We start from the raw sequence: 72,089 nt of genomic DNA, 5'->3' as shown, positions 1-72,089 counted from the left end.
CTAGACCAAACCAATTTATCTCTATTTGTGTTATTAATTCGTTTATCTTGTTACGATTGCTTTGTACATTCAGATAGAGCCCTTTTAATTTTAACTTTGTACTATTTTTCCCTGATTTGACTTTATTCACTGATGCACTATTAACGTTAAACTCTCTGCCCTTTCCTGACACAGTCTGCTTATCTTTACCCAAATCATTGCACTGTTCTATGGCCTTGACTTTTCTCTTTAGATTTATAAAGTTACCCTTAGCTGAATCCACCCCCCCTCCACCTCTTTTTTTAGTGTAAAGCCCTATGTAACATCCTCGTTATTCCATTCACCAGGACACTGGTCCCAGCCCCGTTTAAGTTGAGTCCGTCTCAACAGAACATCTCCCTCTTTTCCCAATACTAGTGCCAGTGCCCCATGAATTGAAACCCCTGCCTCCTACACCACTCTTTGATCTGTTTGACCCTATGCCAACTTGCACGTGGCTCAGGTAGTAATCCAGAGATTATTACCTTTGATTATTGCCTGTTTCTGTGCTGTACACTCTATGTAATTCTATGTGATTCTATTTAGTTATCAAGGGAGCTCTAGCTTTGGATGTCCTTCATTTCCCACTTGTGGGAATTGTGTCTAGCCTGTACCCAAACTATTTCCTTTTTGAAGGCCTCCCATTTCTCATTTACTGATTTACCTGTCAATCTTTGGTTTCAATCTAACTGGGCCAGATCCATTTTCAACTCATTGAAATTAGCCATTCTCCAGTTGATTATTTTCACAATTGATTTTTCATTGTCCTTTTACATAACTACTCTAAACCTAATGATATTGTGATCACTGTTTCCCAAATGCTTTCCCACTGAAACATATTCCACTTGCCCCAATTAATTCCCCAGAAATAGATCCAGCACTCCTTCCTCGTTGGGCTGTAAACATAATGATCAAGAAAATTCTCTTGTATACATTTCAGGAATTCTTCTCCCTCTTTGCCCTTTACATTGTTATTTTCCCTGTCTATATTAGGATAATTGAAGTTACCTATTATTCCTACTTCAAAATCTTGCATGTTCCTGCAATGGGCCTGCACACTTGCTCCTCTATTTCCTTCCGAGTATTTGGTGGCCTATAATATACACCCCTCAGCTCCTCTATTGTTCCTCAATTCTAACGAAATAGATTGTGTATTTGAACCCTCGAGTACATCATCCCTTTCTAGAGCTGTAACAGTGTCTTCGATCAATAATGCCAAAACCCTTCTTTTTTCCTTCACTGTCGTTCCTGAATACATTGTAGCCTGAATATTAAGTGCCCATTCCGCCCCTTGTTTGAGCCAGATCTCCGTTATTGCCACTATATCAAAATCCTATGCAGCTACTTGTGCTTGCAGCTCACCAACCATATTTACCACATTCTGTGCATTTACGTACATGCAATCTAAATCCATCTTAGTCTGCCTCGCATTTCCCCCTTGTTTGATTCTTCCTATTTCTGAACTATTCTTTTAGCCGAGGTATGGCCTTCAAGTAAAAACATTAAAAAGGAAGAAAGTCTTGCATGTATATAGGGCTTTTCACGTCCTCACGACGTCCCAAAGCGCTTTACAGCCAATGAAGCACTTTTGAAGTGTAGTCACTCTTGTAATGTACGAAACGCGGCAGCCAATTTACGCAGAGCAAGCGCCCAAAAACAGCAATGTGAGGGCATAAGGTGACAATTCAGTTGACAAATTGAAGCCTATGCTTGTAAAATATGTAATTTTTGAGATTTTATTTATTTGTTCTAAATCCTTCTTTAGACCATTCAAACTTTTAGTCACTGGGGGAATATGGAGGCTTAAAAAATATTTCCAAAACATTTTGAGCAATTTGTAGAAAGCCTGACGCTATCACTTTCACTATACAGTGAGTGACACAGGCTGTAACAGGGAAGTGTGATACTTTTCCCTTAGGAGAGTACTATCACAGCAGCATTAACAGAAACTGCAGACACTGCAAATGCTTATAATGAGATTTTGCGCGCCCCAGATACCCAACTTAATATAAGATAGATAATATAAATCCATGTTTTGTATCAAGTCTGAAGCGAAGCTGAGAAAGTATTTATCTTTAACATGTTCAATTTACTTGCTATATAATTTATTTTTGGAAAATATGTAACAGTTTCAGACTTCATAAAAGCGTCAAAGTTCTCACTGCATCCACTGATAAAAGCAAATAATTTTAATTCAACGTTGCAACTCAAAGAAAGGCTTTAGTTCTATGAAACATCCCTTTTACAGTCACTGGCGAAAGTACCCCAGACCCTGAAATTATGCCTTGTGAAACTAACCAATTTAATACACATGCGTAAAAATACCATCACAGCAGTGGAGAGAGGAATAACAGAGGAACACGTTGATACGCACTTCATCAAAACAGAAACTGAAACAAGTAAAAGCCAGGTTTCATTCTGACCTTAACGCAGGATATACTACTCAGGGCTGTCACAAAAGCGGCAGATACATTCAGCATCACTGATATATGGGGTCAAAGGAACAGAAATAAGCAATTTGGCGGATCAGGCTTTCTACCAGCAAGGTGAGGATTTAGCCATATACAAAAAACTTACCCATTAATTCATCGCATAACAAATAGCTCTTCACCAAAATGAATTATCTGCCATTCCCAGCATAGAAATTGTTTCAAATTATTTTCTTGCGTTGGTGTCCCGGACACCCAACTCATTGAAAGGCAAGGTTGGATGACAGGGCTTTAGAAACAGAAAATCACTTTTGGATGATTCTGGAGATAAACACACGGTATAACGGTAACCTTCAGTCTGAACAGGTCCGGCAGAATTGAAAGTTTCATGTAGTGCTGGTCTCTGATTAAAGGCACCATTCGAATTCCTCCGTCTGTAACAACAAACTGTAGATCTGTAGTCTTCGGCAATATTTCTGTCTTGTTCATACTTCAGGACGACCAAAAAAATGATGGTCACAAGAAACAAAAAGGAGGTTGTTGCTAAAATGATGATTAAATAATGATTTAGGTCCGAAAAATATTCCGACTGCCTAGGTTCATCACTTCGTCCAGAAGATTTTTCAGTAACATTGGACAAGATTGAAAAGAAGATTGTGGCCGTACTGGACAAGCTCGGCTGTCCGTTGTCGTTCACACAGAGGACAAGTTTTTCTGTGATGATGTTTTGGTCACTAACACTTCGAGTTGCTCTGATTTCCCCAGAGAGAAGCCCCACAGTAAACAGACTGGGATCAGTGGCCTCCAACAGTTGATAGGAAAGCCTTGCATTTTGACCAGAATCTGCATCAGTCGCGATTACCTTAGCGACCAAGGATCCTGCATATACCGACTGGGGCACAATCTCCACTGATGCTGAACTGTTCCATGTCAAAGGTGAAACAATAACCGGAGCATTATCATTTTGGTCCAAAATAATAGCATTCACGATGGCAGTGCTGCTCAGTGGGGGAGATCCAGCATCCTGGGCTTGAACTTTTATCTTGAAATGTTTCAGTTGCTCGTAGTCAAAGGAGCGCAGCGCGTAAATGTTCCCATTTCTTGAATTAATAGTGACGTAAGCAGACGCAGACATTTCTTGCATCTGATTCTCCAGAATGGAATAGGAGACTTCCCCATTCTGATCCAAATCTGGATCTAAAGCGGTAACAGCAAATATAGAAACACCTGGAGTATTGTTCTCCATCAGATACACATTATATAAGGATTGTGTAAACTTCGGTGCGTTGTCATTTATATCAGTTACTGAAACTAAGACGGTTCTGTTTGTTGAAAGAGGGGGAGACCCGCCGTCCCAGGCTGAAATGTAAATGTTATACAGTGGGGCCGTTTCACGATCCAGAAAATCATTGGTAACCAACTTATAGTTGTTTCTCAAAGATTTTTGCAGTTTAAACGGAAGTTCCACTGGAACCTGACATTGTACGTGTCCATAATCGCCAGAATCTGGATCTGTCACACGGATCACTGCTATCACCGTCCCTGGGAGAACATCTTCCCGCACCGCGCTAGAAACCAAGGTTACCTCTAACTCCGGGGCATTATCATTCGTGTCTATTAATCCGACCATAACTTTGGCGTGTACTGCCAATCCAGGTGGACTATTGTCCACAGCTTGTACATCAAGTTCATAAAATCTTGATTCTTCAAAATCCAGTACACCTTGAACTTTGATCTCTCCAGTTTCCGGGTCCAATTTGAACAACTCGCGAATCCTTTGGGACACGTGACTTGTGAAAGAATACGTCAGCTCAGCATTCGTACCTTCATCTAAATCAGCAGCGTTAATTTTTGTGACCAAGGTACCTTTGGGGGCGTTTTCAGCTACACTCGCCCTGTAGATTTCTTGATCGAATACGGGCGCGTTATCATTGATGTCCATTACAGTAATGATAATCCGAGTTGTGCCTGATCTATGCGGGATCCCACCGTCAACGGCCGTCAGTACAAGATGAAAAGTTGACTGTTGTTCACGGTCCAAGGATTTCTCTAATAACAGCTCGGCACTTTTACTCCCATCAGTTCGTGTCTGAACTTTGAGGCCGAAGTGTTCGTTTGGACTGATCTGATAAGTGCTGATTGTATTTGTGCCCACGTCCGCATCTTGCGCGCTCTCGACATGGAAGCGCGCCCCTGGCGCAATTGACTCACTGATCTCCAGGGAGAATTCACTGTTCGGAAATCTGGGTGAATTATCATTTACATCTAATATGTCCACTGCAACGACATGTATTTCCAAAGGATTATCGAGCGCTATTTGAAAAGAAAGGGAACAGGTAGAGCTTTGTCTACAAATTTTTTCTCTGTCGATTCTTTCATCGACAAATAAAATCCCATTCTCCAGATTTACCTTCATGTATTGCTTCCTGTCATCGGACACCAGCCGAAAATTGCGGGCCGATAATTCCCAAACGTTGAGTCTTAAATCCTCGGCGATATTCCCAACAAAGGTCCCATGATCCAGTTCCTCGGGAATCGAGTAGCGAATTTGTCCCGAAACCAAGTCTGACACACAAAGCAGCAAAATAAAAGACGCCCCGCTCCTCAGTACATTCTCCATTGTTCTGGGCTGCATTTTATGGTAACATTTCAAAATAGCTACCAATCGATAATGTTCACATCTCTTATGCCACAAATATTATTCGAATATATATCTATATACTAATATTTAACCGAGAAATGCGATGACTTAACCTGGGCAGCTTTTCTAAATATGGCCGCACAGCAAAAACGCAGGCACCGTCTGTCTCTTCGCTTCGGTTCTGTGTTTCCCTGAAGGGGAGGGGGTCGATCTCTTGCAGCGTCTCAGCTCCTTATTGGTAGACAGCGACACGAAGTGCTTCAACCAATAACTGCAGCAACTGTTCTTAAAGCTAAACTGTTTCGAAATTATTTGTAATATAACGAACCAGAATGTTTAGGAGTGCGCAATGTAAAATCCCCTCCAAAGCGCATAAAAAAGTAGTTTCTTTTGCAGTCTTATTTGTATTTGGTGTAATATAGCATAGCAGTAGAAATCCTGAGATTCCTCGCAGTAACATCTTCCATGTCATTAATAGACGTCGAAGACACAAATTCCTATTGTGATCCTGATAGCTGTACGTGTATAGTCCGATTTATTATTGTTCAGTATTACTTGTGGTTTACCATGTAACCTATAGATTACCATTAGATCACCCTTGCACAGGTGAGCAAGCCTCCTACTGTTGGGCAGCGCCCTCCAAGGTCTGAATAGATTTGACAAAAATCGTAAGGAGTTAGTGCATTTGTATAAAAATAAACTTTTCATTACGGGGAAAGGAGGGGGGAGTCGGACTAGCTGGACTGCTCTTGCAGGTTACAGCACAAGCTCGACGGGCCGAATGGCCTCCTTTTGTGCTGTAACCATTCTCTGATTCTATGATTCAATATATAGTCTGAGGGAATCATTTTAGCTCATACTGAAGTTTTCGAATAGTTCTGTGATTTTAATTACGTTTATGCATAATTTGTTCACTTTCTTCAAAAGTGTTTTTACATGAAACTAAATATTAGCAAATTGTGATTATATTTTGCATTCTGAACAAATGTTGTTAATCTACAATTAAAAGGCTGTTTTCAGTCCATGGTCAACTTCACATAACAAGGTAGCATGCTGGCAGTCAAGTGTTCTTCCGGTCAGATAGGTCAGCATCGCATTCTCCATTAACTTTCCACATTGTGCGTCTTTAGCAAGTGGACGTGGCTGATTTATTTATGTTCAGGTTTAGAAATTGATAATAGTCTGTTCCTACATCTTGTAGGTGAGACTGAGTGCGAAATTTAGAACCAGTGAGCCATCTTGGCTTCAACTGTATTTTCATTATTTGCAAGAGCCAAAGAAAGCGTTGCTAAATTAGCATTAGTCCATGAAATAGTGTATTTTTTTACTTGTATTTGAACCCATATCAGCACAATTGACTGTTGTAGATGCGCATATACCTTGCGTTTTCTTTGAGATGATTACCATGAATAATCCGATGTTGTGGCTGAAAGTCTGGTCAAGAATTTTTAGTAACGTTGTAGAATCATGGGATCTTACAGCTCAAAGAGAGACCATTCGGCCCATCGTGCCTGTTCCGGTTCTTTGAAAGAGCTATCTGATAAATCCCACTCCCCCACTCCTTCTCCATAGCCCATCATTTTTTTTCCTTATCAAGTATTTATCCAATTCCGTTTTGAAAGTTACTATTGAATTTGCTTCCACAATCCTTGCAGGCAATGCATTCCAGATCACAACGACTCGCTGCATAAAAAAAACTCTTCATCTCTCTCTGGTTCTTTTGCTATTATCTTAAATCTGTGCCCTCTGGTTACGAACCCTCCTGCCAGAGGAAACTGTTTCTCCTTATTTACTCTGCCAAGAACCCACATAATTTTCAACAACTCTATTAAATCTCCCCATAACCTTCTTTGCTCTAAGGAGAACAATTGAAGCTTCTCTAGTCACTCCACATAACTGAAGTCCCCCATTCCTGGTATAATTTTTGTATCGTTGCGGCAAAAGTCTGATACTGAGCCATAGTGACCACTAATTAGGTGGATGGTCCTACAATTCAGAATTATAGTGAATGACCGTGGATGAATCTGCAAAGTAAACTGCACAATTCTCTAAACTACATTCCCCATCCTCAATGATGGCGGAGTCCAGCACGTGAGTGCAAAAGACAAGGCTGAAGCGTTTGCAAGCATCTTCAGCCAGAAGTGCCGAGTGGGTGATCCTTCTCGGCCTCCTCCCGATATCCCCACCATCACGGAAGCCAGTCTTCGGCCAATTCGATTCACTCCACGTGATATCAAGAAACGGCTGAGTGCACTGGATATAGCAAAGGCGATGGGCCCGGAAAACATCCCAGCTGTAGTGCTGAAGACTTGTGCTCCAGAACTAGCTGCGCCTCTAGCCAAGCTGTTCCAGTACAGCTACAACACTGGCATCTACCCGACAAAGTGGAAAATTGCCCAGGTATGTCCTGTCCACAAAAAGCAGGACAAATCCAATCCGGCCAATTACCGCCCCATCAGTCCACTCTCAATCATCAGCAAAGTGATGGAAGGTGTCGTCGACAGTGCTATCAAGCGGCACTTACTCACCAATAACCTGCTCACCGATGCTCAGTTTGGGTTCCACCAGGACCACTCGGCTCCAGACCTCATTACAGCCTTGGTCCAAACATGGACAAAAGAGCTGAATTCCAGAGGTGAGGTGAGAGTGACTGCCCTTGACATCAAGGCAGCATTTGACTGAGTGTGGCACCAAGGAGCCCTAGTAAAATTGAAGTCAATGGGAATCAGGGGGAAAACTCTCCAGTGGCTGGAGTCATACCTAGCCCAAAGGAAGATGGTAGTGGTTGTTGGAGGCCAATCATCTCAGCCCCAGGACATTGCTGCAGGAGTTCCTCAGGGCAGTGTCCTAGGCCCAACCATCTTCAGCTGCTTCATCAATGACCTTCCCTCCATCATAAGGTCAGAAATGCGGATGTTCGCTGATGACTGCACAGTGTTCAGTTCCATTCGCAACCCCTCAAATAATGAAGCAGTCCGAGCCCGCATGCAGCAAGACCTGGACAACATCCAGGCTTGGGCTCATAAGTGGCAAGTAACATTTGCGCCAGATAAGTGCCAGGCAATGACCATCTCCAACAAGAGAGAGTCTAACCACCTCCCCTTGACATTCAACCGCATTACCATCGCCGAATCCCCCACCATCAACATCCTGGGGGTCACCATTGACCAGAAACTTAACTGGACCAGCCATATAAATACTGTGGCTATGAGAGCAGGTCAGAGGCTGGGTATTCTGCGGCGAGTGACTCACCTCCTGACTCCCCAAAGCCTTTCCACCATCTACAAGGCACAAGTCAGGAGTGTGATGGATTACTCTCCACTTGCTTGGATGAGTGCAGCTCCAACAACACTCAAGAAGCTCGACACCATCCAAGATAAAGCAGCCCGCTTGATTGGCACCCCATCCACCACCCTAAACATTCACTCCCTTCACCACCGGCGCACTGTATCTGCAGTGTGTACCATCCACAGGATGCACTGCAGCAACTCGCCAAGGCGTCTTCGACAGCACCTCCCAAACCCGCGACCTCTACCATCTAGAAGGACAAGAGCAGCAGGCACATGGGAGCAACACCACCTGCACGTTCCCCTCCAAGTCACACACCATCCCAACTTGGAAATATATCGCTGTTCCTTCATTGTCGCTGGGTCAAAATCCTGGAACTCCCTTCCTAACAGCACTGTGGGAGAAGCGACACCACACGGACTGCAGCGGTTCAAGAAGACGGCTCACCACCACCTTTTCGAGGGCAATTAGGGATGGGCAATAAATGCTGGCCTTGCCATGACATCCCATGAACGAATAAATAAAAAAAAAATTCTCCAATTATAGAGAATGTTCTAAAAGCACATTTAGCAAATTTGCCTCGCAAAATTTAAAAAACTATTAGTGAGCTCCAAAATGTTATTGTTACAACTGTTTAATTTAGCCTCTATTCATCGTTACATAACCACGTGAAAGTTGCCCCTGAACAGCCTGAACTTGATTTATAAGGCTTTAGAACAAATAAAAATGATTGTCCTTTGTCAATCTTGTGTGTTCACGTTGTATCGTTTATGTCTTTTTATTGTTAAATTAGTATTTAACAAAATGCGCCACGGTGACAGTTACAGACAAATCAGAATTTCGCTAATATGGGGTGTTTATGCCATCCCAAGAGATGACATTAAGGCCACTGACCAAATAAGTCCGATTCCATTAAAAAATTATATTCTGGGATTTTTACCGGTGCTTTGAAGAATTGATTTTAGAACTCTGTCCACTATTCTGATAAAACTGTAATTACAAGGGGCGGTCCTTATATATATATTGATCGACTCAGTTCTGAAATTCGATCCCCATTGAAGTCAATGGAAAGCAAATTCAGGCGGGCGAATAATAGGCGGCCGAACCTCCACCGCCCATTTTGGGCCTCCGCCAAAGTTCAACTTCACCTGCCTTGTACTTAGCAGTATAGGGGTGGGAGAATGTGGGTTGTGGGAACCGGAGCTGCCCTAGGCTTTAATCGCATTGGGAGCCGTCCCGGGATTTGGGAGCACTGGGGATTTGACAGCACTATTTTGGGACTGCTGAAGTTTGGCAGCATGGCGGGGTAGGGGAGGGAGGAGGGTCCTTGACGTAGAGTCGCCGTGGAGCGAAACATGGGTTTTGTTAGAACTGTGGAAAGTGAACCTATGGTTTATCATAACAAAGGTTTGAATATGAAGTTTGCCGCACTGATGGTTTACTATGTTTTGTCAGCAGAGAGATGGGAGAAGCTGTTGGAATCCCATAATAAGGTACGGTAGTTCCTTTTAATCAATTCGACCCCACACCGTATTGGTAAAGAATTGAGGCTTTATTGCTCAGAAACAGCAAATGATACACACATCATCGAACGGTAACTAACAACCCCAGACAGGAAATAAATTACCCGTCTAGGACTGGACAGCCAGCACGGGCGCCAGTTCTATATTCCTCGCTGCGTCTGCTTCCGTTACGTCTCCCCTTTTAGGACGACACAGGGTTAGGCCGTTTTGCCAGCATTTGCGTCCCCTGGAAGGATCTGATCCTTTCGATATTCCGACTGTGCTTCAGGTAGCTATGGGTCAACCTTTATACACTGTTTTCTGCCTGAGGCATGGCCCATTCCCGCAATTTCTGTCTCTCAGGTGATTTGGCCAGGTAGGCGGTGTTTCCTCTAAACTGTGATTGACTGATCTGGGTTGTCCCCATTGCAGGTTTTTTGATACACAACCACATTCCTCTTTTAATGTTTTAATGTTCCCTCGGGTGGCTGACTCATTGTGTGTCTATATTTTTTCTTTCAGTGAGTTGATGGCCTTTTAATTTCTGGCGCCTTTACCTCCCTTCTTTTCAGCAGGGTAAATGGTTCATAGTGCTTTGCGCACTCTTTCCCTTTAGCAGGGTTAATGAGGCTGCTGGTTCATGTTAAAATCAGCTTAATCTTAGTTTCTTTAACCCGTCTACAGTTAATTTCATATTTCATCATTTCTTAGCTTATTCGCCTTTTCCTACAAGGCAGGGCATGTGTTGGGGGCAGGGAAATCTCATATCTAGCAGCACTGGTTTAGAACTTTCATAGCTATCACTGTAAATACTGAATTTTGTGTTTTGTGATTGATTCCGGGACATATAATTTTGTGTCTATCTCTCTGCCCCTCTCTCTCTCACCCTCTCTCCCACACAGATGATAATGTAATTATTCTAATAAGTATCAACACAATGTAGATGGAAATTAGAACTTTTAAAATTCAACTCGATTGGTTATTATTCAAAAAACAAATCAAATGATTAAAGACAGTGTGATTCTCTTTGTGTTTCTGTGGCTATATATGGCAGCTATTAGGAAATAGAATGTTTACATTTTCTAAGTAGGAACATCAAAATTGATAATCAGGTCACATGATAAGAAACTGGTTGCTCCATTTTTTAAGCTTACTTACAACAAGAAAATACTCCCTCTGAGCATTCTGTATTTGTTAAGTTTGGAGAGCATAAAACAACATTTGCAATCGGTGTGCAATCAATATCTGTTTTTTCCTCATTGAAGTTCACAGTCACATACAAGTCACATTTATTTGCCAAAATATCAAGCCCAGGCTGTTGGATGGGTGTGGTTTTCAGTTAGAAACTTTAATTAGGTCATAAAAAGACAATTCAGTTGACAAAATTAATCATCTTAAATTTGTCAACTGTGTAATATTTTCTTTTTATTTATTTTGTTTAACTCCTTATTTTGAACAATAGAAATTTTAGTTACTGAGGAAAAAATGGCACACGAAAAAGTTCAGAAAGCAGATTGAATTATGTGTAAGAACCTGGTGGCTGGATTGTACAATCACAAGGTCATATACGCTCATTATAAAACAGCAGCTAGAGTGCGTGACAAAGGTATGACAGGAAAGTGTGACACCTTCAGCATTGAGCGTATCTATCAAGGCACCATCTATAGAGTAACAGATACTGCAGATATATAAGTGAGCTGTTTGCGAGTCCCGAGTGCCCAATTTATCATAAAATAGATTACTTCACCCGAAGCTCAGTGTATTATGTAATGTCAGAAGCAAATCTGAGCAATTATTTGACTTCAACAAAATCGATTGATTTGCTATATATTTTTTGTGGATAATAGGTAACATTTTAAGAGGGGATGTTTACTTAAAAATGTCGATGTTGCCGCTACACGTAAGGAGTTCCAAAGATTTTAATTCAGCGTGGCTTCTATTAGAAAGGTTTTAGTTCAATGAAATGTTACAGTCATCAGTGAAAGCGCCCCTGGCCCTGAAATTATGCCTTGTGATACTCAACAGTTTAATATGCATGTGCTAAGACACCAACACAGCAGGGGAGAAAACAATGACAGAGGGAGACGTTGTTATGTACTTTATCAAAACAGAAATTGAAACCAATAAAAGCCAGGTTCATTCTAACGTTACTATAGTATGTACTACATGGGGCTGTCAGAAAAGAGGCATGCATATTCTGCACCGAGAACACGTAGGAATATAGGAACAGCATTAAGCACTTCAGCCTATCAAGCCTTCCACTACCAATGTGAGGATTTAGTCAAGTATGCAAAACTTATCCTCTAATTGAACACAATTATAACTCTTCATCAAAGTGAATTATCTGTCAGCATAAAGGTTGCTGTCTAAATTATGTCATCGCGTTGCTGTTCCGGACATTCATATCATTGAAAGGCAAAGTAGGATGACAGGGCTATGGAAACAGAAGATCAATCTTGGATGATCCTGCAGATAAACACACGATATAACGATAACCTTCAGATTGACCAAGACCGGTATAATTTAATGATCGATTGCTACAGATCGATTGCGACACGATGGGCCGAAGGGCCTCTATCCGTGCTGTATAACTCTATCTCCGATAAGAGCGATCATTCAAATTCCTCCGTCCGTAAAAAAAACTATAGAGCTGTAGTCTTCAGCAATATTTCTGACGTGTTTATATTTCAGGACGACCAGACAAATGATGGTTACAAGAAACAAAAAGGAAGTTGATCCTAAAATGACGATTAAATAACGAATTAGATGCAAAAAATACTCCGACTGTCTGGGTTCGTCAGTTCGTTAAGATGATTTTTCAATAATGTTGGACAAGATTGAAAAGCAAATTATGGACGTACTGGAGAAACTCGGCTGTCCATTGTCCTTCACACGGAGTACCAGTCGTTCTTTGATGATAGTCTGCTCCATAACACTTCGAGATGTTCAGGTTTCGACAGGGAGAAGCCCCACAGTAAACAGACGGGGATCAGTGGCCCACAACAATTGATAGGAGAGCTGTTTGTTCTGACCGGAATCGGCATCCGCCTCAGTTACCTTCCTAAATATACTGACTGGGGGACAATCTCCACTGATGCTGAATTGTTCCACGTTAAAGGTGAAACAATAACCGGAGTATTGCCATTTTGGTCCATGATAATAAGAATCATGAAGACAGTGCTGCTCAATGGGGGAGATCCAGCATCCTGGGCTTGAATTTTGATTTAGAAATTCTTCAGTTGCTCATAGTCACAGGAGCAGAGCGGGTAAATGTTCCCATTTTTGGAATTAATCGTGACGGAGGCAGACCCCGCTTATTGGGAATGTGACCTCTAAGGGAGCCTCTGCTCCGCTACCTACTTCCCAATTCCGAAAGATTCAAGTTGACACCAATTGGTTACAGTGGCAAGAACTTTATTGCAAAGAACGGTTTAATACACTTAGTATTTAAGCGGCACTGTACAGAATGGAAACTGGAGATACATTACCCGCTTCCACGCTGGGTAGCGCTTGAGCCTTGGCCTCTCACCTCTCATGGTCCTATCGGCCCCCACCCCTTGCATCCCACGAATCTTGCTTTCTCCAGACTTCTTCAGATTATACAGGCGTAAGGCTCCTGCCAGCATTTACGTCCACCTGGACAAATCTAGTCTGCACCCTCTACTGTGTTCATCTACTCTGAACTTTTGTTCCAGCTCTATACTTATACACTGTAGCTGAGGATCATGTGGCATGCTGTCTTAATCTAATCAATTTTGACGAGGAGGCCGGACTTAATCTCATCAATTTGTTGAAAAGATTAGGCTGATAACAGTAACGTGTTCTAGACAATGGAAAGGCACTTGGTGTTCCCCGTATCTCTTTTGGGGAATGTAGCTTGCCTTTTACCAGACATGCTAAATTCTTTAATATTTATGAAACTTAAACAAAGTATTAACTGTGCGGTTTCAACACACATTGTCCACGGTAAATTCTATATAACTGCCTTGGTTAGTATACTGAATAAATGTGGTTATATATTGAATGCATTTCATGATTACATACGTTGCTTTAAACAATTATTTTATCTCTTACATTTTTAATACATGACTGCATAGTCTAACAGAATAGAATAGATAACTTCACCATTGTGGTCCAAATCTGAATCCAAAGCGGGGTAACAGCAAATATAGAAGCACCAGGAGTGTTGGCTTCTAATAGATACACATTATGTAAAGACGGTGTAAACGTCGGTGTATTGTCGTTTAAATCAGAAACCTAAACCAAGATAATTTTACGTGTTGAAGGAGCGGGGGATCCTCCCTCCCAGGCTGAAATAGAGATATTGTACGATGGGATTGTTTCACGGTCGAGAACATCACTCATAACCAAATTATAATTATTCCTGCAAGACTTTGGAAGTTTAAACGGTCAATCTACGGGAATTTGACACTGAACAACCTCATTTTTCCCCAATCTAAACCGATTACATAGATTACAGCTATCACAGTCCCAGGATGCGCATCTTCGGGGACCGTGCTGGATACCGACGGCATCTCTACCTCTGGGACATTATAATTCACATCAGTTAAACCGACGTTAATTTTGGTATGTCGTGTCATACCGGGTGGAGCGTTGTCCACAGCTTGTACATCAAGTTCATAAACACTTGACTCTTCAAAATCCAGTGCACATTCAACTGTAACCTTTCCAGTTACTGGGTCCAATCTGGACAACTCGCGAATCCTGTGGGAAACTTGACTTGTGAAAGAATATGTTAGCTCAGCGTTAGTAACTTCATCCACATCAGCAGCGTTGATTTTTATTATTAATGTATCTTTCAGGACGTTTTCTGCTACAGTCGCCCTGTACATTTCAAGATCGAGTACAGGTGCGTTATCATTCCCGTGCACGACTGTAATGATAACCCGAGCTGAGCCGGATCTGTGTAGAACCCCACCGTCAATGGCCGTCAGTACAAGATGAAAGGTTGACTGTCGTTCACGGTCCAAGGACTTCTCTGATTGCAGCTCAGCACTTTTACTTCCATCCCTTCATGTCTGCACTTAAATGCCGAAATGCTCGTTTGGACTGATCTGGTAAATGTTGATTGTGTTTGCGCCCAGGTCCGTTGGCGTGCGCTCTCGAGGGGGAAGAGCGCCCCTGGCGCAATTAATTCACTGATTTGCAGCAAAAACCAATCCTTTGAAAAACAAGGTGAATTACCATTCACATCGAGTATCTCCACTGCAACGCAATGCATTTTCAATGGATTATCGAGCGCTATTTGAAAAGAAAGGGAATAGGTACAACTGTGTTTACAAAACTGTTCTCTGTCGATTCTTTCATTAGCTAACAAAATACCATTTTCCACATTTACGTCCATGTGTTGCTTCCTGTCATCAAAGACCAGCCGAAACTTGCGAGACGATAATTCCCAAATGTTTAGTCCTAAATCCTCAACGATATTCCCAGTAAAGGCTCTATTTTTTTATTCGTTCATGGGATGTGGGCGTCGATGGCGAGTCCAGCATTTATTGCCCATCCCTAATTGCACTTGAGAAGGTGGTGGTGAGCCGCCTTCTTGAAACACTGCAGTCCCTGTGGTGAAGGTTCTCCCACAGTGCTGTTAGGAAGGGAGTTCCAGGATTTTGGCCCAAAGACGATGAAGGAACGGCGATATATTTCCAAGTCGGGATGGTGTGTGACTTGGAGGGGAACGTGCAGGTGGTGTTGTTTCCATGTGCCTGCTGCCCTTGTCCTACTAGATGGTAGAGGTCGCTGATTTGGGAGGTGCTGTCGAAGAAGCCTTGGCGAGATGTTGCAGTGCATCCTGTGTATGATACACACTGCAGCCACAGTGCGTCGGTGGTGAAGGGAGTGAATGTTTAGGGTGTTGGATGGGATGCCAATCAAGCGGACTGCTTTGTCCTTGATGATGTCGAGCTTCTTGAGTGTTGCTGGAGCTGCACTTATCCAGGCAAGTGGAGAGTGTTCCATCACACTCGTGATTTGTGCCTTGTAGATGGTGGAAAGGCTTTGGGGAATCAGGAGGTGAGTCACTCATCGCAGAATACCCAGCCTCTGCCTTGCTCTTGTAGGAAAAGTATTTACGTGGCTAGTCCAGTTAAGTTTCTGGTCAATGGTGACCCCCAGGATGTTAATGGTGGGGGATTCGGTGATGGTAATGCCATTGAATGTCAATGGGAGGTGGTTAGGCTCTCTATTGTTGGAGATGGTCATTGCCTGGCACTTATCTGGTGCAAATGTTACTTGCCACTTATCAGCCCAAACCTGGATATGGTCCAGGTCTTGCTGCACGCGAGCACGGACTGCTTCATTATCCGAGGGGTTGAGAATGAAACTGATCACTGTGCAATCATTAGCGAACATCCCCATTTCTGACCTTATGATGGAGGGAAGGTCATTGATGAAGCAGCTGAAAATGTTTGGGTCTAGGACACTGCCCTGAGGAGCTCCTGCAGCAATGTCCTGGGGCTGAGATGATTGGCCTCCAACAATCACTACCATCTTCCTTCGTGCTAGGTATGACTCCAGCCACTGAAGAGTTTTCCCCCTGATTCCCACTGACTTCAATTTTACTAGGGTTCCTTGGTGCCACACTGGGGCAAATGCTGCCTTGATGCCAAGGGCAGTCACTCTCACCTCACCTCTGGAATTCAGCTCGTTTGTCCATGTTTGACCAATGCTGTAGTGAGATCTGGAGCCGAGTGGTCCTGGTGGAACCCAAACTGAGCATCGGTGAGCAGATTATTGGTGAGTAAGTGCCGCTTCATAGCACTGTCGATGACACCTTCCATCACTTTACTGATGATTGGTCCAATTCCACACTATGGTCCAATTCCTTGGGAATCGAGTAGCGAATTTGTCCCCAAACCAAGTCCGACGCACAAAGCAGGAAAATAGAAGACTGATGATTGTATTCACCATTATTCTGGACTGGATTTTGTTGTAAAAATATGAAAGTCTCTGCTGGTCATTTATATTAACCGGACTATTGTGCCACAATAAATCGATCGCCGATATTAATCCGAGAAATGCAAAGATTAAACCTGAACCATATTTCTGAACAAGGCCGTAGGCAGGCATATCTATTTAAGAGAATGCCACCAAAATTTCCAGACACACATGGAATAATGTAGCTCATTAGAAAATCAGCATAATATTTGTTATGCAGTTGAGAACGCTAATATTCCTCACAATTATATCTCCTGCATCAGCACCGGATGCATACGAGATATATTTACCTTTAATTAGTCATAATTTCCAGGCTTGCATGATACAATCTAGAGGCTGCCATGAGGAGCAATAGATGAACAGCTACACCGCTGGGCAGCAGCGTAAGCCTGCTGCCAGTATCACTTATCTTCAGCCATGCCATGGTGTCCCAATTACTTGGCCTCGGAATTCGTCGGGTCGCTGTGCCCAACGATATAGCAAGTGTATTGGTGAAGACTTCCACTGTTCATCTGATCGTAAATATCAAAATACCAAACTACAATCTAGCTTGTCGCTAAGCCACGCAAACAAGAGGAACCACTCCGGTTGATTCAAATCTCTTGCAGTATTTCTGCTCAAAGCTTAATTTTAGTCTCCTGCAGATCTTGAATACCTTCTCTTCTCTTTCTTCTTGAGTGTAAAAGCAATGGGATAATTCCTCTGCTGCATGGTGTGAATTGAACATAAAGTGTGTTGCAGAATCCCAAGTCGAATTCTGAGCTGCAGTGACTATAAAACAATGACAGGAAGTTCGTTTAAATTACTTTACAACCAACACATCAATGAGTTTAAATGCCCTTGTTTATAAGGCAGATATATAGCTAATATAGTTGATCCTGGAACGAAAGCAAATAACATTTTTGGAAAAACTATAAGAGTAATTTGAGAGATGACATAAGTGTGGCATGCTTGGGGGCAAAAAAGTGACTTTGGACCTATGGTTCCCAAAGCTCTCCACCACTGGGGTTTTCCTCGTTTCTTTTCTGGGTTTGCTGTAATTGATAGAGATTGATTGCTATAATTAATCAACAACTACATTATCAATGTATCATGCGACTACCAGGATGGTAGAAGACGAACTAGATGGACTGTGGTCTTTTTTTCGTCTACAAGTTCCTATGTTCCTATAAAAGTTAAACCTGTCTGCAATAATTGGGAAAGAAAAGTGTAGCGCGATGCAGGCGCCCGAATGAAGGTTAATATGCCATTACGCAGCACCGTTTAAAGGTGGGAAATGCGCACTCCAGACTTTTTTATCCTCCCTGTTACTGTTCTTAGAGTCGAAGAGGCTGCAATGGAAGTTCAAGTCGAAGCATTTAAGAACAATTATGAAAAAAACTCAAAGTAACAACCAGCACAACCTCATAATCAAAGTGATGAGGTGCAAATATCCTGCAAAAACTCCTAATCACCACTATCAAAATTAATTATTTTATTGAGGGTAGGAACGCTGGTCGTGCCGTTGGAGGAAGGCGCGTATTGTTAAAAGATCCATTATGAGCATTTCATGTGCTCATGCAGTGATGGTGGTGAGTACTTTGTATCGGTGGCATTCGTCGTACAGGGGAGAAGAATCGTTCCATGAAAACGTCCCGTTATTACTTGAAATAACGCCACATTCAGATATAAAAATTTATGTTAATAAACCTTTCCCTTCATTTTCATTTATCAGGACTCTTCTGTCCAAAATGAGCCAAAATTGGCCAGTCTTGCTAGTAAAGCATTACGGTAAAAAGGTCAATTTTTTGACACGAGGAACTTCCTTTCTGATCAAGAAATTAGTAGTTTGTCTGCATCTGAGTTATATTTTCCCAGTTGTTTACGAATAAGGAGCCTTTATCTAAGAAAAGCTTTGAATCGGACTGAAATCTCCATCCAAGCATTCGATTTCACCGGCCTTAGCCACGGCCTTGCTGTTGACCGCCTCTGTAAAGATCTGATCATGTGTTCCAGTTGAAGTAGAGGAAATGGCTCGCGCACAGCGAAGACCAATGAGGTTGGTTCCCTACATGGGACTATCATGCGTTGCTTGGCATCATTTTGACCGTGGATTGGTCAAGATTCCTTCGTGCAGAAATTCAGATGAGATGTCCAAGATTTCAAAGCTTTCTTGGCACCTGACAACAATTGAACTATAGCCTAGTGAAAGCCATCCCTAGTAATTCATTTGAAACATATTCTTGGAATACTCCACAATATGTTTTCTTGTCATGCCTGGAGGTGCTTTGTCATTACTCAACAGGGAAAATGCTTTAGTGGAGTCAGATTTGTTTTTATATTTTCTCTGTGCCATTTCGTTCCGTTTCTCTTTGTTACCAGAATTGTTCTCGTTGAGTCAAAATTGGGTTTCGTCCCTGCCCTCAATGGGATTTCACTTCTATGAACAACACCGTGAGGCATTTCGGGGAATCTCACTTAATCTTTGCAATTATAAATTTAAACAAAGATAACGTTCGATAATTGGAAAACATTTTCCTCAACATAGGATATGCAGAATGATCTAGTCTGTGATGTAGATTACATTATATAATACATTGAATCGGATAGCAGATTCTATCACTCCATCAGACTGCAAAATCCAAATTTAGCTCAGAGAATTACAGCTATGTGCAAAAATATCGAGGCTAAGCTCACGCTTTTGGCCGAGGTATGGCCTTCAAATAAAAAAATGAATTCGGTCATAAAAAGACATTTCAGTTCACAAATGTAATCATGCTGCTGTAAACTATGTCATTTTTTAATTTTGTTTATTTTGTTTTAACTCCTTATTTTGAACATTAAAAATTTTAGTAACTGAGGAAAAAATGGAACACGGAAAGATTTCAGATAAGCATATTGAATTACGTGTAAGAATCCGGTGACTGGATTGTACACTCACAATGTCTTATACCCTCATTGTGACACAGCAGCTAGAGAGCGTGACACAGACTGTGACAGGTGAGTGTGACGCTTTTAGCATTGAGAATGTTATCACCTCCAGGATAACAGATATTTAAGCGAGATTTTTGCGAGTCACGGGTACCCAATTTATTATCAAATAGATTACTTCACCGACAGCTCAGTGTATTACGTAAAGTCAGAAGCAAATCTGAGGAATGATTTGATTTTGACCAATTCTATTGCATTACTTATATATTATTTGTGGATAATATGTAATATTTTAAGAGGGTATTTATTTTTAAAAGTCAATGTTGCCACTACACGGAAAAGAAATCCAAAGATATTAATTCAGCTTGGTATCTAATAGAAATGTTTTCGTTCTATGAAACGTTACAGTCATCGCTGAAAGCGCCCCTGGCCCTGAACTTATGCCTTGTCATACTAAGCAGTTCGATATACATGCGATAAAATACAGCATCGAAGAGTGGAATGCGAAAGGAACATGTTGATAAGTACTTCATCAAAACAGTATTTGAAACGAGAAAAACCCATATTTCATGCAAATGTCAATACAGTATGTTCTACTCAGGGGTGTCAGAAAAGTGGCAGGTACATTCAGCATCACTGGCATGCAGGATCATAGGAGCAGCAGTATGCAATTTAGCCAATCAAGACTTCTGCTACCAAGGTGCGGATTTAGTCAAATCAACAAAACTTATCCTCTAATTAAACATATAATATATAACTCTTCATCAAATTCAATTACCTGTCGACATAAAAGTTGCTGTCTAAATTATGTCATCGCGTGGCTGTTCCGGACATTCACATCACTGAAAGGCAAAGTAGGATGACAGGGCTTTAGAAACAGAAAATCACTTTTGGATGATTCTGGAGATAAACACACGGTATAACGATAACCTTCAGTCTGACCAAGCCCAGTAGAATTGTAAGGCTCATTTGATGCAGGTCTCTGATTGTAGGCATCATTCGAATTCTTCTGTCTGTAACAACAGACTGTAGAGCTGTAGTCTTCAGCAATATTTCTGTTTTGTTTATACTTCAGGACGACCAGAAAAATGATGGTTACCAGAAACAAAAAGGAAGTTGATCCTAAAATAATGATTAAATAACGATTGAGATCTGAAAAATATCCCGAATGCCTGGGTTCGTCACTTCGTTCAGAAGATTTTTCTGTAACATTGGACAAGATTGAAAAGAAGATTGTGGCCGTACTGGAGAGACTCGGCTGTCCATTGTCCTTCACACAAAGGACCAATCTTTCTGTGATGATGTCTTGATCTCTAAAACTTCGAGTCGCTCTGATTTCTCCAGAGAGAAGCCCCACGGTAAACAGAGTAGGGTCAGTGGCCGCCAACATTTGGTAGGAAAGCCTTGCGTTCTGACCGGAATCGGCATCAGTCGCGATTACCTTAGACACCAAGTATGCTGGATATACCGACTGGGGCTCAATCTCCACAGATGCTGTTCTGTTCCACGTTAAAGGTGAAACAATAACCGGAGCATTATCATTTTGGTCCAAGATAATAACATTCACGATGGCCGTGCTGCTTAGCGGGGGCGATCCAGCATCTTGAGCTTGAACTTTGATCTGGAAATGTTTCAGTTGCTCATAGTCAAAGGAGCGCAGTGCGTAAATGTTCCCATTTTTGGAGTTAATCGTGACGTAAGCAGACCCATGCCCTTCTTGCATCTGACTCTCCACAATAGAATAGATGACTTCCCCATTCTGGTCCAAATCGGAATCTAAAGCGATAACACCAAATATAGAAGCACCAGGATTATTGTTCTCCATCAGATACACATTATATAAGGATTGTGTGAACCTCGGTGCGTTGTCATTTATATCAGAAACAGAAACCAAGATGTTTTTTCGCGTTGAAAGAGGGGGAGATCCTCCATCCCAGGCTGAAATAGAGATGTTGTACACTGGGGCTGCTTCACGATCGAGAATATCACTCGTAACCAATTTATAATTGTTCCTCAAAGACTTTTGAAGTTTAAATGGAATATCTACGGGTATCTGACACTGAACGTGCCCATTTTCCCCCGAATCCAGATCCGTTACACTGATTACAGCTATTACCGTCCCAGACTGCGCATCTTCGGGGATGGTGCTGGATACTGACGTCACCTCTACCTCGGGGACGTTATCATTCACATCAATTAGTCCGACCATAACTTTGGCATGTGCTGCCATACCGGGGGGAGCTTTGTCCACTGCTTGAACATCAAGTTCATAAACACTTGTTTCTTCAAAATCTAGCACACCTTGAATGCTAATCTCTCCAGTTACTGGGTCCAATTTGAACAAATCGCGAATCCTTTGGGAAACGTGCCTTGTGAAAGAATATGAGAGCTCAGCGTTGGTACCTTCATCTAAATCAGCAGCGTTGATTTTTATCACTAGTGCACCTTTAGGTCCGTTTTCTGGTACACTGGCCCTGTATATTTCATGATCGAATACAGGTGCGTTATCGTTGCTGTCCAGTACAGTAATGATAATCCGAGCTGTGCCAGATCTGCGAGGACTCCCACCGTCGATGGCCGTCAGTACCAACTGAAAGGCAGACTGTTGTTCACGGTCCAAGGGCTTCTCTAATAACAACTCGGCACTTTTACTCCCGTCGCTTCTTGTCTGCACTTTGAGGCCGAAGTGGTCGTTTGGACTGATTTGGTAATTGCTGACAGTGTTTGTGCCCACGTCCGGATCGTGCGCGCTCTCGAGAGGGAAGCGCGCCCCTGGTGCAATTAATTCTCGGATCTCCAGTGAGAATTCGCGATTTGAAAAACTAGGTGCATTATCATTTATATCTAGTATCTCCACTGCGGCACGATGCATTTCCAGCGGATTATCAAGCGCTATTTGAAAAGAAAGTGAACAGGTAGAGCTTTGTCTACAAATCTGTTCTCTGTCGATTCTTTCATTGACAAATAAAATCCCATTTTCCACATTTACCTCCATGTATTGCTTCCTGTCATCGGAGACCAGCCGAAACTTGCGTGACGGTAATTCCCAAACGTTTAGCCTTAAATTCTCAGCGATGTTCCCAACAAAGGCTCCATGCTCCAACTCCTCGGGAATTGAGTAGCGAATCTGTCCCGAAACCAGGTCCGACACACAAAGCAGGGAAATAAAAAACGCCCCGCTCCTGCGTGTATTCGCCATTGTTCTGGGCTGGATTTTGTTGTAAAAATATCAAAGTCTCTGTCAATCGGTTATATTAACTAGAGTATTGTGCCTCAAATAACTCGATCGCCGATGTTCAACCGAGAAATGCAAATATTAAGCCTGAACCGTATCTCTGAATATGGCCGCACAACAGAAACGCAGACATTGAATCTCTCTGTCTGTCTCTCTTCGATTCTGTTCTGCGTTTCACTGATGGGGGATGGGGTAGATCCTTTGCAACGTCTCAGCTTCTAATTGGTAGACAGCGACGCAAAGAGTCTCAACCAATAACTGCACCAACCATTTCTTAAAGCTGGACTTATTCAGATTTATAATACAGCAAACCTCTATATTTAAGACTATGCAACCAAAATCTCCAGACACATATTAGATCGTGTTGCTCATTTTTAAAACCAGCTTAATATTTTCTATTCAGTCGAGATTGCTGATGTTCCGCATAATTATATCTTGTGCATCAGCACCAGGTCCATTCCAGATATATTTTATCTTTAATTAGTCTATTTTCTGGCTTGCATAATACAATCTAGAGGCGTCCATATGGAGCTTCCTATAACAAATGCACAGACACCACGCTGGGCAGCAGCGAAAGCCTGCTGCGAGTATCACTTATCTTCAGTCATACAATACTGACCCAAGTGCTTGGCCTCGGAATGCGTCGGGTCGCTGTGCGTAACGATGTACTACGCGCATTGGTGAAGACATCCGACGTTCAGAATTTCAAGCGGATCGTAAGCACAAAAATACCAAACTAGCAATTAGCTGCTCGCTAGTCTAAACAAACAACCGGAACGCCTCCCTCCCCCATGTTATGACCTCCTGCTCGTCATTCTGACTCTTCTCTTCCGACGTACCAAAAGCTTTTGAGTGACGAACTGAATGTGGAAGAATTAGATGTGACGTTATCAAAGTTATTTTTTCCTATTTTGCCTGATCTACTTTTTTAACTGAAAGAATGGTTCAAAAGATATTAAGGAAATTCGAATAATTTATTTAGACCGAGCATGGCACTATTGTACGCACAAGAAGTTGTACAAGCGAATTGCGAGACTCCGCTAGATGTTTCATTCAGTCAATTGCAGAGGGCGTTATGAGCATTAAACTGGTATATTTGTTATGTATCATTAACGTAAAACATATTTACCAAAATAGAAAAGATTGGAATGGTTGCTTTCTCCCTTGTCCAGAAGTATAAGTGTTAGACTATAATTTTCTCTGGATGTGAAAAATGTACGGTATTGCATATTGGTAAAGGAAATATTAAACTTGAATACAGAGGTTGGGTCCGGATACGCAAAAAGCAACAAAAAAAAACAGATTTGGTTGTGATCGTTGATGACTCATTGAAAGTATTCAGCGAAAGCAAGAAGACTAAACAAGTTCCTGGAACAATCGCAAGGAACCAAAGACGCAATTGTTGAATTGACGACAATAAAGTGCAGTAGATTCCAATCTCTTGCAATATTTTTACCCAATGCAAAATTTTAGTCTCCTGTAGATTCTTAAGACCGTCCCTTCTTCTTTTTGAGTGTGAAAGCCGTGGGATAATTCTGTTGCATGGTGTGAATTGCACATACAGTGTGATGCAGAGTCGCAAATCGAATTCTGAGCTGCAGCTACTACAAAACAGTGACAGGAAATTCATTGAAATTACTTTGCAACCAAGACATAAATGGGTTTAAATATGCTTGTTTATAAGATAGCTGTTTTGGTTAATCCTGGAACTAAAGAAAATAAAATTTTGGTATACTGTATGTGATTAATTTGCGTCATGACATTTGGTAAGTGTAGCATGCTTGGAAGCAAAAAGGCGATTTTGGACCTATGGTTCCCAAAGCTCTCCACCACTGAGCGTTTTCTCGTATGATTTCTGGGACTGTTGTAGAGGAATTGATAGAGATTAATTGCCATGATTAGTCAAAAACTACATTATGATTGTATTATGTGATTGTATGCAGGAGCACCGAAAAAGATTGGAGGCAGGATGTATCCCCTCTACACCTGGCTCATGACTCCAGGCAGGAACCCGGGTACAGATGCGGAGCACCGATATAATGAGAGCCACAATCACACCAGAGCTCTCATTGAGCAAACCATAGGCGTCCTCAAACAAAGGTTGCTGTGCCTGGACCGATCCGGTGGAGTCTTACAATTTAGCTCCCAGTGAACCTACAGATTTGTAGTGCTTTGTTGCATGCTACACAGCTATGCCATTTAGAGAAGCCAAGCCTGGCAGCTAACACAGGAGGAAGAAGTGCAGGAGCAAGATGAAGAAGGGGCGATGAAGAAGAGAATGATGAGGAAGACCAAGGCCGAACATTGCTGCCAGCTGCCAGAGCTGTAAGGCAAAAAGTTCTTAAGGAGAGATTCTGCTAAGCAAACCCTCCGCCTAGCACAGTAAAAGTCCTACCATTTGACCCACTCCGTCCACTGACTTTCTGAATGCCCTACAACATTATTACCACATAATCCTGGGGCTAACCATTGACCAGAAATTCAACTGGACCAGCCAAATAAGTGCCATGGCTACTGGAGCAGGTCAGAGGCTAGGTATTCTCTGGTGAGTGAGTCAACTTTTGACTCCCCAAAACATCTCCATCACCTACAAGGCATAAATCAGCAGTGTGACGGATTACTCTCCATATGCCTGGGTGGATGCAACTGCAATAACACTCAAGAACTTCGATACCATCCAGGACAAAGCAGTCTGATTGATCAGCATCCCATCTACTAGTGTAAACATGCATGCTAACAACCAACCGAGATACCGTGGTTGCAGTGCGTACTATCTACAAGATGCACTGCAGCAAGTCACCAAGGCTTCTTTGGCAGCGCCTCCCAAACTCATGACACCCATCATCTAGAAGGACAAGGGCAGCATGTGCATGGGAACTCCATCAGAATAGAAAAACAGAATATTTTTTAAATGGTGAGAAATTATTAAACGTTGGTGTTCGGAGAGATTTGGGTGACCTCGTAACAGAAACACAGAAAGTTAGCATGCAGGCACAGCAAACAGTTAGGAAGGCAAATAGCGTGTTGACCTTTATTGCAAGAGGGTGGGAATACAAGTGTAAGCAAGTCCTGCTACAACTGTACCGGGCTTTGGTGTGACCAACTTTTAGTATTGTGCACAGTTTTGATCTCCTTATCTAAGGAAGGATATATTTGTCTTAGAGGTGGTGAAACGATGGCTCACTAGATTGATTCCTGGGATGAGTGGGTTTTCCTATGAGGAGATTTGAGAAAAATCGGCCTACATTCTCTGGAGTTTAGAAGAATGAGACCTGATCCCGTTGTAACATTTAAGATTCTGAGGGGGCTTGACAGGATCGATGCTAAGTGGTTGTTTCCCCTGGCTGGAGAGTCTAGAACTAGGGTAGTCTAACATAGAACTAACATAGTCTCAGGATAAGGGGTTGACCATTTAAGACTGAGATGAGATGGAATTTCTTCACTCAGAGGGTTGTGAATCTTTGGAATTCTCTACCCCAAAGGGCTGTGGCTGCTGAGTCGTTGAATATATTCAAGGCTGAGATAGATAGATTTTTGGACTCTAGGGGAATCAAGGGATATGGGGATCAAGCGGGAAAGTGGAATTGAGGCCGAAGTTCAGCCTTGAACTTATTGAACTGCGGAACTGGCTTGAGGGGCCATATGGCCTAATCCTTCTCCTGTTTCTAATGTTCTTCTGTTCTTATCACCTGCAAGTTCGTCTCCAAGTCACAGCATCCTGACATGGACATATATCGCAATTCCTTCACTATCACTTGTTCAAAATTCAGGAACCCCATTTTGGGAGTCCCCTCATCAAATGGACTGCAGCAGGGTTCACAAAGAAAGCTCGCCACCACCTTCTCAAGGGCAACTAGGGGTGGAAAATAAATGCTTCCCTTGCCAGCATGCATAAATCCCTAGAATGAAAACATTTTTTTAAATTAACAGCAGTACCCAGTAGTAGCAACAGCTAGCATTACAAAGAAACCTGTATTGGCAATATCAACCTGTAGAAACGTGGATTGGCAATGTCAACAAGGAGTTCAATGAGGAGTGTAGAAGAGCATGCCAGGAGCAGAACCATGCGTACCTAAAAATTTGGTGCCAACCTGATGAAGCTACAACTCAGGACTACATGCATGCTAAACAGCGTAAACAGAATGCTACGGACAAAGCTAAGTAATTCCACAACCAACGGATCAAATCAAAGTTCCACAGACCTGCCACATCCAGTCGTGAATGATGGTGGACAATTAAACAACTGACGGGAGGAGGAGGCTCTGTAATCGTCCCCATCCTCAATGATGGTGGAGTTCAGAACGTGAGTGCAAAAGACAAGGCTGAAGCGTTTGCAACCATCTTCAGCCAGAAGTGCCGAGTGGATGATCCATCTCGGCCTCCTCCTGATATCACCACCATCACAGAAGCCAGTCTTCAGCCAATTCGATTACTCCACGTGATATCAAGAAAGAGCTGAGTGCACTGGATATAGCAAAGGCTATGGGCCCCGACAACATCCCGGCTGTAGTGCTGAAGACTTCTGCTCCAGAACTAGCCACACCTCTAGCCAAACTGTTCCAGTACAGCTACAACACTGGCATCTACCCGACAATGTGGAAAATTGCCCAAGTATGTCCTGTCGACAAAAAGCGGGACAAATCCAATCTGGCCAATTACCATCCCAACAGTCTACTCTCAATCATCAGCAAAGTGATGGAAGGTGTCATCGACAGTGCTATCAAGCGGCACTTACTCACCAATAACCTGCTCACCAATGCTCAGTTTAGGTTCTGCCAGGACCACTCGGCTCCAGACCTCATTACAGCCTTGATCCAAACATGGACAAAAGAGCTGAATTGCAGAGGTGAGGTGAGAGTGACTGCCCTTGACATCAAGGCAGCATTTGACCGAGTGTGGCACCAAGGAGCCCTAGTAAAGTTGAAGTCAATGGGAATTAGGGAGAAAACTCTCCAGTGGCTGGAGTCATACCTAACACAAAGGAAGATGTTGTGGTTGTTGGAGGCCAATCATCTCAGCCCCAGGATATTGGTGCAGGAGTTCCTCAGAGCAGTGTCCTTGGTCCAACCATCTTCAGCTGCTTCATCAATGACCTTCCCTCCACCATAAGGTCAGAAATGGGGATGTTCACTGATGATTGCACAGTGTTCAGTTCCATTTGCAACCCCTCAGATAATGAAGTAGTCCGTGCCCACATGCAGCAAGACCTGGTCAACATCCAGGCTTGGGTTCATAAGAGGCAAGTAACATTCACGCCAGACAAGTGCCAGATAATGACCATCTCCAATAAGAGAGAATCTAACCACCTCCCCTTAACATTCAACGGCATTACCATCGCCGAATCCCCCATCATCAACATCCTGGGCGCCACCATTAACCAGAAACTTAACTGGACCAGCCATGTAAGTGCTGTGGCTACAAGAGCAGGTCAGATGCTGGGTATTCTGCTGCAAGTGACTCACCTCCTGACTCCCCAAAGCCTTTCCACCATCTACAATGCACAAGTCAGGAGTGTGATGGAATACTCTCCACTCGCTTGGATGAGTGCAGCTCCAACAACACTCAAGAAGCTCGACACCATCCAGTACAAAGTAGCCCGCTTGATTGGCACCCCATCCACCACCCTAAACATTCACTCCCTTCACCACTGGCACACTGTAGCTACAGTGTGTACCATCCACAGGATGCACTACAGTTACTTGCCAAGGCTTCTTCGACAGCACCTCCCAAACCCACGATCTCTACCACCTAGAAGGACAAGAGCAGCAGGCACATGGGAGCAACACCACCTGCACGTTCCCGTCCTGACTTGGAGAATATATCGCCGTTCCTTGTCGCTGGGTCAAAATCCTGGAACTCCCTTCCTAACAGCACTGTGGGAGAACCGTCACCACACGGATTGCAGCAGTTCAAGAAGGTGGCACACCACCACCTTCTCAAGGGCAAGTAGGGATTGCCTCGCCAACAACGCCCACATCCCATGAATGAATTTAAAAAAACACACAAAAACAAACACAAATTCGCTACATAGCAAGAAGGTTCATAAATCTCTCTGCACAAGCAGCACATGAACAAAGGGATAACCAACTAGCCTTTGCCAGATCAAAATATATCTGGCTGCTCCTGCGATCTGAATTTAAAATCTAACTACTCAAGCAAGAAGTAACCAAAATGTTCCTTTGCAGAACAAATAATATTTTCTTTAAAATCTGTGCCGAGAATAATTGTGCAATAGTCTTTAAAATGAGCTTTCAGCGAAAACAATCTTCGGAGAAGTGAGGACTTGTAGGGGGTGAAATTCATCTTGGGTGGCGGCCTAAAACGGGCAATAGCGCATCAGCCGCCCATTTTACACCCCACACGATTTTCTTTTCCATTGACTTCAAAGGAAACGAAAATTAGGCGGGGTGTAAAACGGGATGCCAATACCGCCCATTTTGTTCTACCACTCGAGATGAATTTCATCCTCTAAAAGTCTTTGCCACTCCGGAAATTGCTGCTGAAATTGGTCCAGACTGAGACCATGGTGCGCCTGAACAGGAGATTATGTTTGCGACAAAAGTCTAGTCGAAGTCTCCAGGCATAAATGGGGGTGAAATTGATTTTTCGTGGCAGTGCAAATTGAGTGATAACCAACCGGCAACCTGTTTTACATCTCAACTGGTTTTCTTTTTCATTGACTTCAAATCTTTGACTCCCCCAGTCACTATCACACGTCTTGTGCTACCGCCGAAGTCTAATTTCACCCCCATAAGGGTTGATTTTAACTTTTGGGCCCCCGAGTTAAGGAACCTGTTGTCTGGTTGCCCTCGCTTTACGTAAAGAGGTGGTGGTGATTTTCGGCTTCTCCTCATTTACCTCAGGCCGGTGAGTTGCAGGGCAACAAGTAGGCGGTTTGATGCAGTTTGCCAGATCGAGGTCTACCAATATCAGGCAGCCCCTGCCGCCAAAATGGTAAGTTTGAGAGGAGGTCGCAATCAAAGAGGGGGAGTTTCCGAGGCAGCAGCAGCCCAGATCATTTTTGCGGGAACCGGAGACGAATTCCTACTCCTCCTGGCCCCACAAAAATAATTCCAAACTTACCTTTGTTGGCCCTCTTTGGCTCCATCACCTGTGAAACTGGTTGGAGAGTGCGCCATGCATGTTCCGACCGACCTAAAATACCAATCGGAGTCCCAGGACCTCAATTTGTATACTAAAAGTGGCCTCCTGCTCGATACAGGCTGGTGCCTCAGATGTCGAGCGGCAGGTCCCTTTCAAAATGTCGCCCGTCTGTTCCTCGGTTTTGAGGCCGATACTCCCCTGTTAACGCTGGAAAAGACAAGTGAAAATCAGCAAGTGAAAATCAGCCCGTATAGTGCTTTCAGTTCACCTGGAACGGAGTAATTCACGTGGGCAGTTTTAATTGCGAGGGGGGCGGGGGCACTTTCCGCGGCGCTTTCCCCGCTGGTCCGCTGTAATTGTGGCGGAAAAACCGCGGAAATCCGGAAACACGAATATTCAACTCCGAGATCTCCCACACTGCAGAATCCTTTCCGATATTTTTGCTCAGGACTGTGAGGGTATTATCATCTTTTCGAGTACGAATTACCTCAACTCAAGCAATCTGATACAGATTGTCTTCCTAATTAGCGGCACGCAAGAAATCTATTCGGTTGTCAGATTTTCTTTGCACAGTACCGTATACGGGGCGTATCCTTAGTCTGGGTTTTTCGCCATTTTCCTGAAAAGAATACAGAATGTGAACTATAACAAAACCAGTAAGTCTGGAACGAGAAAATACTATTATGCCAACTTCAGCCAGACTCTATGATTATTCTATCCTGGATTCCCACGCAGAACCAATTGTCCAACCCTTACATTAAACCAACGCTAAGTTACTTCTCCTATCTTCTCTATCTCTATAACAACAAATCTTCCTTCTGAATAGTGTTGCTCTGAATCTTTTAAGATAGGGAGAAAGCCCTAGTCCACTACTTTGAGAGTTTGTTCCAATTGGTCACTATCATTGTGATATATTTTCTAACCTCTAATCTTACAGGAGGCTGGTTTGTGAAGTTTGTACTTGTGTCCTCTAGTCCTAAAATCACTGTTCGACTTAAATAGAATACGTCCCTCGTCTACACTTTTCATTAACACGTCCCTCTCACTCTCCCCAACAAAAAAAAAAGTTTATCCTTCCTTCACAACTTACGGTGTGGAATTATCCTGCACAATGGTCCCTGAAGGGTTTTCCAATGTAAAATATATCCTGTTTACTAGGTTAACCAAAATTGCGCCTTGCTCCAAATTAGCTTCTGTACAATGTTCCTTAACATGTTTAGATTTGTATTCCAATTCTTTTGAGGTGTATGTCTGCTCATGATTTACCTTGTTTATAATAGTTTCACGCTGGCGATGTATTTTATGGGGTTGATCAATATTTTCTGCGAATCCTATTCTTCCATAGCCCTTGCCAGTGGACACCCTTTCACGTTATGCACATGTTTGCCGTTACTTAGTCTCAAATGCATCGCCCTAAATTTATCAGTATTAAAATCTACCTCTCATATTTGCATGCTTCTAATAATTAGCTAAAGTCTTCCTAAATATAAACAATCTCACTTCCTAGTTACCTACCCACATAGCATGGTATCATTAGAAAATGTAATACTCTTACAGACACTCTGCTCCAATAATATTATGAACGTAGGGGTTTCTGGTGCACATTATTGTGGAACAGCAATGATACCAGTGATGAGAGACTTCAATTATTGTAGAGAGACTAGAAAAGCTGCGATTGTTCGCCTTAGAGCAAAGAATGCTAAGCAAGATTGAATAGAAGCGTTCAAATTTATGAAGAATTTTGCCAGAGTAAATAAGGAGAAACTGTTTCCACTGGCATGAGGGTCGGTAACCAGTGGGCACAGATTTAAGATATTTGGCAAAAGAACCAGAGGGGAGATGAGGAGATTTTTTTTCTGTAGTGGGTTGTTTTGATCTGGAATGCATTGCGTGAAAATGTGGTGGAAGCAGATTCAAAAGTAACTTTCAAAAGGGAACTGGATATATCATAGATCATAAAATTGTAGATTGATGCAGCACAGAAGGGGACCCTTCGGTCCATCGTGCCTATGCCGGCTTGATGCAAACAGTCCCACTCACCTGCTATTTCTCCATAGCCCTGTATATTTTTTCCTTCCAGTATTTATCCAGTTCCCTTGTGAAAGTTACTATTGAATCTGCTTCCACCAACCTCTCAGGCAGTACATTCCAGATCACAACAATGGGCCGCATATTCTTTTTGCTCATGTCACATCTGGTTCTTTTGCCAATCACTTTAAATCTATGACCTTGGTTACCGATTGTTCTGCCTCTGGAAACAGTTTCTCCTTACTTACTCTATCAAAACCGTTCATTATTTGGAATACCATTATTAAATCTCCTCTTAACCTTCTCTGCTGTAAGGAGAACAACCCCAGCTTCTCCAGTCTCTCCACATAACTGAAGTGCCTCATCCCTGGTACCATTCTAGTAAATCTCTTCTGCACCCTCTCTAATGCCTTCACATGAGTGAGCTGCCCAAAATTGAACACAATACTCCAGCTGAGACCTAACCATTGTTTGATAAAGGTTTAGCATAACTTCCTTGCTTTTGTACTGTATGCTTCTATTAATAAAGCCAGTGATCCCTTGGGCTTTTCTACCAGCCTTCCCAACTTGTCCTGCCACCTTCACAGATTTGTGTACATACACCCCCAGGTCTCTCTCTTCTTGCACTCCATTTAAAATTGCATCATTTAGATCATAATGCCTCGCCTCATTCTTCCTACTAAAATGTAACACTTCACACTTCTCTGTGTTAAATAGCATCGGCCATGGGGCTGCAAATTTCACCAGTCTGTCTATGCCCTCCTGAAGGCTCTTACTATCCTCCTAAATGTTTACTACATTTCCGAGTTTTGTGTCAACTGCAAACTTTGAAATTATACCCTATTCATCTAAGTTCAGGTCATTAATATATATCAAAAAGAGCAGTGGACCTATTGGCCCTGGGGAACACCACTGTATACTTCCCTCCAGTCTGAAAAACAACCGTTCACCACTACTCTGTGCATCCTGTCCCCAAGCCAGTTTTGTATCCACGCTGCCATTGTCCCTTTAATCCCATGGGCTTTAAGTTTGCTAACATGTCGATTATGTGGTACTTTATCAAATGCCTTTTGAAAGTCCATATACACAATATCAGCCACACTACCCTTATCATACCTCCCCATTACTTCATCAAAGAACTCAATCAAGTTAGTCGAACACGATTTCCCTTTAACAAATCCATGCTGACTTTCATTTATTAGCCCATACTTTTCAAAGTACCAATTAATTTTCTCCCGGATTATTGTCTCTAAAAGTTTCCCCAGAACCGACGTTTGGCTGACTGGCCTGTAATTGTCCCTGGGTCTATCCCTCTCCTCTTTTTTGAACAGATGCGTAACATTTGCAATCATCCAATGTCCTGGCACAGCCTCCATATCTAAAGAGGATTAGAAGAATATGGCCAGAGCCTCTGCAATTTCCACCATTACTCTGCTCAGTAACCTGGGATGTGTCCCATCTAGACCGGGTGACTTTTCTACTTTGAGTGATGCCAACCTTTTAAGTACCTCCTCTTTATCTACTTTTATCCTATCCAATATTGCAATTACTTCATCCTTTACTGCTTCCTCTTCTCTAATGAAGACGGATGCAAAGTATTCATTTAGAACCCCAGCCATGCTCTCAACCTCCAGTTGACCATCTCTTTTTTTGTCCCGAATCGGCCCCAACCTTTCCTCGACTACCTTTTTGCTATTTATATATTTATAAAAGACTTTTCGGCTGTCTTTTATAAATGTTAGCCGCTAATCTATTTTCATATTCTCTTCGCCCCTCTTATTTCCTTTTTTAGAACTCTTTACTTTCTGTATTCAAATTGGTTCTCTACTGTATTATGAACCTTACATTTGTCATAAGCCTCCCTTTTCTGATTTATTTTACTCTCTATATCTTTAGTCATCCAGGGAGCTCTAGCTTTGGATGCCTTTCCTTTGACCCTAATGGGAAAATGTCTACACTGTACCCGAACCATCTCCTCCTTGAAGGCCTCCCATTGTTCAATTACTGGTTTGCCTGCCAATTTTTAATTCCAATCTACCTGGGCCAGATCCTTTAACTCACTGAAATTAGCCCTCCTCCAGATAAGTAGTTTTACATGTGGTTGTTCCTTGTTCTTTTCCATAACTATTCTAAACCTGATGATATTATAATCACTGTTCCCCAAATGCTCCCCCACTGAAACATGCTCTCCTTGCCCCACTTCATTCCCCAGAACTAGATCGAGCACTGCTTCCTTCCTCGTTGGGCTGGAAACACACTGATCAAAAAGTTCTCTTGTTTGCATTTCAGGAATTCCTCCCCCTCTTTGCCCTTTACACTGTTACTATCCCAGTCTATATTGGAATAATTGAAGTGCCCCATTTTCATTACTCCATAGTTCGTGCATCTTTCTGTAATTTGCCTGCAATTTTTTTCCTCTATCTCCTTCCCACTATTTGGTGGCTTATAGTATACACCAAGTAGCATAATAGCTCCTCTAGTGTTCCTTAATTCTAACCAAGTAGGTTCTGTCTTTGACCCCTCAACTACATCATCCCTTTCCGGTGCTATAGTTTCTTTGATCAATACTGCAGCCCCCTCGTTTTATCCCTTCCCTGCCTTTTCTGAATACTTGTAGCCAGAAATAATAAGTTCCCAATGCTCCCTTTCTTTGAGCCAGGTCTCTGTTTTTGCCACTATATCATTGTTCAACATGGCGACATGTGCCTGCAGCTCACCAATCTTATTTACTATGCTACGTGCATTTACGCACATGCATTCCAAACTCATCTTAGACTTGAAAAGGAAAAATTTGCAGGGCAGGGAAGATTGGAGTAATGGGACTAATTGGATAGTTCTTTCAAAAAGCCGGCACGGGCACAACAGCCCTTCTGTGCTGTATGATTCTAAAAGATTCTATGAAAGCCAATGGTTACTTTTTCCCAAGTACTGCATTTTCCATTTGTCATTACCCGCCGCCAAATCACAATACATCGAGACGATCTTCATTTATTCTATAAGTTTTAATATTCCCACTGAGCCTCATGCGAAAAACTTTATTTGTCCCCTTTTCAAAATTCAAATTAACGACATCTACTGGATTACCACCGAAAAAACTAGCGTTGTTATGTCCCCGGGAAAATGCCATCAGGGCATGATGATTATTACTTCTACCAACTGGTCCCTATGGTGTATGTGTTCCTTACATGATTATTTATATTAATCTTTAGAAGAAACTCATGTATTTATCACACCATGGACATTAGATAGATCAGCCTTTAATTACCAGGTGTGACTCATAGTCTTACTTCTGAATCTTGGAACTACACTTGCTAGCTCCCGGCTCTCATGTGCTACTTCGATATTTACGGAGTTCAGAAAATATAAACCAAGGCATCATCAATGTCTCCCTTTAATTCCTTGAAGATTCAAGGGCGTATCCCAATTTGGCTCAGCAACATTGCGGATGTTTAATCCTTTCAATTTCTGCATACCTCACTCTTCCCCAACTTCCACATATTTATCGATCGTTTATCCCCATTTACTATGAGTGAAATTACTGTTGAAATGTTACAGTAATCAGTGAAGGTGCGTCTATTTTAAGGATAGCAAATGTTAAATAAAGACATTTTTTGTTAGCTAAGCGGTATCTCATCAATAAAAGTAAAAAAAGAGGTTAACCCCAGAGTATTTCATATAGATTTAACTATTTATTTATTAATTCATTCCCTTAATGATCTTTTATGGATGCGCTTAAGGGGGTATTTAGCCATACAATTTGCATTATAACAAGGCTTTGTGCTTCCTACTTTATTGCCGGTGGAAGTAAACCGGCATATATGACCAGAAGAGCTAATTTCTTCCTCCTCATTGCCATCACGTTGCTGCTACCTAACATTGCTCTTGGGGCAACGGTGAAATATAGGGCTTCAAAAACAAAAAATCAGTCTTGGATGATTCCGGGGATAAACAAACTGTATAATGATAAGGTTCAGGGTTGGGAACCAGCTCTCCAACACCATTATAATTTAAAGGTTCTGTCGGCGCAGGTCTCCCGGCGTAGGTATAATTTGAATCCGCCCGGCTGTAGCAACATATTGGGGAGTTGTAGTCTTCAATAATACTTCTGTCCTGTTTACACTTGATGCCAACCAGGAAAATGATAATTGCAAGAAATATTAAAGTCGTTGACCCTAAAGCGATGATTAAATAGAGATTTAAATCAGATATATATTCAGGATTTCTGACCAAGTTGCTACTTTCAGAGAATCTTTCAGTAACATTGGCCAAGATTGAAAAGAGGATTGTAGCCGTGTTGGAGAGGCTCGGCTGGCCATTATCCTTCACCAAGATCACCAGACTTTGCGTGATGGCATCTTGCTCCAAAATACCTCGGGCTGTTCTGATTTCTCCAGAGTTAAGCCCCACGTTGAACAAACTGGCATCAGTTGCTTTCAGCACCTGGTAGAATAGCCGAGCGTTCTGGCCAGAATCGGCATCCGTTGCAATTATCTTGGTAACCAAGTACCCCTGACCCGCTGACTGAGGCACGATCTCCACTGCTGCTGATCCGCTCCGTGCTGAAGGCGAAACAATTACGGGAGCGTTGTCATTTTGATCCAGGATAATCACATTCACTGTGGCGCTGCTGCTCAGTGGGGGAACTCCACCATCACGCGCTTGAACTTGGATCTGAAAGTTCTTCAGTTGCTCGTAGTCAAAAGAGCGCAGCGCGTAAATGTCCCCATTGTTGGAGTTAACGTTGATGTAAGTAGACGCTGGCACATCTTGGATCAGATTCGCCATCATGGCATAGGAAATATAGGAATTCTGATCCGCATCTGGATCCAAAGCAGTAACTACAAGAACTGAAGCACCAGGAGCGTTGTTCTCCATCACATACACAGTGTACGACGTTTGGGCAAATCGTGGTGCGTTATCATTTATGTCAGAAACCGATATCTGGATGGTTTTATTTGATGACAGTGAAGGAGACCCCGAGTCCCAGGCTAACACTGGTATGTTATACATTGGAACCGTTTCACGGTCCAACAAGCCACTGGTAATCAATTTATAATGGTTACTCGAAGATGTTTGAAGCTTAAAGGGGACGTTCTTTGGAATTTGGCAGTCAACCTGTCCGTTTTCTCCAGAATCACGATCGATTACATTGATTAAAGTTATCAAAGTTCCTGGCGCAACATCTTCCGGGACCATGCTCGACACTGACGTCACTTTTATCTCGGGGGCGTTGTCGTTTACATCGATTACCTTGATCAGAACTTTGGAATGTCCTGCAATTACCGGGTAACCGTGGTCCACAGCTTGAACATCAAGTGAATAGCTATTTGATTCTTCAAAATCTAGCGCTGTTTGAACACTAATCTCTCCTGTGTGTGGGTCCAAACGGAACAATTCACGTACTCGTGGAGAAGCAAGTTTGCTGAAAGAATACGTTAACTCAGCATTCGGACCTTCGTCCGGATCACTGGCGCTGACTTTGATCACCAAGGTACCCTTGGGTGAATTCTCCGTTAAGCTGCTCCTGTAAATCGCATGTTCGAATACGGGTGGGTTATCGTTGCTGTCTAGTACGGTAATGAGAATCTGAGCTGTGCCAGACCTGTGCGGGGTCCCACCATCAGTCGCCGTCAGCACCAGCTGAAAGGACGACTGCTGCTCGCGGTCCAAAGGTTTCTCCAACAACAACTCGGCAACTTTAATACCATCCTCCGTTGTCTGCATTTTTAGGCCGAAGTGCTCGTTGGAACTGAGTTTGTACGATGCGATTGTGTTTATTCCAAAGTCCGGATCCTCAGCGCTCTCGAGAGGGAAGCGTACCCCTGGTGCGATTGTTTCGGCCATCTGTAAGGAAATTGTGCTGTCCGGGAAACTGGGGGAATTATCATTTATATCGAGAATCTCCACTTCACCGCGATACATCGCTAAAGGATTTTCTATTATGATTTCGAAAGGAAGAATGCAACTAGCTACTTGTCCACAAACATGTTCCCTGTCGATTCTTTCACGGATAGATAAAACCCCATTATCCAAACTAACCTTCATGTACTGCCTTCCGTCATCAGAGGCTAGCCGAAATTTGCGAGCTGACAATTGCCGGACATTCAGCCCCAAATCTCGGGCAATATCCCCAACAAAAGCGCCTTGCTCCATTTCCTCGGGAATAGAATACCGAATTTGTCCGGAAATCAGGTCTGGTGTACATACCAGGAAAATAAAAGCAAACGTCTGGAATGCTAAGGCGTTGTTGCTCTGTGAGTTCGCCATTGTACCGGGCTGAATTATTTTCCAAAACCAGGCCTGTAGTCGATTAAACGGCAGAGCTGGTCTTACCTCAAAATACGTGCACCGATATATCGAAATGCCGAATTTACAAAGAGGCGATTTTTATCCTTCTGAGCTTGGCTCCACAATCTAAACGCAGGCACTGCTCGCGTTTCTCGTTGATTCTGATCTCTGTCTGTGATGGGGGAGGGGCAATGGATCTATCGCCGCATTTGAGCTTCTCATTGGTACACAGCGACACAACCAGTCCTTTTGAATAACTACATCAGCAATTCTTAAAGCTAGACTGTTCTCGTAGATATTTAATAGTGCACAACCATAAAATGCAGTCGTTGATAAAATCAACTGTTCGGTTTATTTTGCAACATCTCTCTTCAAAAGTTATTACTACCGCTTTAGACTGTGATTTAAGATGAAGTGCTGAGACTCCCCCATCGATTCACCTTTAAAGTAAAAAGCAAAGGAACAATGCCATCAATATTTCTGTGACCCAACGTATCGTGTGAGTGACCTTCTTGACTTGTGAAGGCACAGATTTTGGCGTCCGCGAATCTCAGTTAGGGAAATTATTAAGAAATTAAATTCACAGACTCCAAAGTCTGCGCCTTCACAAGTCAAGAGCAGGAAATTATTATGGGAAATATTAATAAATATGTTTTCAAACCATGGCGACCTCTTTAACGATAGAAAGAACCGTGTTTCTGCAATGTGTCTTACAATTTTCCAGATATTGAAACTGAAATTCAACATTCTTCTGAATTTCATGTCACCTATTTTTGAATCAATTTTTAAAAATCTAAAAACACTCCTCGAACAAGTAACTGCCGGGTCCGATACTAAAACAGATTAACGAGGGTGTGAAATATGGACGACCCTTTGTCATGCTGTCTATCAAGGACAAAGTGAATCTGTAAAACCGTGATAGGATCTAATTTCAGAAATTGAGAGTGTCCGAGTCTATTGTTAGCCAAACATCAATATTATAAACTCAATCTGAAGTCATGTCAGTGAAAGTCAAATAATATAAACGTTTCAGTAAATGACAATTGAGATGAAATGAATGTGATTCTGACAATATGAGTACCTATCATATTGTCCCTTCCCCAAAGTCCTTTATAATGTAATATTGCATTTGTTCCCACTTCCTTAGATTGTAACACCGACAGTATCCCAGTGGAGTTTTTTTTTCTAGAAATAGTAAGGGCGACTGAGGCGAACAAAAAATAACTACTGTATTTCATCTTAAAACATATATTATAATAAATAACTTTCGTTCTAAATTTTCACCACTTTCAAACAAATTAGCGTTGCTCCTGAGGCAAGAGTGGATTGCAAGGCCTTAGAAAATAAAATCACTCTTGGATGATTCTGGTGATAGACAGACGGTATAACGATACGTTTCGGCTACGGGGACACTTAGACCACAATAATTTAAAGAATCTTTTGGCACCGACCTCCGAGGATAGGCATCATTCAAATTCCCCCGTATGCAGCAACGCCTTGGGGAGTTGTGTTCTTCAGTAATATTTCTGTCCTATTTACATTTGATGCCAAAAAGGAAAATGATGATTGTCAGCAATATAAAGGAACTTGACCCCAAAGCGATGATTAAATAGAGATTTAGATCAGAGATATGGTGAGGATTTCTGACCAGGTTGCTGCTTTCAGAAAATATTTCACTAACATTGGCCAAGATTGAAAAGAGGATTGCAGCGGTGCTGAAGAGGCTCGGCTGTTCATTATCCTCCGCCAAGATGACCAGGCTTTGCATGGTGGCATCTTGCTCCAAAATACTTCAGACAGTTCTGATTTCTCCAGCATGAAGTCCAACGTTGACCCAACTGCGATCAGTTGCTTTCAGCACTTGGCAAAAGAACCGTGCGTTCAGACTATAATCAGAATCAGTTGCAATTATCTTAGTGACCAAATACCCCTGACCTGCAGACTGTGGCACGACTTCCGCTGCTGCTGATCCGCTCCACGATGAAAGCGAAACATTTACCGGAGCGTTGTCATTTTGATCAAAGAAAATCACATTCAACGTGGCGCCGCTGCTCAGCGGGGGAACTCTCGCGTCACGGGTTTAAACTTGGATTTGGAAGTTTTTGAGTTGATCGAAGTCAAAAGAGCGCAGCGCGTAAATGGTCCCGTTCATCGAATTAATACTGAGGTAAGTGGACACTGGCGAGTCTTGGATAAGATTATCTTTGAAAGAATATGAAACAAAGGAATTCTGTTCCTGATCTGAATTGAACTAAGTCACTGCGGAAATAGAAGCACCAGGAGCGTTGTTCTCCATCATATACACGGTGAACGAAGAGGGGCAAATCGTGGCGCGTTATCATTTACATCAGAAACCGATATCTGGATGGTTTCATTTGTTGAAAGTGAAGGAAACCCCGAGTCCGAGGTTGAAACGCGTATGTTACACATTGGAACCGTTTAACGATCCAAGAAGACACTGGTAATCGATTTATAATGGTTACTCCAAGATGTTTGAAGTTTAAATAGGACGTTCTTAGAGTTCTGGCAGTGCACTTAGCCGTTTTCTTCAAAATCACGATTGATCAAAGCTATCACAGCCCCGGGAGCAGCATCTTCGGGGATCATGCCAGATACTAAAGCTAGTGATATCTCGGGGGCGTTCCCACTTACATCAATTAGTTTGCTCAGAACTTTGGAATGTCCTGCAATTTCTGGCGAATCATTGTCCACAGCTTGAACATCAATCGCATAACTGCTTCTTCATAATCAAATATTTCTTGGATTGTAATTTATCCTGTTGTTGCGTTCAAACTGATTGTCTTTCTCTTTGATTCCATTCTCGTTCTGTGCTGGAATGGACCAATGAATCTATCGTTGTATTTAAGCTCCTCATTGGTATACAGTGACGCAACGAGTTCCTGCCGATAACTGCACCAGTTATTCTTAAAGCTGGATTGTTCACGGAGTAAGGACGAACAGTCACAATGAGCCTTTTAGTAGTGTACAACCATAATACAAAGACATTCACATAAGCAGCTGTTCATTTTCTTTCGCAACATTTGTCTTTAAGCGTCGTTACTAATCCTTTAAAGTGTAATTTAGGTTTTAATGTTGAGACTTTCCTTCCATTTCTCTTTTTTTAAAGTTCTGTCAGTTTAAACTCGGCGGGGTAAGCTTTGAGAAAATATAATCCAGGACAAAGTTAAGAGTCACTTGAACAAGTATGGACGAATAAAGGAAAGCCAGCACGGATTTGTTAAAGCAAATCATGTTTAACTAACTTAGAATCATAGAATCATAGACTCATAGACTCATAGAAAGGTTACAGCACGGAAGGAGGCCATTCAGTCCATTGAGCCTGTGCCAGCTGTATGCAAGAGCAATCCAGTTAATCCTACTTCCCCACCATATCCCAGTTGTCCTGCATTGCTTTCCTTTCAAGTATTTATTCAGTCCCCTTTTGAAGGCCATGATTGACTCTGCCTCCACCACCCCCTCAGGCAGTGCATTCCAGATCCTAACCACTTGCTGTGTAAAAAAGGATTTTCCTCATGTCACCTTTGGTTCTTTTGCCAATCACCTTAAATCTATGTCCTCTGGCTCTTGACCCTTCAGCCAATGGGAACAGTTTCTCTCTATCTACTCTTTCTAGACATTTCATGATTTTGAATACCTCTGACAAATCTCCTCGCAACCTTCTCTGTTCCAAGCAGAACAACGCCAACTTCTCTAGCCTATTCACGTAACTAAAGTCACTCATCCCTGGTATCATTCTAGTAAATCTCTTCTGCACCATCTCTAAGGCCTTCAAATCTTTTCTAAAATGCCATGCCCAGAACTGGACACAATACTCTAGTTGTGGCCGAACCAGTGTTTTATAAAGATTCATCATGACTTCCATACTTTTGTACTCTATGCCTGTATTTATAAAGCCCAGGATCCCATATGCTTTTTTAACCACTTTCTCAACCTGCCCTGCCACCTTCAACGATTTGTGCACATACACCCCCAGATCTCTCTGTTCTTGTACCCCATTTAGAGTTGTGCCATCTAATTTATATTGCCTCGCCTTGTCCTTCCTACCAAAATGTATCACTTCACATTTTTCTGCGTTAAATTTCATCTATCACGTGTCCGCCCATGCCACCAGCCTGTCTATATCTTCTTGAAGTCTATCACTATCCTCCTCACTGTTTACTACCCTTCCAGGTTTTGTCTCATCTGCAAATTTGGAAATTGTACCCTTTTGTACACCCAAGTCCAAGTCATTAATATATATCAAGAAAAGCATTGGTCCCAGCACCGACCCCTGGGAAACACCACTGTATACCTCCCTCCAGTCTGAAAAACAACCATTCACCACTACTCTCTGTTTCCTGTCACTTAGCCAACTCTGTATCCATGTTGTTACTGCCCTCTTTATTCTATGGGCCGCAATCTTGATGTTAAGCCTACTGTGCGGCATTTTATCAAACGCCTTTTGAAAGTCCATATACACCACATCAACTGCATTGCCCTTATCTACCCTCTCAGCTAAATAAACTCTATCAGGTTAGTTAAACTTGATTTGCATTTAACAAATCCATGCTGGCTTTTCCTAATCAATCCACACTTGTCCAAGTGACTGTTAATTCTGTCCCGGATTATCATTTCTAAAAGTTTCCCCAATACTAAGGTTAAACTGAGTGGCTATAGTTGCTGGGTTTATCCTTACATCCTTTTTTGAACAAGGGTGTAACATTTGCATTTCTCCAGTCCTCCGTCACCACTCTTGTATCTATGGATGTTTGGAAGATTATGGCCAGTACCGCTACAATTTCCACCCTTACTTCCCTCAGCAACCTGGGATGCATCCCATCCGGACCGGGTAACTTATCTATATTAAGTGCAGGTAGACGTTCTGGTACCTCTGCTTTATCAATTTTTAGCCCATCCAGTATCTCAGCTATATCTTCCTTTACTGAGTCTCTGTCAGCTTCTTCTTCCTTGGTAAAGACGGATGCAAAGTATTCATTTAGTACCTCGGCCATCCCCTCTGCCTCCATGAGTCGATCTCCTTTATGGTCCCTAATCAGCACCTCCCCTCCTATTACTACCCGCTTACTATTTACATGCCGGTAGAAGACTTTTGGATTCACTTTTATGTTGGCTGCCAGTCTATTCTCATACTCTCTCTTTGCCCCTCTTATTTTCGTTTTCATTTCCCCTCTGAACTTTCTAAATTCTGCCTGGTTCTCACTTGTGTTATTAGCCTGACATCTGTCAAAAGCCCTTTTTTTCCATTTCATCTTATTCACTATCTCTTTTGTCGTCCAGGGATCTCTGGCTTTAGTTGACCTACTTTTCTGCCTCATTGGAATGTGCCTAGACTGTACCCGAACCATCTCCTCTTTAAAGGCCGCCCACTGTTCAATTACAGTTTTGCCTGCCAATATTTTATTCCAATTTACCTGGGCCAGATCTGGTCTAATCCCACTGAAATTGCCCCTCCTCCAATTGAGTAGTTTTACTTTAGAGTGGTCAGTGTCCTTTTCCATAGCTATTCTAAACCCTGTGATACTATGATTGCTGCTCCCTAAATGCTCCCCCACTGACACTTGCCCCACTTGGCCCGCCTCATTCCCTAGAATCAAGTCCAGCAATGCCTCCTTCCTCATTGGGCTGGAAACGTACTGGTCAAGAAAGTTATCCTGAACAAATTTCAAAATTTCCTCCCCCTCTTTGCCCCTTATATTATTATTGTTATCTCAGTCTAAAATAGGATAGATGAAGTCCTCAGTTATCACTTCTCTACAGATTTGCACCTCTTGGTAATTTCCTTGCAAATTTGCTCCTCTATATCCATCCCACTAGTTGGTGGCCTATACATTACATCCAGCCATGTAATGGTACCTCTTTCATTTCTTAACTCTAACCAAATAGATTCTGTCCGTGACCACTCCAGGACATCTTCTCTCTCCAGTACTGCAATATTCTCCTTAATCAATACTGCCACCCCCACCCCCACCCCCTTTCTTTCCTTCCCTATTTTTCCTGAACACTTTGTATCCAGGAATGTTTAGTCGCGGATCCTGCCCTTTTTTGAGCCAGGTCTCCGTTATTATCAGGACATCGTATTCCCATGTGGCTATTTGCGCCTGCAGCTCACCAACCTTGTTTACTATGCTTCGTGCGTTTACGCACATGCAATACAGACCAGTCCTAGACTTTCTTCTACTCTCTCTTCATCTTTTCACACATAACACTGTACTATTACTTGCTCTGGTGCTATCTTTCTCTCCCGATCCTTTGTGCCTCTTGTTTCTCCTTTCCAATGCTACATCCTGGTGCCCATCCCTCTGCTAAATTAGTTTAAACCCCGCTCCTCCCCCACCCCCCACACCACTAGCGAACTTCCCCGTGAGGACATTGGTCCTAGCTCTGTTAAGGTGCAACCCTTCCGGCCTGTACAGGTCCCACCTTCCCAAGAACTGGTCCCAATGCCCCAGGAATCTAAAGCCCTCCCTCCTGCACCATCTCTCCAGCCACGTATTCACCTGCTCTATCCTTCTATTTCTATACTTGCTAGCGCATGGCACGGGGAGTAATCCAGAGATTACTACAGAATGAGTTTTTTGATAAGGTAACTTGATTGAGTTTTTTGATAAGGTAACAGAGGGGGTTGATGAAGGCAATGCCGTTGATGTTGTGTATATGGTCTTTCAAAGGGTGTTTGATAAAGTGCCATATAATAGGCTTATCAGCAAAATTGAAGCCCAGGGAATAAAAGGGGCAGTGGCAGCATGGATACGAAATTGACTAAGTGACAGGAAACAGAGAGTAATGGTGAATAGTTCATTTTGTACTCGAGGAAGATATAGAGTGGTTTTCCCCAGGGGTTGGTACTAGGACCACTGCTTTTTTGATATATATTAATGACTTGGACTTGGGCGTACAGGGCACAATTTCAAAATTTGCAGATGACACAAAACTTAGAAGTGCAGTAAACAGTGAGAAGGATAGCAATAGACTTCAAGAGGACATAGCCAGGCTGGTGGAATGGGCAGACGCATGGCAGATGAATTTTAACTTAGAGAAATGCAAAGTGATACATTTTGGCAAGAAGAACAAGGAGAGGCAATATAAACTAAATGGTACAATTCTAAAGGGGTACAGGAACAGAGAGACTTGGGGGTATATGTGTACAAATCTTTGAAGGTGACAGGACAGGTTGAGAAAGTCGTTAAATAAGCATACAGGATCCTGGGCTTTATAAATAGAGGCATAGAGTATAAAAGCAAATAAGTTTAATGACCCTTTAAAAACACTGGTTCAGCCACAACTAGAGTATTGTCTCCGATTCTGGGCACCTCAATTTAGGAAGGATGTGAAGACCTTAGAGAGGGTGCAGAAGAGATTTACTAGAATGATTCCAGTGTTGAGGAACTTCAGTTACGTGAATAGACTGGAGAAGCTGGAGTTGTTCTCCTTAGAACAGAGAAGGTTGAGAGGAGATTTGATAGAAGTGTTCAAAATCATGACGGGTTTAGATAAAGTAAATAAAGATAAACTGTTCCCATTGGCGGAAGGGTCGAGAACCAGAGGACACAGATTTAAGCTGATTGTCAAAGGAACCAAAGGCAACATGACGAAAAACGTTTTCACACAGCGAGTTGTTATGATCTGGAATGTGCTGCCTGAAAGAGTGTCGGAAGTAGATTCAATCATGGCTTTCAAAAAGGAATTGGATAAATACTTGAAGGGAAAAAAATTGGGGCCTACGTGGAAAGAGCGGGCAATGGGACTAACTGGATTGCTCTGACAAAGAGCAGGTAAGGGCTCGATGTGCCGAATGGCCTCCTTCTGTGCTGTAACTATTCTATGATTCTATGATTCGAAATGCATCCTGAAGCTGGAGGTGGCGTCCCCAATAGAAATTGAGGCTGCACTCGCCCTCTGGGTGAATCAAAACCGCTTCACATTGAAGCTATCGTTGTTTGACTAAAATCCTTTATAATGAAAAGTTTAGAAATATTGCAAACTAATTCAAAGTTATTTCCCACGTGTCACTTTGCTGACTGGATTTAACGCAATCCTTTGTTTAACATGTCATTGTACATTTTGATTTTTTTTCCCATAACCACCTTCTTTCTGGACACTGGACCTTGTACGAATATCTGATTACTCATCCCCTTCATATGTTCCATCAGCCTTGTTCGTGTTCTCTGCACCCTCATCAGTTCTTATACCTTTTTCATAGAGTTGTGATCAGCAATAAACAATATTCCAAGTCTAGAATTCTTCCTGCGCAGCACCAGTTCGCAATACTCAACACCCTCGCAAAAAATACCTCAACGGAAAGAACGTGCATTTATATAGCGTCTTTTACTACCAATACGCGTTCCAAAGCACTTTACAGCCAATAAAGAACGTTAGCTGTGTAGTTACTGTTGGCCAATCAAACAGAGACACCACTCTACCTAACATAAAATGCGTTAACACCTCCATCAAAGTAATAACCAGATAAATGTCACACGAATGTGCCAAGCACACGCACACCGAGATCTCAAACAGATAAATTTTCACACCTGTGTTCTGACCAGTGAATTGTAAAGTCCCTGCATTACCATTGGCGGCCTAAGTTTTCGACTTCTGCCCCCATCCAGCATTTGTCTAAACGTATTTATATAGGCAATAAATCCCGGGCTGGAGGGCGGAAGTCAAAACCACAGGCTTTGTTCTGGCAATGTACCTCAGAATTTTGTTGGTTTTTTTGAATTTATTTTGGAGGGGATAAGTCTCATTGTCTTTGCCGGAGTTCAGGTCTTAACACGCGTTTTACAATCAGTTGTAGTGTCAATGCCAAGACAAACCGCTTTCCAACAATGCTTACAGAAAGTTATGCTGATAGGGTGAAATGAAGAGGGGTGGGAGGAGACTCGTGTGGAGCATAAACACCGACATGGAACTTTTGGGCCAAAAGGCCTGTTTCTGTGCTGTACATTCTACGTAATCTATGTAATTCTTTGTTATCTATGAATGCACCAACCAGTGTTAATGTGGGGTAATAAAAGGGCGGAGTTATATAGGCCAAATTGTCTTTTCTCGTCCCTTAAATTTTAACCTTCTTATATTCCAATTGTCTGGCTCCCAAAATATCTTATATTTTAATACATTAAATTTTATATTTTGTCGACAGCTATACTACCACTTTGGCATCTTTGCTATGCAATGTCTTTGCTATGCAATTTCGGGTGCATATCAATGCGGAAATCACAACATGACTCCATTAGACCAGCTATGAACTTTTAAAACTCCACGTAGAACCTTTTATCGATGTTATGAGGGAATATGAGCCCTTAATCCGCTTTTGCTGACATTAAAAATTATAAGACTTTAAAGCGGAATTCTGCTCATGCGTTCAGGTACCCATACCACAAGGTCCTTCGTGAGCTGACGTTTACACAAACTGGATTGTGTAGCTCGTAGAATAAATCGTCCGCCGGCTACCCTTCACGGTTAACAGATACCAGTTTCAAACGGGTCACTGCAGTATCAGCGGAGCATTTTATTTTCCACCATTTCCTTTGAATAACAACATTAACGAGAATTATGACTTTTTTTCCCCAAACACAATTGAGATTCTTAAAGGAAACAAATTTTAGTACTTCGTCGGTAATGCTACACATATAGCATTAAATTATCAGGAAGTTCCTCCTGCCTCTGTGTTATCAAATCTCTGTAATTTAACATTGAGCCTGAGACATGGGCGGTGTGCAGGGCTTCAAAAACAGAAAATCGCTCTTTGCTGATTCTGGAGATAGACAAACCGAGTAATGATACGTTTCAGGGATGCGAGCCATCTCACCAGCCCCAGTATAGTTTAAAGATTCCTTCAGTGCAGGTCCCCGATTAAAGGTATCGTTAGAATCTCCTAATCTGTAGCAACAACTTGGGGAGTTGAAGTCTTCGGTGATATTTCTGTCCTGTTTACATTTGATGCCGATCAGCAAAATGATGGTTACAAGAAATATAAAGGAAGTTGAACCTAAAATGATGATTAAATAAAGATTTAGATCCGAGAAATATTCAGGATTTGTAACCAAGTTGCTACTTTCAGGGAATGTTTCAGTAACATTGGCCAAGATTGAAAAGAGAATTGTAACGGTGCTGGAGAGGCGCGGCTGACCATTATCCTTCACCAGGATCACCAGACTTTGCGTGGTGGCATCTTGCTCCAAGATGCTTCGGGCTGTTCTGATTTCTCCAGAGTTAAGCCCCACGTTGAACAAACTGGGATCAGTTGCTTTCAGCAACTGGTAGGAGAGCCGTGCGTTCTGACCAGAATCGGCATCAGTTGCGATTATCTTGATGGCCAAGTACCCCTGATCTGCAGACTGTGGCACGACCTCCGCTGTTGCTGATCCGCTCCGTGATGAAGGCAAAACAACTACGGGAGCGTTGTCATTTTGATCCAGGATAATCACATTCACTGTGGCGCTGCTGCTCAGTGGGGGAACTCCACCGTCACGAGCTTGAACCTGGATCTGAAAGTTTTTGATTTGCTCGTAGTCAAAAGAGCGCAGCGCGTAAATGGTCCCGTTCATCGAATTAATACTGAGGTAAGTGGACGCTGGCGAGCCTTGAATAAGGTTATCTTTGAATGAATAAGTAACATAGGAATTCTGGTCCAGATCAGGATCGAACGCAGTCACTGCGGAAATAGAAGCACCAGGAGCGTTGTTCTCCATCACATACTCGGTGTACGAGGAGCGGGCAAACCGTGGGGCGTTATCATTTACATCAGAAACCGATATTTGGATGCTTTTATTTGTTGATAGTGAAGGAGACCCCGAGTCCCAGGCTAACACTGGTATGTTATACATTGGAACCGTTTCACGATCCAACAAGCCACTGGTAATCAATTTATAATGGTTACTCGAAGATGTTTGAATTTTAAAGGGGACGTTCTTCGGGATCTGGCAGTGGACTTGGCCGTTTTCCCCAGAATCCCGATCGATTACATTGATCAAAGCTGTCACAGTCCCGGGAGCAGCATTTTCGGGGACCGTGCCAGACACTGACGTCAATAATATCTCGGGGGCGTTATCATTTACATCAATTAGTTTGATCAGAACTTTAGAATGTCCTGCAATTGCTGGTGAACCATTGTCCACAGCTTGAACGTCAATCGCGTAACTGTTTGCTTCTTCATAATCAAGTATTCCTTGGACTGTAATTTCTCCTGTTGTTGCGTTCAAACTGAACAATTCACGCACTTTCTGGGATGCACGGTTGCTGAATGAATATGATACCTCAGCATTCGGACCTTCGTCGGGGTCAGCGGCATGGACTGTAACCACCAAGGTACCCCTGGGTGAATTTTCTGCCAGGCTGACCCTATAGATCTTGTGATCGAACGCAGGCGCATTATCGTTGCTGTCCAGCACATTAATGATAATCCGCGCGGTCCCAGATCTGTGAGGATTCCCTCCGTCAATGGCCGTCAGCACCAGTTGAAGGGATGACTGCCGCTCGCGGTCTAAGGGTGTCTCCAACAGCAACTCGGCAGTTTTAGTACCGTCCTCCGCACTCTGCACTTTTAGACCAAAGTGCTCATTGGGACTGATCTTATAAGTGGTGATTGCGTTTGTCCCCACGTCTGGATCGAGTGCGCTCTCTAGCGGGAAGCGTGAGCCTGGTGCAATGAATTCGGCCATCTGTAAGAGAATGGGGCTCTCCGGGAAAACGGGCGAATTATCATTGATATCGAGAATCTCCACTTCACCGCGGTACATCTCTAAAGGCTCTTCTATTACAATTTCGAAAGAAAGGACACACGCAGGCATCGGTCCACAAAGCTCTTCTCTATCTATCCTTTCATTAGCAAATAAAATCCCGTTTTCTAAATTCACCTCCAAACACTGCCTTCTGTCAGCGGAAGCCAGCCGGAATCTTCGAGCCGTCAATTTTCGAACGTTCAATCCCAAATCTTCGGCCACATTCCCAACAAAAGCGCCCGGATCCATTTCCTCGGGAATGGAATAGTGAATTTTTCCAAAAACCAGAGCCGACGCAGAAAGTAGGACAATGATACCCAACAGCTCGCATTTTAAGGCGTTGGTGCTCCGTGAATTCGCCATTGTTACTAACGGACCAGGTTATTTTTGTCGATATGCAAATTTAAACCGGTAGTCGATTAAAATCTCAAGAGCCCGCCGGAACACAAAATACGTCTCACGATATATCCAAATGTCGAGCGAACTCGCGCAGTTGGCTCCACAAACTGAACGCAGGCAACGATTGTCTTTCTCTGTGATTCCGTTCTTGTTCTGTGCTGGAGGAGGAGCAATGGATCTCTCGTGTGCTTAAGCTCCTCATTGGTACACAGCGACGCAATGAGTCTCCGCCAATAACTGCACCAGTTATTCTTAAAGCTAGATTGTTCCCGGAGTAAGGACAAGCAAGCATAATGAGCCTTTTAGTAGTGTACAACCATAATATCCAGACACTGTTCATTTCCTTTCGCAATTTTTTTTCTTTCAGGGTCCTCACTTATCCTTTAAAGTGTAATTTATGTTATAACGTTGAGACTTTCCACCCATTGCTCTTCTATTTATAGTTTTGTCACAGTAGCATCGTAAGTAATTTTCCACGCATGAAGGGAGCGGTTCGGGATCTATCAATATAATTTATTAATGACCGTCTTATCTTAATTATTTTCAAATTTTGCAACTGCTAGTGGAAAGAACATTAGTTTTAAAATTATTTCTGTATTCCTTTTCTAGATACTGAAATGACCGTTCTTTTGAATCTAACCGTAGCTATTATTGATGAAAAAATTTGAAGCTTGTTCTAAAAATAGTAGACCAATTTTAATTTTGCCTTAAGATATGGCTGATTCTGCAAAGAGGTATTTGCGAGGTATGAGACACAATCCGCAGACCCGAGCTATACTGCGGCTGCGGGTCATACCAAGGTAAGCCACAAAGGAGATCTGGGCTTGGTTGCTTGGACGCACGTGCAGAGGTCCACGAGTCAACTATTCCTTAATATTAAGAAAGTACATCTACTTTCCCCTAGCATTAAAAAAGGTTTATCAAGTAGCATTGTGGGTGTCTGTACACTTTTAAAATGCGCTTCACAGGGGGCTGATGCTACATAGTAATGTGAACGCAAGCCAGTGTGAAGCCATTTCATTCATTATAGTGTGTTGAGGAGTCAATTTAGATCTGATTTCCTAGTTGGATTGCCACTTCAGCATGCTGCAAATTAGAAATCGCTTCACGTTGACACAAACATGGCAGTACAACTATGTCCTAAAATGTCTGTGAACGGAATTCACCTGGCTTATAGCATTAGCCAAGCAGCATGGTTATAAACAGGAGCAGATTGTATAAGTTAACGATCATAAATTATTAGAAAGTTGGAGGCAAATGGCAATTGATGTGAAACGAAATGCAAAACTGAGAATATAAATCATCAGGACTAATTTATGTTAAATCAGACATGGAGCTCTATATACTTGCAAAATATTTGTCTTAATAAAACTAAAAAGAATACCAAGGTAAGCAGCCAAAGCAATATCTCTAGCAGCTATGCTGGGGCTTTACAACGTACTGGTCAGAACGCATTTGATCCTAAAAAAATGCTATTTGCGATGTTGGTGTACGAATGCTTGGCAGGTTCTTGTGGCATTTTCCTGCCGGTTAATTTGAAGGTAATATTAACCAAATTATCTTATGTAAGGAATCTTACAACACCAGGTTATGGTCCAACGGTAAAACTGTTGGACTATAACCTGGTGTTGTAAGATTCCTCACATTTGTCCACCCCAGTCCATCACCGGCATCTCCACATCAAATTATCTTAGGTAGATCGGTCCCTTCAGCTGATTGTTGCGGAGAAATGTGTGTGTGTCGAGCATTTATGGACTGGTGCTACACTTCTAGGTCATTTCTAGACTTTGGAGTATTATGTTTATATCTGATCACAACCCATGCGCGACATATAGTACCGCTGATGATGGCGCAAAGAGCAACACAGTGCTATGAAATAAGATTACAGAAGCTGAATTCCACGGTTTAAAAAGAATGTGGTTTTAGAGAAAAACAAAATATGTAATGATAATTATGCCTGCAAAGTAGTATTTGGGGACATAACTGTAAATTAATATGAAATAATTTTAAAGAGATATTAAGAAGCAGAGGAACATAGGAAAATGGGAACAGGAATAGGTCATTTCGCGCCTCGAGCCTGTTCCGCCATTCAATGAGATCATGGCTGATCTGTGACTTAACTCCATATACCTGCCTTAGCCCCATATCTCTTGATACCTTTGGTTAACAAAAGTCTATCAATCTCAAATTTAAAATTAACAATTGTGCTAGCATCAGCTGTTGTCTACGGAAAAGACTTCCAAACTTTTACCATCCTTTGCATGTAGAAGTGCTTCCTAACTTCACTCCTGAAAGCCCTGTCTCTTAATTTTAGGTCATGTCCCCTAGTCTTAGACGCATTTCTTCATCAAATAATAGTTATGGTGGAGGTGGGGTCCCCAATGGGAATTAAAGCTGCACTCAACCTCTGGGTGAATCAGAACCGCTTCATATCCATGCTACAATCGTTTGAGTAAAATCCTCCCTAATAAAAATCGTAAAACTATTTCACACTAATTGAAATTTATGTCCCCCGGTGTCATTTTACTGCCTTAATTCAATGTAATCCTCTGTTTAATCTGTCATTATATTTTTGTTTCTCCCAACCACGTTCTTTATGCACTGTAGGCCTTAAGCTTCTGTATGGTTATTTGAGGACTCATCCTGTACATGTTCCAGAAGTCTTGTTCGCCTTCTCTGTACTTTAGTTCTTATATTTTTTTCATGGAGTTGTAATCAGTCATAAACACAATACTCCAAGTCTAGAAATCGTCCAGTGAAGCACCAGTCCGCAAATGTTCAACACGCTGGCAAAATATTCCTCTGTTGGCCACTCAAACGGAGGCACCACCCTACCTAATATAAATGCGTTAACACCTCCATCAAAGTAATAACCCGATGAATGTCACATGAACGTGCCAAGCGCACTCACACCGAGGTAGCAAACAGCAAGTTTTGACTGGTGTGTTCTGACCAGTAAATTGTAAAGTCCCTGTATAACCTTTGGGGGTGGGCTGGGGTTTCTGGTTCTGCTCCAACCGGCGATATTTTTTCCAACTCATTTTAATGTGCAGAAAATCGCGGGCTGGAGAGCAGAACTCGAAATCCCGGCTTTGTTCATATCTCAGAATTTGTTTGGCTTTTTTGAAATTATATTGGAGGGGACAGTTCTCATTATTTTTGTCGGAGAGTCAGTTCGGCTCTTAACACCCGATATACAATCAGTTTAGCGTAAGTGCCAACAATGCTTATAATGTGCATGCACCAGCCAGTGTTAATGTGGAGTAATAAATGGGGTGAGCTTTGTGGGCCAAATGGTATTTTCTAGTCCCTTACTTTTCAACGTTCTTACATTCCAATTGTCTGATTTCCAAGATAATTCATACTGTAATTTTTAGCTGCAGTTAGACTGCCACTTTCGCGTTTTTGCTAAGCAATTTCGGGTCCCATCATGACACGATTTAATTAGACCAGCTATGACCTTTCAAAACTTCACGTCGAACCCTTTTCAATGATATGAGGGAATAGGAGCCCTCAACCCACTTTTGCTAACAATAAAAAATTAGACCTTAAAGCGGAATTCTGTGCATGCGTTCAGGTAACCATGCCCCAATGTCCTTTGTGGGCTGACCTTAACACAATCTGGATTGTGTAGCTCGTAGAATAAATCGTCTGCCAGCTTCCCTTCACTGTTAACAGATACCAGTTTCAAACGGGTAGCTGCGGTATCACCGGTGCCTTTTAATTTCCATAATTTCCTTTGATTAACGATATTAACAATTCTATGCACCCGCGTCAAAAAAAACCAAGAGATTCTTAAAGGAAACAGATTTTAGATCTTCATCCGGAATGCTATACATACGTAGATAGCAGAACGTTACCAGTAAGTTCCTCCTGCCTCTGTGTTATCAAATCTCTGTAATTTAACATTGGGCCTGAGACGTGTGAGGTGTGCAGGGCTTCAAAAACAGAAAATCGCTCTTTGCTGATTCTGGAGATAGACAAACCGAGTAATGGTACGTTTCAGGGATGCGAGCCATCTCACCAGCCCCAGTATAGTTTAAAGATTCCTTCAGTGCACGTCCCCGATTAAAGGTATCGTTTGAATCTCCTAATCTGTAGCAACAACTTGGGGAGTTGAAGTCTTCGGTGATATTTCTGTCCTGTTTACACTTGATGCCGATCAGCAAAATGATGGTTACAAGAAATATAAAGGAAGTTGAACCTAAAATGACGATTAAATAAAGATTTAGATCCGAGAAATATTCAGGATTTGTAACCAAGTTGCTACTTTCAGGGAATCTTTCAGTAACATTGGCCAAGATTGAAAAGAGAATTGTAACGGTGCTGGAGAGGCTCGGCTGACCATTATCCTTTACCAAGATCACCAGACTTTGCGTGGTGGCATCTTGCTCCAAAATACTTCGGGCTGTTCTGATTTCTCCAGACTTATGTTCCACGTTGAACAAACTGGGATCAGTTGCTTTCAGCACCTGGTAGGAGAGCCGTGCGTTCTGACCAGAATCGGCATCAGTTGCGATTATCTTGGTGACCAAGTACCCCTGACCTGCAGACTGTGGCACGATCTCCGCTGCTGCCGATCCGCTCCGTGCTGAAGGCGAAACAATTACGGGAGCGTTGTCATTTTGATCCAGGATAATCACATTCACTGTGGCGCTGCTGCTCAGCGGGGGAACTCCAGCGTCACGGGCTTGAACTTGGATTTGGAAGTTTTTGATTTGCTCGTAGTCAAAAGAGCTCAACGCGTAAATGGTCCCGTTCATCGGGTTAATATTGAGGTAGGTGGACGCTGGCGAGTCTTGGATAAGATGCTCTGTGAACGAATAAGTAACATAGGAATTCTGGTCCAGATCAGGATCGAACGCACTTAATGCGAAAATAGAAGCACCAGGAGCGTTGTTCTCCATCACATACTCGGTGTACGAGGAGCGGGCAAACCGTGGGGCGTTATCATTTGCATCAGAAACCGATACCAGAATGGTTTTATTTGTTGATAGTGAAGGAGACCCCGAGTCCCAGGCTAAAATTTCTATGTTATACAGAGGGACAGTTTCACGATCCAACAAGCCACTCGTAATCAATTTATAATGGTTGCTCAAAGATGTTTGAAGCTTAAAGGGAACGTCCAATGGAATCTGACAGTGCACTTGTCCGTTCTCTCCAGAATCGCGATCGATTACATTGATCAAGGCTATCATTGTCCCACGTGCAGCATCTTCTGGGACCGTGCTAGACACTAAAGTGACTTTTATTTCAGGGGCGTTATCATTCACGTCAATTATCCTGATCAGGACTTTGGAATGTCCTGAAATTGCTGGTGAACCATTGTCCACAGCTTGAATGTCAACTGTATAACGCCTTGCTTCTTCATAATCAACTATTCCTTGAACCGTAATCCCTCCCGTTTGCGGATCCAAACTGAACAATTCACGCACTTTCTGGGAAGCACGGTTACTGAAAGAATATGTTACCTCAGCATTCGGACCTTCGTCGGGATCAGCGGCATGGACTGTAACCACCAAGGTACCCCTGGGTGCGTTTTCTACCAGGCTGGCCTTGTAGACCTCGTGATCGAATGCAGGCGCATTATCGTTGCTGTCCAGCACATTAATGATAATCCGCGCGGTCCCAGATCTGTGAGGATTCCCTCCGTCAATGGCCGTCAGCACCAGTTGAAGGGATGACTGCCGCTCGCGGTCTAAGGGTGTCTCCAACAGCAACTCGGCAGTTTTAGTACCGTCCTCTGCACTCTGCACTTTTAGACCGAAGTGCTCATTAGGACTGATCTTGTAAGTGGTGATTGTGTTTGTCCCCACGTCTGGATCGAGCGCGCTCTCTAGCGGGAAGCGTGAGCCTGGTGCAATGGATTCGGCCATCTGTAAGAGAATGGTGCTCTCCGGAAAACTGGGCGAATTATCATTTATATCGAGAATCTCCACTTGACCGCGGTACATCTCTGGAGAATTTTCAATCAATATTTGGAAAGAAATAATACAGGCAGGGATTGGCCCGCAAAGCTGTTCTCTGTCTATTCTGTTGTTGACAAATAAAATCCCATTTTCCAAATTTACCTCCAAATACCGCTCTCTGTCGTCAGAGACCAGCCGACCTTTCCGAGCTGACAATTTTCCAACGTCCAGTCCAAAATCTTCAGCGATATTCCCAATTACAGCGCCCTGCTCCAGTTCTTCGGGAATAGAATAGCGAATCTGTCCGGAAACCATATCCGATGCACAGACCAGGAAAATAAAAGCCAACACCATGAATTTCAAGGCGTTGTTGCTCTGTGAATTCGCCATTGTTACCGGACTGGGTTATTTTGCAGAAGCACAAAATTAAGGGCGCAATCGATTAAAGACACGAGCTAGTCCTGCTAGTAAATACGACTACCAATAACTCGAACTATCAAATTTACAACGTCCTGCCATCTGTCGTTCTGCAGCTGGTCGCACGATCTAAACGCAGGCACCGATTCTCTTTCTCTATGATTGTGCTCCCGTTCCGTGGTAGGGGGAGGGGCAATAGATCACTCGCTGCATTTCAGATCCTTATTGGTGGACAGCGACACAACGAGTACATGTCAATAATGACGCCAGCAATTCTTAAAGCTGGACTCGTCCCGAATGACAACGATTGCGATCAGCTATTTAGTAGTGTGCAACCTTAATACTTATGCGCTTACACAAGCCGCTGCTCATTTTATTTTCTTTCATTTCTCTTCAACGTCGTCAGCAAAGCTTTGAAATGTTATTTAGGTTGAAATTATGAGGCTCCCTACAACAACAACAACAACAACAACAACAACAACACGCTTTATAACGCCTTTAACGTAGTAAGGCGTCCATGTTGCTCACGGATGGGTAACCAGACAAAAATTGACACCAAGTCAAAGAAGGTGAGATTAGACCAGGTGACCAAGCCCTTGGATAAAGACGTAGGTTTGAAGTAGCGTCTTAAAAGAGGAGAGAGAGATAGATTGGCAGAGAGTTTTCGGAAGGAAATTCCAGAGCTTAGGGCCTAGACCACTGAAAGCACGGCCGCCAAAGATGGAGCGTAGGAAGTGGGGGATGCACAAGAGGCCAGAGTTGCAGGAACGCTGAGTTCTCCTAGGATTGTAGGGCTGGAGGAGGTAACAGAGAGAAGGAGGGGCGGGGCTACTGATGGACAGGGAGCCAATGCGGGTCAGTGAGCACAGGGGTGATGGGTGAACCCATGAGATCACAAGACAAGTCCATAAAAAATATTCTGGACAACAATTGAACCGTCTCTCCATTACAGCATTTAATTGCGTCTGAAATTAGTCCAGTGTCCTGACCTCTTCCTACAAACCCAACTGTTGATTTTTTTGTGCGTAAAGATATGGTTCCTTACTCCATTCCTGCGCCACATAATTAGCATTCAAACTATGTCATCATATTTTGTGTCCTAGTATCTGTATAATAAATTATTTCAGGAATCCTTTTGATTCATGGAGGCATATAATTTTATTTCCACTTTATATTGATGGTAGTAGTAGTCTGGTTTGGAATCCCAACCTGACTGTGGAGGGGAAAATTGTCACACTCCTTGGAACGGATCAGTCTCATACCAGTTGTGTTTGACATCACATAGAACACACTTCTAATGCGGCGCCAAATCTCGTTTGAAAACTGCTCAGGGGTTTCCATCGGATTTTACACACCTTTACAACTTACCCACAATATCTTTGCATGCATTGCCAACGTGGATGTTCACATCTGTGATCTTAAAACATTTAGCAGAGCTGTGTGCATGCACATACGCATGCCTTTATTGCAACGGGGTCGGAGTACAAGAGTAAGGAAGTCTTGCTGCAATTGTACAGGGCTTTGGTGAGACCACACCTGGAGTACTGTATGCATTTTTGGTGTTCTTACCTAAGGAAGGATATACTTGCCTTAGAGGCGGTGCAACAAAGGTTCAGCAGATTGATTCCTACGATCAGAGGGTTGTCTTATGAGGGAAGATTGAGTAGAATGGACCTATACTCTCTGGAGTTTAGAAGAATGAGAGGTGGTCTCATTGAAATACTTAAGATTCTGAGGGGGGTTGACAGGGTACATGCTAAGAGGTAGTTTCCCATGGCTGGAGAGTCTAGAACTAGGTGACATAGTCTCAGGATAAGGGGTCGGACATTTAGGTCTGAGATGAGGAGGAATTTCTTCACTCAGTGGGTCCTTATATGTGGAATTCTCTACCCCAGAGGGCTGTGGATGCTTAGTCCTTGATTATATTCAAGACTGAGAGCGATAGCTTTTTGGACTCTAAGGGAATCAAGGGATATGGGGATTGGGCAGGAAAGTGGAGTTGAGGTCAAAGATCAGCCATGATCTTATTGAATGGCAGAGTAGGTTCGTATGGTCTATTCCCGCACTTATTTCTTATGTTCTTAATGTTCTTATGTGCATCCACTGAGCTCTTTCCCAGCCAAGAGAATTCGAATTGGACCCAGGCAGCAGATAAGCGGCATGAGAAAGGTATTGCCAGTCTGGAATCCATACTCTAGCACTGGTTATCAGGATTGGAGTTATACTGTCACTTGATCGTCGGTACAAAATGGAAACCGTTTGTAAAAAGCGGTCAATGCAACTATGCGTTAAAACGCAGTATTATTAATGAATTTCAGAAATCCCAACTGCGTGTGGTTTATAATAGTTACCAAGTTTCCTGACTACAAAAAGGGCTGAGGGTGGATGAGTACACTATTAAGAATTGACTCCTGACAACTGAGGTGAAGGGAAATACATGTCTGAGAATATGAATTACTATCAATACCATACTAAATGTCTTCTGCACAGCTTAGTTTATATGGTATCTGTGGTTCCATTTACACTGCCGCATTAACGTCCAAACTAAGCATTTAGCGATTCCCGTTGATACAAAAGAACCAGTATAACTCCATTGATCTACCTGTATCATTTAAAACTTTGCATGGGGTATTTTTAATATCGAGAGAAGGAACACTCAGCCAATTATTTCCTAACATTAAAAATTAGTAACCCGGAAAGTGAGCTCTGGCCACGCGTCCAGGCAGCGCGTTTTGAGCTAACTAATACCTGATTCACATTGAGTGGTATAATTCCGGTCTGCCGACTACACATTGCAATTCAAAGGCACCGATAGCTGCTGTGTAACTGGACCATTTTATTTGCTACTATTTTCTTTCCTCTATAACACTACCCGCTCTATTACACTATTTTTTTTGCATAACTGTAGAGATGGTTGAATAGAAACAACATTAAGTATGTCCAGTCGAATTTAAATCAGAAAGTTTTATCAACAGGACAAAGAAATGTCCTCAATTTTACCACATTTTAGTAAATTAGCATTGCCCTTGAGACAAGGGTGGATTGTACGGCTTCAGAAACAGAAATTCGCTCTTCGATGATTCCGGAGACAAACAAACGGAGTAATGATAAGTGCTGGGGTAGGGGGTAGTCTGACCAGTTCCAGTATAGTTTAAAGAGTCAGTTGCCTCAGGCGCCCGAGTAAAGGCATCCTTTGAATTCCTTCCTCTGCAACAATAAACTGGGGACTCGTAACCTTGAACATTAATGTCTCTATCCTGTTTACACTTAACGCCAACCAAGAAAATGATAGTTACAAGAAATATAAACGAAGTTGAGCCGAAAGCGGCGATTAAATAAAGATTTAGATCAGAGGAATATCCAGGATTTCTGACCAAGTTACTAGTTTCAGAGAATTTTTCACTAACATTGGCCAAGATTGACAAGAGGATTGTAACCGAGCTGGAGAGACTCGGCTGTCCATTATCCTTAACCAAGATCACGTGGTGTCATCCTGCTCCAAAATGCTTCGCATTGTTCTGATATCTCCCGAATTGCGCGCCACAGAGAATAGAGTGGGATCGTTTGCTTGAACCACCTGGTAAAAGAGCCGTCCGTTCTGACCAGAATCGGCATCAGTTGCGATTATCTTGGTGGCCAAGTACCCCTGACCTGCAGACTGTGGCACGATCTCCGCTGCTGCCGATCCGCTCCGTGCTGAAGGCGAAACAATTACGGGAGCGTTGTCATTTTGATCCAGGATAATCACATTCACTGTGGCGCTGCTGCTCAGTGGGGGAACTCCAGCGTCACGGGCTTGAACTTGGATTTGGAAGTTTTGGAGTTGCTCGTAGTCAAAAGAGCGCAGCGCGTAAACGGTCCCGTTCATCGAATTAATACTGAGGTAAGTGGACGCTGGCGCGTCTTGGATGAGATTCAGTGTAAACGAATAAGAAACATAGGAATTCTGTTCCAGATCAGGATCGAACGCACTTAATGCGAAAATAGAAGCACCAAGGGCGTTGTTCTCCATCACATACACGGTGTACGAGGAGCGGGCAAACCGTGGGGCGTTATCATTTACATCAGAAACCGATACCTGGATGGTTTTATTTGTTGATAGTGAAGGAGACCCCGAGTCCCAGGCCAACACAGGTATGTTATAAAATGGGATAGTTTCACGATCCAACAAGCCATTGATAACTAATTTATAATAGTAATTTAAAGATAATTGAAGCTTAAAGGGAATGCCCATAGGGGTCTGACAGTGAACGTGTCCGTTCGCTCCAGAATCGCGATCCATTACATCGATCAAAGCTACCACAGTCCCGGGCGCAGCATCCTCGGGGACCATGCTAGACAATGAGGTCAATTTTATCTCAGGGGCGTTATCATTCACATCAACTAGTTTGATCAGCACTTTGGAATGTCCTGCAATTGCTGGTGAACCACTATCCACAGCCTGAACACCAAGTTCATAACTGTTTGCCGCTTCAAAATCCAGCAGCTCTTGAACTCTGACCTCTCCAGTTTCCGGGTCCAAACTGAACAATTCACGCAATCTCCGAGAGACAAGATTAATGAAAGAATATATTAGCTCAGTATTGGTGCCTTGGTCTAGATCGGCGGCTTTGATTTTGATCACCAAGGTGCCTAGGGGTGCGTTTTCTGCCAAGCTGATCCTGTATACTTCATGATCGAATACAGGCGCGTTATCATTGATGTCCAGCAAAGTAATGCTGATTTGAGTTGTCCCAGATCTGTGAGGGATCCCACCATCGATGGCCGTCAGTACAAGCTGAAAGGATGACTGACGTTCGCGGTCCAAGGATTCCTGTAACAGCAACTCTGCAGTTTTAGTACCGTCCTCTCTGGTCTGCACTTTTAGACCGAAGTGCTCATTAGGACTGATCTTGTAAGTGGTGATTCTGTTTGTCCCCACGTCTGGATCGAGCGCGCTCTCTAGCGGAAAGCGCGAACCTGGTGCAATTGTTTCGGCCATCTGTAAGAGAATGGTGCTCTCCGGAAAACTGGGCGAATTATCATTAATATCGAGAATCTCCACTTCACCGCGGTACATTTCGAGAGGTTTTTCTATTACTATTCGGAAAACCAGGATGCACGTCGGGGATTGTGCACAAAGCTGTTCCCTGTCTATTCTTTCGTTAACAAATAAGACACCACTCTCCAAATTTACCTCCCAATACTGCCTTCCGTCAGCAGAGACCAGACGACATTTTCGAGCTGACAGTTGTCGAACATTTAGTCCCAAATCTTCAGCGATATTCCCAACAGAAGCACCATATTCTAATTCTTCGGGAATAGAATAGTGAATCTCCCCAAAACTCAGGTTCAATGTACATAGCAGGAAAATAAAAGTCAACATCTTAAATGTCAAGGCGTTGTTGCTCTGTCAATTCGCCATTGTACCGGTGCCGGATTATTGTGGAAATCCACAAAATCGTTTCAACGCAAGATCTGGTGTGACCACGGAATACTTTGCTCAATATATTCAAATGCCGAATTCACAAAGACTCGACCTCTATCACTCCGAACTTGGCACCACAATCTAAATGCAGCCAACTGACTTCTCTTTTAGTCTGTTCTCCTTCTCTGTTGGGGAGGGGCAATAGATCTCTCGCAGCATCTCAGCTCCTTACTGGTAGACAGCGACGCAACGAGCCCATGTCAAAAACCACACAAGCAATTCTTAAAGCTGGACTGTTCCAGCGATGAGCGATTTAGTGGTGTGCAATCAGAATGCGTAGACATTGATTAACCAACTGCATTATATCTTTTGCAACATTTTCTTCAGAATCTTTACAAACTCCCCAAAGGTTGGCATTTTCTCGATTGGTATGTTGATGTTCCTGTGCTTTCATTTTCCAAACAATCAACAGCAAAAGTATTTCAGGTACGTTTGATGGTCTTGGTAGCCACAAAATAACTTCTTCCCCGGGCATAATTTGGGGGTCCTTGATTTGGGAGGGCAACACTTTAGCGTCTATGTATATTTATTAATTATTTTCGTATTTGAATGATTTCAAAATCAAGACCAACTTTTCAATTAATACCAGAACGAACTACGGTTTCTAAATACCTCAAAGGTTTTCTTTTTCCAAATATGACAATTGATCGCTTCGTCGAAATTAGCATTAGTTACTTTTGATAGGAATGTTTTTAAAACTGTATAAAAGAATGCAAATACTTACCGCTTTTTTAACAAATCTATCCTTTGCCATCTTTATTCTTCAATCAATAAACCTGGCTGAAGTGCCTAGGCCAAGAGGACAACATACCAACATGGTTGCAAAGAGGAGAGAAGGGTGGTTAAATTAAGGTGTAATGGTTCGCCAAGCTTACGAGTCAAAAAAAACAATAGATTGTAGGAGGAAGGGAAGATTGAGTGAGATAGCAAGTTCTGCACTTTTGATAGAAAATAATGATTTAGAGTAGGATATGAAATGATAAGTATTAATTTCAGCACTCTAAAATTGGAAAGCGAAAGATTAATGTCTGCCACGGTTTTTCTGTACCTGGCAAGATATGAAAATTCAATGCAGATATTAACATATTAGCATCCATAAAGTAGGCAAGACAAAGTGATACTGAAGGGAGACTTTAAGGCTAAAGATATCCGATCAAACGAAAAACATTTTACCCTGCACTTCATTCCCTTGTACCCTGTCCATGAGTGGCAGAGGTTTTCTAGAAGAGATTTCTCGGATATGAGAGTAATATTCAAGTCTTGAACAAAATCAGTCTCTTTCGAGAATTAAGTATTGTTGAACTGAAAGAACGGATTGGCAAGAAAGAGAAAACCAAGTACCTTTGATGCAGTGTTGGCAATTGAACTGAAATTGGAGCTTTATTTTAGCTCAGAGCCGCAACATACGATGAAGCAGTAGGTACCATCAAAAGGTTCGTTGGACTTGCAGAAGATATGAAGGCACCTGCCTTCGTAGAATTTAAATTAAGCTCTTGTTGCTCCGGGGAAGAGTATCAAGAAGATCAAGATGCAGTGTTTCATCATTGCGCTACCAAACAAATGAAGGTTGTACGCATTGCAGACATATATATATATATATAAGAAAGTAAAGGGCGCATGGTACATTAACAAAAGAAGGGATGGAGTAGGATGATGAATAGAGAACAACAACAAACAACTTGCATTTATATGGCGCCTTTAACGTAGTAAATCGTCTCAAGGCGCTTCACGGGAGCGATTATCAAACAAAGGGGAGTTCAAACAGGGAAGGAAAAAAGGAGGAATTCTGTGTTGATAGATCAGAGGGTGAGCCAACTGCAGCTCACTTTGACAGAAACCGGACAGCCACCAATGTAACTTTGGCAGAAGGCAAACCAAATCGTCATTGGCAATGAAGTGCAGGGGCCGGGACACTGCAGTCGGCCAAGGTGGCGGATGATCAACAAAGTCCTCAAGATCCCAAGATGTTTAACACAGACAAGAAGATAGCCAATAGAGAGGCATGCGAAAAACTGTATCGGCGCCATGAATTAGGACAGAACTTTCAAAGTTGATGAATAATTTGAGCGTTTAGGGCAACTTTCATAATTTTAGAAAGTATATGTGAGGCCATTGCGGGCGAAAACTAAGAGGGTAAAATAAATTATCGTTCTTAGTTAGAATAAACAAGGATACGTTCCCAGGATAAAAGAAAGGTGAACTGCGAGTAGAAGAGACTGAAGAGATGGAATAGGACATGTGTGAGTTTGGAGGATGATGGGTAGTGGGGATATAATTCGGCTATGCCATCTAATTTAAGGAATTGTAAGTCCACCTGGCACTAGCCAACTATGAGTATAAACTGGAGATAAAATTATACGAGTAAAAGACTGGAAAAAGTAAGAAAAGTGGATCAAGGAAAATACAAGTCTGAGGGTATGAATGCAAATACAATTTCAGTAATCGTGCCTTTCGCAAATATTTTGTTCTGTGCTGTTCTATTTGCTACTAATCCATTCAATTTGTAACAATGACCATTTTGATAAATCGTTCGCCTTTTTTTGTGAAAACAATAGTGTCAGTTGAAAGGGAAGTTAGCTGCCTTGCCTGCCTGGCTGGGTGAAAGCATCATTCTCCAAGGGATAGGGGTTAATTTTACGTCGTTGTTTTTATGTTGGTTTTGCATATCCTTACAGTAACGTACGTGAAATGTTAAGTGCCGCCTTGGCTCACCTGGTAGCCCTTTAATCTCTGATTCAGAAGTTTGTGGGCTGATACCAGGCTCCAGAATTTTAACAGAAAACCTCGGCTGACGCTTCCGTGCAGTACTGTGGGAATGGTGCACCGTCAAATGCGCCATCTGTTGGGAGAGTTGTGAAACTGATCCTGTGTGGCTGCCTATTGAGGTCGACGTTAAATGTCACACGGCATAGTTGTTTTTAAAATCGGGAAATCTAGTGTTCCTGGTTAGCCTTCTTCTTTCTGCCAACACCAGCATAAATAGATTAACTGGCCATTCATCTCACTGCTGCTTGTGGGACCTTTTGCAGTTCAAAGTCGTTCGTTGTATGGGTAATAATTGGAGCGTTTTTAGGCGAAGTAATAATAGGCTATATAAATCAAAGCAGTTTTTCTTTCTCCTAGAGATAGAAAAAGATATGCTGTAAATTGGGAGATGTACATTTAACAGAGTAATGGGATATTTCTATGTTCATTATTTTAATGGAAGCTCTATGCATTTATTTTAAAATAATTATTTTATCTGCTAAATTAGTAGACAGAAGAATGTTAGGCAAACACGTTGCTCTGCTAATATTGCCAGCAATAATTTCTAAGCTGATGTAATTCCATATTCAGACAATGTATGATAAAGGAAAGGCTTGTATTTACACAGCGCCGTTTACGATGTCAGAACGCCCCAAAGAGCTTCCCAGCCAATGAAGTACTCTTAAAGTGTAATTACTGTCGTAATGTAGGGTAACGTGCAGTCAATTTGCGCACAGCAAGGTCCCACAAACAGCAACGAGATAGGTGACCAGATATTCTGTTTATGATGTCAACTTAAACACTAATCCAAGGTATCTAGTAGTTTCCATGACTCCTATATCCTACAACAGTCAAGGTTTCAAGATCTGTTCCACCGGAGTGGTAGGCTCGATGCATAGCTTTTGTGAGATTATTGCTAGTCACTTTGAACTTGGCTGACAACAAAAGTTGATATGACAACCAACAGGATAGAAGATTGCTGCATTCAGCCTCATGTCGAAACCAGCGTGGTTATCGAGCAGTCTTTTGGAGTCTTGACCACTTGGGAGTGCATTGAAGTAAGTGTTCATATAGTCCTCGGCATGCTGCATACTTGATAATATCACAGTGAAGATGGGCACAATATGCAGGATATCTAAAGCCTCTATAGGGTAAGCATTTTGAAGCGGCAAGTGAATAGTTAAAACAATAACATTCTACACCAGTTGCCCTGTTTTTGGTCCCAGTCCTGGCTCTGTATAACGGGTGACCCAGCGATTAATCTTTAGTACTGTCAACTCACACCATTTTTGCCCAGGCATTCGTTCGATAAAGTTCATCATTGCAGAATATTTTTTCATCATGGTGTATTTTTTATTGATTGAAGTGGCTTTTGACAAATGCCCTCAGTTTTGATAGGTAACAGAAATAAAGAAATAATTTTAACTCGTTTCAATTAATGCAGGAAAACTCATTTACATTTAAAAACTTAGTTAGCAAAAAGTCAATAAAACATGATGGTTCCCGTTGCACTTCTTTCGTATCTAAATTGTCAATTTAAAATTCCTCAATACATACCCTGTTTCTGTCTATTGTGCTTCCCTTCAATTTATGATTCATTCAAACGTTCCAGTTTTCCTCAAATCATTTATTCGGACTTGGACAGGAAGCGAACGTTCAACACTGGGGCCCTGTATTGTAATAGTTAGAGAAGGTCCACGTGACTGCAAGGGAGCCCCTGTTCCGCTACTCACTTCCCAGTTCCAAAAGATTGGAGTCAACCCCAATTGGTTACGATGGAACATACTTTATTATGAAGGACAGTTTAATACACTTTGTATTTAAGCAGCAGTTTACAGAATGGAAACTGGAAATATATTACCCACTTCCACTCTGGGTACAGCTCGCGCCATAGTCTCTCGCCTCTCACGGTCCTCAAAGCCCCCACCCTCTTGAATCCTGTGGATACTGCCTTCTGCAGACGTCTTTCCTTCTCCTGACATGGGGCATTGGGCTCCTGCCAGCACATCCGCCTTAACAAAACCTAGTCTGCTGCTTCTGAGGCATCCTCTACGCTGCACCTTTGTTTGAGTTTGTGTCTTTATACACTATTTAGCAGGAAGGTCTGTGGTGAGCTGACTAAACATCCTAAGTACAGATAGCGAGGCCAGATGTAATCCATCAGCTTGACAAAAGGGATCCCAATGGTTTGGCACCTGACCTGACATCATCAACTTGCTGAGAAAATGGCATGACATTTAACCTCATCAAGGGGAGATCGCGAGTGATGCTACCTTGCTCAACACTTAATTTCTCTGGGGGCTGAGACAACGGCAAGGCATTTAACCTCATCAATACGGATGAACTAGTGTTGTTACCTTGCTGAGCACTTAATCTCTCTGGGAGCAGGTTCCCAGTCGTCTCAGAGTGAGCTGTGTCTTTAGAATATGCATCTCCCTTGCTGATCACCTTAATATACTGAGTGTCTGAGGCACCCCCAGTAAAAGTCCCTGATACAGACTTATAATTTGTACAATGTGTGTGGTTATGTACTAAGTGTATTTCATGATACATACATTGCGTAAAAACAATTCTTTGATATCTGTTACACTTTTAGCACACACCTGCATAATCTGGCACCTGGGCAGGAGACGACCAGTGCACCAGGACTCGAAATTGGATTCACCAGAACTCGGAATTTGCCCTTGAAGAATCACAGACTGATGCTGCTCTGTAGTTGCAGGAAAGACACGGTCCTAATTGGTGTTTTCACTTAAGTATGGTATTGACGTAAATGTATCCTGTTTGTACGAGGCTAAGCTTACTACTGCCGATAAGGGCTTAGATGTATCAATCTGTCTCTTCATAGAACGCAGCCTGCAATGTATCACGAATGCAGGTTCTAGTATACCCAAAGGGTTTAGTGTGAGGTCTTAACCTGTGCTCACTTTGTGTTGTGTTCGCTCATTCAAGGGGGTATTTATTTTCTTCTGCCTCTACGTAATCCTTGCCCTGAGGGTGTAACCACAGAAGGTGTTACACTTGTAGCCTGAGGAAGGCCGAATGCCTCCATGGGCAAACACAACCGAAGGACCGGCAACAGTCCCAGGACTTTAAGACATCTTGTTGTCCCGACTTGCAAAGATTCAGATATTTCTCAGGCGTCACAGAGTCTTGGAATTATTATATCCCCTGCATGAGCATTACGCACCAAATCAGGGGACAGATGTTCGAATAGTATGAGCGGAAATATTTGTGGCCGCACAATCTGTTGTTTTCACTCACTCTGGATCTGCATTCTTTACCCTAATAAGTCAAAGCAGCTTTAATAGCTTCCTTCAGTCTGACCTCCAAAACATCCAGCACAGCTTGCACACATTGCAGCCATCCCCTGAGTTTGAAGGTGCAAATTGCACAAAATCAGCATGCATCTGAGAGAACCCATATTGTATTGTGTTCGCCAGCTGGTCTATATTAGTGAGCATTGGGATCCTGTGCTTCTGCATCCCAGTTAGTCGTACACTCAAAGTGTGCTTCACTGTGCCAAGTGACGGTACAGCATCCACAATGATGTTGCATGATCCTCCATTCCAACAAGAGCGGCAGCAGGCAGTATAGACTCCCATATAAAGCTTCTTGCCCTCGTTGAAATCATAGAATCATAATAATCATAGAAAGGTTACAGCACGGAAGGTGGCCATTTGGCCCATCGAGTCCGTGCAGGATCTATGCAAGAGCAATCCAGCTAGTCCCATTGCCCCGCCCTTTACCCGTAACCCTGCATTTTTTTCCTTCCAAGTACTTATCAAGTTCCCTTTTGAAAGCGATAATTGAATCTGCCTTCAACCCCTCCCCCCACCCCCCACCTCCCACAGAGCATTCCAGATCCTAACCACTCGCTGTGTAAAAAGGTTATTCCTCATGTCACCTTTGGTTCTTTTGCCAATCCCTTTAAGAACATAAGAACATAAGAAATAGGAGCAGGAGTAGGCCAATTGGCCCCTCGAGCCTGCTCTGCCATTCAATAAGATCATGGCTGATCTGATCCTAACCTCAAATCTAAATTCATGTCCAATTTCCTGCCCGCTCCCCATAACCCCTAATTCCCTTTACTTCTAGGAAACTGTCGATTTCTGTTTTAAATTTATTTCATGATGTAGCTTCCACAGCTTCCTGGGGCAGCAAATTCCACAGACCTACTACCCTCTGAGTGAAGAAGTTTCTCCTCATCTCAGTTTTGAAAGAGCAGCCCCTTATTCTAAGATTATGCCCCCTAGTTCTAGTTTCACCCATCCTTGGGAACATCCTTACCGCATCTACCCGATCAAGCCCCTTCACAATCTTATATGTTTCAATAAGATCGCCTCTCATTCTTCTGAACTCCAATGAGTAGAGTCCCAATCTAATCAACCTTTCCTCATATGTCCGCCCCCTCATCCCCGGGATTAACCGAATTAACCTTCTTTGTACTGCCTCGGGAGCAAGTATGTCTTTTCTTAAGTATGGACACCAAAACTGTATGCAGTATTCCAGGTGCGGTCTCACCAATACCTTAAATCTATGTCCTCTGGTTCTTGACCCTTCCACCAATGGGAACAGTTTCTCTCTACCTATTCTGTCTGGACCCCTCATGATTTTAAATAAACTCTGTCAAATCTCCTCTCAATCTTCTCTGTTCCAAGAAGAACAACCCCAGCTTCTCCAATCTATCCATGTGACTAAAGTCCCTCATCCCTGGAATTATTCTACTAAATGTTTTCTGCACCCTCTCTGAGACCTTCACATCTTTCCTAAAGTGCGTTGCCCAGAACTGAACACAATACTCCAGTTATGGTTGAACCAGTGTTTATAAAGCTTCATCATGATTTCCTTGTTTTTGTACTCTATGCCTCTATTTATAAATGATGTGGAGGTGCCGGTGATGGACTGGGGTGGACAAATGTACGGAATCTTACAACACCAGGTTATAGTCCAACAAATTTATTTTAAAATCACAAGCTTTCGGAGATTATCCCCTTCGTCAGGTGAATGAGTGGAAGGTTCTCAATCGCATATCTTATATTAGGCTGGGACAGCATCACACCAATCAAAAGGTGTCATTGTTGTTCAAACAGGCCAGTCACGGAGAACAGCACGTCCCAGTACACTGGATATACATTGTGTCAATTAAACAGACAGAAAGAAAGAGACCCAAATGGCAGTGAGAGAGAGAGAGAGAATATTAAAACACATAACTTTTTTTTCCCTTTTTGCTGGTGGGGTTACGTGTAGCGTGACATGAACCCAAGATCCCGGTTGAGGCCGTCCTCATGGGTGCGGAACTTGGCTATCAACTTCTGCTCGGCGATTTCGCGTTGTCGTGTGTCTCGAAGGCCGCCTTGGAGAACGCTGACCCGAAAATCGGTGGCTGAATGTCCTTGACTGCTAAAGTGTTCCCCGACTGGGAGGGTATCCCTCCTGTCTGGCGATTGTTGCGCGGTGTCCATTCATCTGTTGTCGCAGTGTCTGCATGGTCTCGCCAATGTACCATGCTCCGGGGCATCCTTTCCTGCAACGTATGAGGTAGACAACATTGGCCGAGTCACAGGAGTATGAACCATGTACCTGGTGGGTGGTGTCCTCTCGTGTGATGGTGGTATCCGTGTCGATGATCTGGCATGTCTTGCAGAGGTTGCCATGGCAGGGTTGTGCGGTGTCGTGGACGCTGTTCTCCTGAAAATTGGGTAATTTGGTGCGAACGATGGTCTGTTTGAGGTTGGGTGGCTGTTTGAAGGCGAGTAGTGGAGGCGTGGGGATGGCCTTAGCGAGGTGTTCGTCGTCATCCCTCCCAGTCGGGGAACACTTTAGCAGTCAAGGACATTCAGCCACCGATCTTCGGGTCAGCGTTCTCCAAGGCGGCCTTCGAGACACACAACAACGCAAAATCGTCGAGCAGAAGTTGATCGCCAAGTTCCGCACCCATGAGGACGGCCTCAACCGGGATCTTGGGTTCATGTCACGCTACACGTAACCCCACCAGCAAAAAGGGAAAAAAAAGTTATGTGTTTTAATATTCTCTCTCTCTCTCTCTGCCATTTGAGTCTCTTTCTTTCTGTCTGTGTAATTGACACAATGTATATCCAGTGTACTGGGACGTGCTGTTCTCCGTGACTGGCTGTTTGAACAACAACGACACCTTTTGATTGGTGTGATGCTGTTCCAGCCTAATATAAGATATGCGATTTGAGAACCTTCCACTCATTCACCTGACGAAGGGGATAATCTCCGAAAGCTTGTGATTTTAAAATAAATTTGTTGGACTATAACCTGGTGTAAGATTCCTTACATCTATTTATAAAGCCCAAGATCCCATATGCTTTCTTAACCACTTTCTCAACCTGCCCTGCCACCTTCAATGATTTGTGCACATATACCCCCAGATCTCTCTGTTCCTGTACCACTTTTAGAATTGTGCCCTCTATGTTATATTGCCTAATCTCGTTCTTCCTACCGAAATGTATCACTTCGTATTTTTCTGCATTAAATTTCATCTGCCCGTGTCTGCCCAATTCACCAGCCTGTCTATATCCTTTTGAAGTCTATCACTATCCTCCTCACTGTTCACTACACTTCCAAGTTTTGCGTCATCTGCAAATTTGGAAATTGTGCCCTGTATACCCAAGTCCCAGTCATTAATATATATCAAGAAAAGCAGTGGTCGCAGTACCGACCCCGGGGAACACCAGTGTACACCTTCCTCCAGTATGAAAAACAACCATTCACCACTACTCTCTGCTTCCTGTTACTTTGCCAATTTTGTATCCATGCTGCTACTGCTCCCTTTATTCCATAGTCTTCAATCTTGATGCCAAGCCTATTATGCGGCATTTTATCAAACGCCTTTTGAAAGTCCATATACACACATCAACCGCATTGCCCTCATCTACCCTCTCTGTTACCTCATCAAAAAACTCTACCAAGTTAGTTAAACATGATTTTCCTTTAACAATTCCTTGCTGGCTTTCCCTAATCAATCCACACTTGTCCACGTGA

General features: G+C 42.7%; 5 protein-coding genes and 1 pseudogene across 5 annotated transcripts; all 6 read right to left on the bottom strand.

Moving 5' to 3' along the window:
- Window positions 1-2,145: 2,145 nt before the first annotated feature.
- Window positions 2,146-5,067, bottom strand: LOC137332042 (protocadherin-10-like). The gene has a single exon (XM_067995768.1). The coding sequence runs from the start codon at window positions 5,065-5,067 to the stop codon at window positions 2,674-2,676; it is 2,394 nt and encodes a 797-aa protein (XP_067851869.1). The 3' UTR covers window positions 2,146-2,673.
- A 15,483-nt stretch (window positions 5,068-20,550) lies between these two features.
- On the bottom strand, window positions 20,551-22,944 carry LOC137332611 (protocadherin-10-like). The gene has a single exon (XM_067996569.1). It carries the CDS (start codon window positions 22,942-22,944, stop codon window positions 20,551-20,553), a length of 2,394 nt encoding a protein of 797 aa, XP_067852670.1.
- A 12,837-nt stretch (window positions 22,945-35,781) lies between these two features.
- Window positions 35,782-38,671, bottom strand: LOC137332041 (protocadherin-10-like). Its single transcript, XM_067995766.1, has one exon. It carries the CDS (start codon window positions 38,377-38,379, stop codon window positions 35,983-35,985), a length of 2,397 nt encoding a protein of 798 aa, XP_067851867.1. The 5' UTR covers window positions 38,380-38,671; the 3' UTR covers window positions 35,782-35,982.
- Window positions 38,672-47,270: 8,599 nt separating this feature from the next.
- On the bottom strand, window positions 47,271-50,665 carry LOC137332040 (protocadherin-10-like). The gene has a single exon (XM_067995765.1). It carries the CDS (start codon window positions 50,502-50,504, stop codon window positions 48,108-48,110), a length of 2,397 nt encoding a protein of 798 aa, XP_067851866.1. The 5' UTR covers window positions 50,505-50,665; the 3' UTR covers window positions 47,271-48,107.
- A 3,775-nt stretch (window positions 50,666-54,440) lies between these two features.
- LOC137332039 (protocadherin-10-like) lies at window positions 54,441-56,839 on the bottom strand. The gene has a single exon (XM_067995764.1). It carries the CDS (start codon window positions 56,837-56,839, stop codon window positions 54,443-54,445), a length of 2,397 nt encoding a protein of 798 aa, XP_067851865.1. The 3' UTR covers window positions 54,441-54,442.
- Window positions 56,840-59,880: 3,041 nt separating this feature from the next.
- On the bottom strand, window positions 59,881-62,270 carry LOC137332239 (protocadherin-10-like; annotated as a pseudogene).
- Between the last annotated feature and the right edge of the window lie 9,819 nt (window positions 62,271-72,089).

The sequence above is a fragment of the Heptranchias perlo genome, chromosome 14 (assembly GCF_035084215.1).
Source record: "Heptranchias perlo isolate sHepPer1 chromosome 14, sHepPer1.hap1, whole genome shotgun sequence".
Lineage (NCBI taxonomy): Eukaryota > Metazoa > Chordata > Chondrichthyes > Hexanchiformes > Hexanchidae > Heptranchias > Heptranchias perlo.
This window is presented reverse-complemented; position numbering and strand designations above follow the sequence as displayed.

Coding starts and splice junctions, on each gene's coding strand:
- LOC137332041 (XM_067995766.1), bottom strand. CDS start 38,379: ATGGCGAACTCACAGAGCAACAACGCCTTAGCATTCCAGACGTTTGCT.
- LOC137332039 (XM_067995764.1), bottom strand. CDS start 56,839: ATGGCGAATTCACAGAGCAACAACGCCTTGAAATTCATGGTGTTGGCT.
- LOC137332611 (XM_067996569.1), bottom strand. CDS start 22,944: ATGGCGAATACACGCAGGAGCGGGGCGTTTTTTATTTCCCTGCTTTGT.
- LOC137332040 (XM_067995765.1), bottom strand. CDS start 50,504: ATGGCGAATTCACGGAGCACCAACGCCTTAAAATGCGAGCTGTTGGGT.
- LOC137332042 (XM_067995768.1), bottom strand. CDS start 5,067: ATGGAGAATGTACTGAGGAGCGGGGCGTCTTTTATTTTGCTGCTTTGT.